The sequence below is a fragment of the Schistocerca cancellata genome, chromosome 2, assembly GCF_023864275.1.
Source record: "Schistocerca cancellata isolate TAMUIC-IGC-003103 chromosome 2, iqSchCanc2.1, whole genome shotgun sequence".
NCBI lineage: Eukaryota > Metazoa > Arthropoda > Insecta > Orthoptera > Acrididae > Schistocerca > Schistocerca cancellata.
Genome location: NC_064627.1, coordinates 1,087,038,374 through 1,087,110,462, shown reverse-complemented (window position 1 = coordinate 1,087,110,462; position 72,089 = coordinate 1,087,038,374). Strand labels below are relative to the sequence as shown.

At 42.3% G+C, this 72,089-nt stretch overlaps 1 protein-coding gene across 1 annotated transcript; it reads right to left on the bottom strand.

The window, feature by feature from the left end:
• Window positions 1-21,833: 21,833 nt before the first annotated feature.
• On the bottom strand, window positions 21,834-70,101 carry LOC126161230 (dehydrogenase/reductase SDR family member 11-like). The gene is made up of 6 exons (XM_049916972.1): window positions 69,970-70,101; window positions 66,796-66,962; window positions 57,771-57,943; window positions 32,262-32,391; window positions 32,042-32,171; window positions 21,834-21,887 (listed from the first exon to the last, which is right to left on the bottom strand). Exons 1-6 carry the CDS (start codon window positions 70,099-70,101, stop codon window positions 21,834-21,836), a joined length of 786 nt encoding a protein of 261 aa, XP_049772929.1.
• Between the last annotated feature and the right edge of the window lie 1,988 nt (window positions 70,102-72,089).

Below are 72,089 nucleotides of genomic sequence, written 5' to 3'. Positions count from 1 at the left end.
AATCCTTTAAGACGGGTTACAATGTGGTGAATACAATGAAATAAAAACAGGTTTGATTTTATGATTCCGAAGCATGCGTGACCAAACAGCAGATCTGAATTGCGGTCTGTTATCTGAAATGACTTTACTAACGCGTCCAACTTCACATAAGAAATTTTTAACAAAGGCGTTGGATACAGACCATCCAGTGGCTTTACGTAACGGAGTGAAAGAAACAAATTTTGAAGTAAGTTCAACAGCGACTAGAACGTACGAAAATCCATTCGATGTTCTGACAAGGGGTCCCAAGAGATCAACAGCAGCAAATTCTTTTAATTTAGAAGGAATAATAGGAAACAACGGTGCACGATGTGAGATAGTAGATGGTTTCGCCTTTTGACAAAGTTTACAAATAGACAAGACTCTTCGAATTCGCTTTTCCATATTGTTAAAATAACAAGTCGTTCGAAGAATATGATAACATTTTCGTGGGCCAAAATGTGCGTAGCTGAAATGAATGTACCAAATGAGCTTATTAACAAAATCGTCAGGAATACAAAGTACCCATAGCTTGTCATCAACAGTGCAGCGTTTGAACAGTATGTTGTTTCTAACCAGGTAATAATGCCGAATCTGAGTGTGGGTCTTTTCATGCCATTTACTTTTGATGTCTTTCCAAATCGGATCTTTATCTTGTTCATGAGCAATGTCCTTTAAAGATGTGGTGATGAAGTTTTCAAAGGCGACTTTCTGAATGTAAAGAATACTGAAATTTTTCTCGAGGTTGCCTTCTGTGTTACTTTTCTCAAGCCCAGCCGGTGCGCGTGACAGCGCGTCCGCAACAATGTTCTCCTTGCCGGGAATGTAGACTATTGTGAATCGGAATTCTTGCAGAAACAATGCCAAACGTTTTAACCTATCATGATTTAATTTTGAAGATTGTCCCTGTTTTGTGGGTAAAAACTGTGGAATGTGCTTGTAAAATCTCAAAATTGTAATGCACGATGATCACTGTATACTTTTACGTGCTTACCAGAAAGAAAGAAACGAAATTTGTTAAATGCCCAAACGATAGCTAAAGCTTCTAATTCAGTAACGGAATAATTTTTTTCAGATTTTGTTAACACTCGGCTAGCAAAAGCAATGGTTTCCTGAACAGTAGTGTCATTTTCTATGGCTTCTTGAAATAAATGGCCACCAAGACCGACTTTAGAAGAATCCGTGCTAAGGCAGATATCTTGTGACAGATCTGGATGAGCTAGTATTGGCGCGTGAAGTAACGCTTCTTTCAAAGAATTGAATTCCAACTGTGCTTGTTCGTCCCAGTTCCAAATAGTATTCTTTCCAGTGAGAGAACAAAGTTTTGGTGTAACAAGAATTTGCATATTCAGAAAACGACGGTAAAAATTTACGAGACCTAGAAAACTGCGGACTTGTTTTTTTGTGGATGGAACTGGAATGGCTCTGATTGCTTCTAACTTTTCAGGATCCGACTGAATGCCTTCAGAAGAAATAATATGTCCCAAAAACTTCACCTTTGACCTACCGAATTCAGACTTTTCCAAGTTAACTGTAATTCCAGATTCTGCAAAAATACATAACAAACTGTTGAGGATGCGGTTATGTTGTTCCCATGAAGCTTCTGCTATTAGAATATCGTCCACATATAAGGTGATGTGTCGTTTTAAGAACTCAGGTAATATGGAATTTAACCCGCGAATGAATGCTGCCGAAGAAATGTTCAAACCAAAAGGAAGTTTCCGAAACTGATAACAAACGCCGAAACAAAGGAAAGCTGTGTATTTTCTGCATTCTGGATGAAGTTCGATCTGATAAAAGCTGGATCTGAGATCAATGGAAGACAACACTTTTACACCATTAAAATTTTGAAGAAGTTCTTCCATCGTCTGCGACCTGTCTGTTTCAGGAATAATGATAGTATTGATTTGTCTCGAATCTAAAACAAGCCTGATCGATCCATTTTTCTTCTCAACAACATGTAATTGGTTGTTGTATGAGCTTACTGCAGGCTCAATAATGCCCTCATTAAGCATAGATTTTATTTCTGTTCTAACACGGTCCCTATAATGCGCCGGAATTACGTATGGTCTAACACAAAATTTAGTATGCTCACGAACACGAAATTGGTATTGAAATCCCTTGATTGTCCCTGTTTTGTGGGTAAAAACTGTGGAATGTGCTTGTAAAATCTCAAAAAGGTCCTGCCTATCAGTGTCATTACAATTCTCAATTGTTTGAATTTTATTCTGAATTAACTCATTGGTTTCAAATATGCCGTCGGTATCATCCCTGTCAGCACTTGCAGAGTGATTGTTAGTGTCTAGTTCCGTAGAAAATTCCGAACTGTTGTCTAACAGAACGTAAAGCCGATTAATTTCCTCATCATGGTTTGAGAGCCAGTCTTCAAATTTCAAAGCTATTTACTTACCTTCTTTCTATAAACTTATTTCAGCATCGTGAAAGCTTAAGATTGCTTTGTATTCATTCAAAAAGTCTACTCCCAGTATAATTTCCGTCGACAATAATGGAACAATAAGAAAGTTCATAGAGAAGCTGTGGCTTTGACAAAAGAATTCTAAGTTGGTTTGTTGGTGTACATCTACACTTTTTCCAAAGATTGCACCTTGTAATTTAAACTTACGTAACGGAAGTGTGGGGCAATCGTTCGATTTGTTGCATTTGCTAAAAGCTGTTTCACTAATTACTGAAATGGGACTGCCAGAGTCAAGTACTGCCGTAAATTTTACGTCATTTACAGTAATGTGAATCACAGGATATGCAATGTTGTTATGTTTTACGTCGTGTTCCTGGAGTAAGATGTCCCTAATGTCTTCCATTTTTACGTAATTACTAGCTACGGCAGCTGCGTCGTCAGTTTCATAAGTATGTATTGTGGCTGCCAGCGGAGTGAGTCATTGCCTATTGTCTCTTTGTTGGCGTGCGTCGTTATTGGGATTTGGAGACCTAACTTCTACAAATTCACCGTGACGAGAGTGCTCTGCTCTGTTTAAATCTCGCCAGTTCTGATGCAATTCAGGTCTGTCGTTATGATCATATCGTCTGTCGTCAAGTCGGTAGATTCCATAGTTTCTTTCTTGTCGGTCACGTGGTGGAGAATTTCTCCCTGAATCATAACTGTGCGCTGGACCATTGCGTCTAAAGTTATTCTGTCTCCCTTGATAATAATTATTTTGGTTCCCATATTGTCTGTTTCTCTGATTGTCTCTGTGATAGTCATTACTGTGGAGAGGTGATCTTTCCCTGTAATTATGACTACTCTGCCAACGGTTGTCATACGGGTGGTGTCTATTTTGGTCACGATTTGTGTGGTGAGAATAGCCTTGTCGCGTCCAGTTATCATTTCTGTCGTGTCGGAATTGTGACGGATGTGACCTGTAGTGATTGTTTTCCTGTTTTCGCATCCCGCGACTGTCTGTGTCAATTTCTAATTCTTGTAACAGTCCCTGAAAAGCTTCAATGTCGTCTTTGCAACGTCCTGCTAAAATAATATGTCGTAAATGTTCAGGCAGTTTGATTAAGCAAATGCGGATGAGTTCTGAGGGGCTGTATGGGTTTGACAGGTATTGATTCTTGTGCAACATGTCTTCAAAATATTTCACAAGACTGGAAAATTCAGATTGTTCGAAGTGTTTCATCATTATGATGCTATGTTTTACTCGGTCTTGTGTAGCTTGAGACCAATATGCTGAGAGGAAGGCATGATAAAAATCTCCTTCACTGTGACAATCGTGAATGACCGATCGCATTCTTACACCTGGTTCATTCTCTAAGTAGCCACACATAAATTCTAACCTGTGTTCCAATGACCAGTTGGGAGGGAAACAATGAGAGAATTGATGGAGCCACGCTTGTGGATGAATGTCGTTGGCAGAATTCTTAAATATTTTGAATTTACGTGTAGTAATGAACAGCTTATAGTCAAAATCATCGTGTCGGCGAGTAGCATATCGGTCATTGTTACGTCGTGTCGGCGGTTCCATCTCAAAATTCGGTGTACCTTGCCAATTTCTTTCATAATTACCGAAATGCCCTGTGTTATTATTTTGTGGCTTTTCCGTATTTCTAAGTTCCTCTTCCCGTGTTGGAGCGCGAGTGTCCTCTGAAATATGTAATTCTTGTATTACCTGTGTCAGCTGATCTTGTACTTCCCGGATTTCTCTTTGGTGTTGCGTATTAATTTGATTCAGATTTTGTTTCAGTTTCCTAATTTGTTCGCACTCTTCTGTGTCATTAAAGACTACCGGTTTTGTGTCATTCAGATTATCATCTACCTTCGCAGATAAATTATTTAGCTGATCCGAAAGTTCAATTACTTTCTCTGATAATGAACTAATTTCCTCCATGTGTCTTTCTGAACCAATTTTCAGAGTATCTACTGTGTCCTTTAAGTTTTCCTGAGTTTTTGCAAGTTGCGTAACCGAATCGGTAGATGCAACTGAGTCCATTTTAGCTTGCAAGGTCTCATGACTTTCATGAACAATAATTTGCAGTTCTTTTATGGCTGCTTCGTGATTCTGTAATGCATTTTCATGCCGCGAAAAAATAGGCTGAAAATGCTCACAAATTTGTGTTTTTACGTCATTACAGACTTTTTGACATTTCGATTCAATGTTATGTAACTCAGTAGTTAAATCTTCACGTGTTTGTTCAAGTGTGGTGTCTAACTTCTGAAGATTTTGTTCCATTGTGTCTAACTTTTGCAGCTTTTGCTGTGTTTGTCTCTGATTTTGTTCCATTTGTTGCATTAGTTGTAATAACAATGCATTAGTGTCTGGAATCTGTTCCTCTACTCTTTTCGGCAGTGCATTTGCACCGGCAACATTCACATTTTGACAAGCTGAAAATGTGTCTTGACTTATTTGAGAAAACGGTGAGGACGCAAAACCTGAATCTACAGTATTTGTAAAATTGTGTCCTGTCATTTCGGATTCCTGAGGCGAGCTGTTGCCGACCGATCGATCGATAATGCTTCCCTGTTCACAACCTGTTTCACTGTCTACACTATTATTTGCCGCCCGCTCCATTTCTCTATGCACAATTACCAAATTACTACTTCGAATGTCTGTTAATTCACTCCCCAGTGGTGCTGATAAGCTACGCTCGTCGTCACTATTATTTCTCAGTTTACTTTGGAGACGAGTGTTACGTTTTTCACACGCCATTATTGTGACAATATTTCACACGATAACACAGAAAAACACAATTTGAATAGCAAAAATAGGAGAACACATTAACATAGCACTGAAAATAATATCTAGTTAATTGCAAGCGTAGCTGCGAAATACTTGGTGCAAATCTACATGCATGCCACAACTGTTTTACAGTACAACAATGAAAGACTGCAACTACAAAGGAGATTCTCTCTACAATTACGCGCTAGCAATAAACAAAAGCTACACTAAATACACAAACTACAAGAAAAAAATCAGAAGATTCCAGTGAGGTATCCTAGGCTAAGGGTCGACATATGAAACGTCCCCTTTAGAACAATTATACACGACTGTGCTTAACCTGACACACAATATTATTTAGCGCAACGCAATCTGACTATCAAAGATCCCTGCAAAGGAATGGCCCTGAGTAACATTAAACTATACCTTTCACAAATCACTTACCTCACAAAAATCTCCGTTACTCGAACTACTGCAATACGGCGAGCGCCACTACTGCCAGCTAAATAAAAGATTCAAACTACTGAAGGCACTAACTACTGATAGAGATAGTTAGCAAATGAAAGATATTAATAGAGAACAAACAATGTATTTACCTTAATATCATCACAAGTCATAATATATGTAATTTCAAAACTCCGCCATCTCCCTCCTCACATCCACCACTGCTGGCGGCTCACCTCTAACTGCGCAACGCTACGCGCTGTTAACATCCAGCTGCCCCTCTACAATGGCAGACAACAATGCAAACTAGCCACAGACTGCACACAGCACAGCCAGTGATTTTCATACAGAGAGCGCTACGTGGCGGCGGCGTTACTAATATAAGAACCTAAACAGCCTACTTACATAAAGAAAACATAAACAGCCTACTTACAACTGTACTTCTTTTGAGATTTTATTTTTTAAAGTCTAAGGAGTTATAAAACTATTTTGCCTGTGATACCCTCAGATGGACGATGCTCTTCTTGGCATTTTATTTAAAGAATGGAGAATGGAAATCCTGAGAAAAATAAACAGACTGTATGTAACTTCCAGAATGAAATTTTCACTCTGCAGCGGAGTGTGTACTGATATGAAACTTCTTAGCACTTTCTTGAGCTCTTCAAACGTACCTACAAAGGAGAGCTTCACTCAGTTAGATAAACTTAAACGTAAATGTCATGTTCCGACAAAGGGTTACTGGAATCTTCTCCCCTTTACAGCATTAAAGAATGAAACCAAAAAATAAACGGTAGGACATGACGTTGTAACTATTCCCTAGAGTCCATGTGCCTTGAAGAGATTTAAATTTTGGTTACTGAAACCTTCGTGAGGCACAGCAAAACAGAACGTGTATTTCTTCTTAATCCAAATTTCTAAACGAATATCATGGCGTGCTCGGGACCACTGCCTTTCGCAAGTGCTCTGCCGACTGAGCTACCCAAGCACGGCTTGCGACACGTCATCACGTATTTACTTCCGCCAGTACCTACCTGCCAAACTTAACGGAAACTATCCTGCTATTTGCTTTATGTGGTCATTCCGCTTCAGGTGGCACCAGATAGATACACCCAGATATTTTAGGGTAGGTACTGTTCTCAGACAATCTGTTCCTCAATACACAGTACTCATACCTGAACGTATGGCCCCACTGAACGTTGCAATACATGAGACACGAATTTTATAGTTGTGGTACAAAAATATGAACCGTTACAATATGTTACCGATGGGAGAAACCGGCAGGTTAAAACCGATGTAGATATCATAGTTCTGAAAAACCGATATTTTTCCGTATTTGTTTTTTTCCTGTTGAGAAATGGTGGACATATTGAGCATTTCCTGTAAAGAACATCATCTTCACTTTGTCTTACTTTGTTATGCTAATTACTGCTATTCCCATCAGATGAAGCGCCATCTGTCGGACATTTTTTGAACGTTTGTATTTTTTCGGTTCTAATAAAACCCCATGTCATTCCAAGCATGTGTGTCAATTTGTACCTCTTTACGTTTCCTGTGATAGCAGGAACTTTTTTCCATTTTTTACTAATAGCTGAATAAAAAATCGGCCTATGAATTTGCCTTAGCAGCAGTGCTATGATGTTTGGTTCTATAATTAAACTTTTTTTGTAATGGGTAATATTTAATTGTAAAATATCCATTGCTTTGAAATGTTGGGATGATATAGAAAATGGGGAACACGATCAGTGCTACTTTAGTAACCATGGCGACAGAAACTACGAAGAAAGACGTTACATACGGATTGGTACAGCATTGCTGAACCAATTCTATAACTATAGCCGTGTGGTGTGGCCTATTAGATGGTAAGCATGTATGTTCTGATGTATACGGTACCTCCTCACTGTCTTCCTCAGACATCAGTCGAATTAGAGAATGGCACCATGCAAAACACTCTCTCACCACCTATGCAGCTCTCGGAAGTCATACCACCCTCATTTTACTTCCCCCACTTTGTTCTCCACCTGAGCTACTTCCATACTGAAATACAGCCAGCTCACTTTACACAGGATAGGAAGAAAGAGAACGTGATCTGACAGTTTTATCATCAACACCAAAAACAGGTATCTACCACCGCCAGAGTTAAATGGAGAAGAGCTTTAGGTAGAACGAGGAGCAGGAAATGTGCAGCACATTTCAACCGAGGCTAAGAAGCCTAGGAATACACAAAGTTCTAGGAACAAGAAAGTGCTGCTCCTAGGTAGTAGCCATGGGAGAGGTGTAGGCCCTCAGTTACAGGAAAGTTAGGGGCAGCGCACCAGGCCACCAGTATCTTCAAGCCAAACGAAGGACTAAGTCATGTCATAGAGGACCTAGGGTTTTTATGTAAGGACTTTACAAAAGAGGACCATGTAGTGATAGTGGGTGGGTTGGGAAATAGTTTGGACAGGGGTGAATCCTATGACATAGGTGGTGACTTGGACAAGATAGCTTCCCTAATTCATAGCACCAACATACACTTTGTTGAGCTGTTCCGGCGTCATGATCGACCACACCTTGCTGGAACTGTGAGGCGAATGAATGTGGGCTTAGGGATGGCTCTGAGGACAGCCAACTTTGCTCATGTTTCTCTGGTGCCCATCGGGACTACCAACAGATGGGGTTTCACTAAGCATGGCCTACACCAAAACAGGACAGGGAAGGGGAGATTGGTACAGCTGATTCATGACAGTGTAGGGAGTGGATCTCGGGACACCCATGGTCAAATACTTGTTGTCATAGGTAGGAAAAGTAGTTTTTTTTAGGATAAAACCAGACAACAGGTTCCCCTGCCTAAAGGGTATCTCCAGCACCTTAAAAATACTGAAACGATCACTCACAAGACAGATTTTAGCATCTCAAATATCACATATACCAGATGTCACAAAGAAAAACAAACCATTGGAAAAAGTAACATGGAACATTTCACAGACTTAACAATCCTCCATGAAAACATGCAATCAATAAAAAATACAACACACCTATTAGAAGTTGAGCTCCAATCTTTGAACTGCAAAGTAGTTTGTAATATGGAGCACTGGTGTAGAGACATAGAAATCCAACATGTAGTATTATCATTGCATGAAAAAGCAAACTCTAACTGCAGACAAACTTCAAGGGGTTGAGTATCATGCATTTATATCAGAAAAGGAACACGGTTCAAATCAAGACATGACCACAGTACAGTAAGTGAAGACAAACTCCTTGAAATATCAGCTATTGAATTAACAGGGTTTGATATCACCAAGAAATTAATCATGTTGTGTGTGTACAGATCGGCCGCAGAAAAGGAACACAGTTCAAATTAAGACATGACCACAGTACAGTGAGTGAAGACAAACACCTTGAAATATCAGCTATTGAATTAACAGGGTTTGATATCACCAAGAAGTTAATCATGTTGTGTGTGTACAGATCGGCCGGCCGCAGTGGCCGAGCGGTTCTAGGCGCTTCAGTCTGGAACCGTGCGACCGATACAGTCGCAGGTTCGAATCCTGCCTCGGGCATGGATGTGTGTCATGTCCTTAGGTTAGTTAGGTTTAAGTAGTTCTAAGTTCTAGGGACTGATGACCTCAGATGTTAAGTCCCATAGTGCTTAGAGCCATTTTTTGTGTACAGGTTTCCCAATGGTAGCGTGGACACTTTTTTCAATAAGTTAACAGAAGTTCTAGATAAAATCTCAAGTACAAAGGTCAACGTAATTCTGTGTGGGTACATTAACATCAACACTAATATCATAAGGGAATTCAGCAGCACCTGCATAAATATCCTTCAAAGTTTTGACATGTCCCTATTGGTCAATAGTGCAACAACTTCATCAGTAATTGACCATGTGGCAAGAAATATGGACAGGGAAAAATGTGATGTAGCTGTAAAAGCCATCTCGGTCAAATAACAACAGTATAATCATGGATCGAATCATTCCCTAAACTACAAGTCTACAAACGACATCTATCAGAAATCAAAATAGAAGATTTTTCAAAAGAACTAGAAAAACAAGTGTATAAGGAAACCAATGTGAATATGAAATTCTCTAAGTTGTCCATGTTGTTTAAATTGAAATTTGAAAAGGCATTTCCAAAAGTATGCATCTCTGTATCAACATCTCATAAAAACAGATCGATAGCAGCAGTATTAAGAAGTCCCCCTAAACACTTAAACACCTCAGTTCCATGAAAAAGATTCGCAATGATACAGAATTCTTAAATTTATACCATAGATACAAAAAGATCTATAGGTGAGGTGCTGTTTGCCGCAAAAAAGTCATTTAATGAAAAAATAATATATAATGCAGAGAATAAAAGCAAAGCAGTCTGGGATATTATTAAAAAAAGAAATGGGGAGAGGCAAACAAATGCAGAATAACATACTGCCAAGGGAGAAGAGTAAGGTAATAAATGATCCACAACACATAGCAAACTATGTAAACGAGCATCTTTCAAGTATTGCAGAGAAGTTACAGCAAAAGGTTCCCCAAACAAATACAACACCTGTAAATAATGTTCCACTAAATACAATGATGTTACTTCCAACCACAGACATTTCTCAACAATAGCTGTTGTCGAGGAATAATGTTGTGAACAGCACTATAAAGCATGTCCGGAATTATGGTGAGGCATTGGCGTCGGATGCTGTCTTTCAGCATCCCTAGAGATGTCGGTCGATCACGATACACTTGCGACTTCAGGTAACCCCAAAGCCAATAATCGCACGGACTGAGGTCAGGGGACCTGGGAGGCCAAGCATGACGAATGTGGCGGCTGAGCACACGATCATCACCAAACGATGTGCGCAAGAGATCTTTCACGGGCCTAGCAATACTTTTTTTTTTGTTTTTTGTTCTAATAACCCCATGTCATTCCAAGCACGTGTGTCAATTTTTACCTCTCTATCTACATTATTCCGTGATTTATTAAGTTTTAAAATTTATACTGACTTTTTGATCACCCGGTATATATATATTAAAAAATTCTGCAGAAAAACGATGTTAAGGATATTGGTCTGTAAATTTTGCTGGTCTTTTCTTTTGACTTTCTTACATACAGAAGTCACCTACGCTCTTTCTCTGGTCGCTTGGGACTTTTGTGTTTGAAATGGCATAGTCTACCCTGAAGCATAAGAACACATGTAAAATACCAAGGATTATAAAATCAGCCTGTACTGTCCTGACTACATTTGCATGTATTTCATTACCGTCTTTATTAATTCGTTTACAATACACGAAGTACAAGTAAACGATTGAGAAAAGCGTGCAGCAGTCTTCAAGAATTTAAAATTAACTACGAAACTAAATGAAACAATAGTGACCAAATGTGATGGTTAAAGTCACACGTTACGTCTACTTGCCTGAACTCATCTTCAGATAATTAAAAAACGTACATGGAATGAATCACGCAAAACTTGCATCGCAAATACCGCGGAAAAGAAAAGTGGTATTGATGTGTGATTTTCCCTGAATGGGTTGGTAATCAGGGGCTCGTATTGTTAGCCAGCCGCCGGCTGCTGTGACCGAGCGGTTCTAAGCCCTTCAGTCGGAACAGCGCTGCTGCTCCGGTCGTAGGTTCGAATCCTGCCTCGGGCATGGATGTGTGTGATGTCCTTAGGTTAGTTAATTTTAAGTAGTTCTAAGTCTGGGGGACTGATGACCTCAGATGTTAAGTACCAAAGTGCTTAGAGCCATTTGAACCATTTTTGTTAGCCAGTCAACAGATTGTAATAACACTTAGAAAGTGTATTTTTTGCGCAAACATACAACTCTTTTAAATGGAACAATTCCGTGACATTAGTAGACCAGAAGTATGGTCAATTAGAAATTCAGCGGTGTTCGTTGCAGGATCTTAGTGTGTGTCGCTCACGAGATATCGCGTTTTAAAAAGTCCCACACCGACACTGTGGTAGCTAACAGTAAAGAACAACACAAATGCATACACTACTTATGTGGAGTCTGTCCAGTAAAAAGACAACTGATCGTCACAGGTTGTGTTCGAAATGACTACCGGCAGCGGCAGTACACGCTTCCAGGCTGGTATGGAACGACTGCTGAACGCGTGTAGCGTTTCACCGGAGATGTCTGAGCATGCTGCGGTAATACCTCGTTGCATATCATCAGGTGAAGTTCGGGTGTCCATGTAGACAGTGTCTTTCAGCTTTCCCCACAGAATAATATCTACAGGCGTCAAATCTGGGGAACAGGCCGTCCAAGGTGCAGGTCCAGTCTAACGATTTGGAGACAATTCGTCAAGACTTGCTGTAGTACTTCGCGCACTTTGAGCTGGACAGCCATCAAGTTGCTACCACGGGTTCCTCCTAGTCTGCAAAGGAACATCTTCTCACATCCGTGGAAGATGGTCTGTTTGGAGGGTGCGATACTTGCGTGCATTCAATGTTTCGTCTCACTTTTCTTTTTTATTTATTTATTCCCGAGCTAGTTTCAGCGACAATATCGTCATCATCAATGGGTTCTTTAATTCCAAGACCTACAAAATATAATATAGTTACAAATATTGTAAAACATTATTACATGTGCACTGTTTGGTTCCAAAGTATTATTTTCTGTGAATCGTTTCATAATGCCTTAATTACTTTGTCACACCATGGTTTTTACGTTTGTTGCTGCCCTTTGCGGCATGTTTTCTACGTTTTTATTGCAGTTTCTTCGGCATACACAATGTCATCTGCAGCTGTATGAATGTCTGTTAGCCTCAGAATGTGTCCTATGTGTCCTGTCAGCCGATTTCTTCTTCTGGTCAGGTTGTGCCACAAAATTCTTGTCTCGCTAATTCTATTCAGTACTTCCACATTAGTTACGTGATCGACACTTCCATACGTGGCTACGCTCCAGAGAAATACTTCAGAGAACACTTCCTAACACTTAAATCTATATTCGATGTTAACCGATTTCTCTTCTGCAGAAATTCTTCTCTTTCCATTGCCAGTCTACATGTTGTATCCTCTCTACTTCGGCCATTATCAGTTATTTTGCTGGATAAATAGCAAAACTTATCTACTAGTTTAAGTGTCTCGTTGCTGATCTGATTCCAGCGAACGTGAATACATGACAAGCTACGTAACAACCTAGTACACGCCAAAACAGTATCGACAACACTGCCACAATCCTAATAGTACAACGCTGACACACATAAGTTCACTTTTTCGTATTTGTTCACTAACAGCCATTCATACAGTTGCAGGTGACATGCTGTATGCCGAAGAAATGGCAACAAAAAACACAAAAACTACGCCGGAAACATCGACAACAAACGTAAACAGCATGCTGTGGCGTAATGTAAATAAGGTATGAGACGATTCACAGAACATAGTACTTTGGAACCAAACAGTGCACATGTAATAATGTTTTACATTATTTATAAGTTTGCTACTTCTTGCATGTTTTAGAATTAAAGAATTCACTGATGATGGCGATATTGTTGATATAACTAGTTTGGGAATAAATAAACAACAAAAGTGTTTTGCATCAAGGCAGACCCGCAATCCCATATTGTTGTTTTTAAGCAAACACGGAAAAATGGATAACTTCCAGTGTAAAATGATTGCCGCCACACCATACGTTTACATTCCATGACGATGTGAATGGGGATTGTCAACAGACCAATAGTATATGTTTCGGCGAATTATCTGACAATGAATGGTAAATGTCGGTGTGTCACTAAACAAGACAGATGATACATCTGGAATACCCACCTTAATGCTCATGTGCAGAAGTTAACAGGACTCTCATAATCGTTTCCATCCAGCTCTTGATGGAGAGAGATGTGACAGGGATGGAACCTGGAGATAGAGAGTGCGTAGGACACTTGCCTCACTCATGCCACTTCCTCGTGCGATCGCCCAGGAGCTAACGTGTGGATCAACTGTCACAATTACAAGAACATTAATAAATCCCGTCGTCCACCCACGACCTACTGCTTGGACTGCCACACGTTAACTGACTTATCAAGTCTTAGTGCAATCAAGGAACACACAAGTACACTGTAAGCAAGCATAACATCGTGCCTAGAAACTACGCACGTTAATAGTACAAACGAGTGTCGATGTGGAAACTTTTCTAAATACGATATCTCGTAAGGAACTCGTGTTAGAATCCTGCTACAAAAACCTCTGACGTTCTAATTTACACAGTTTTAGTTTGTTAATGTCAATAGTCACGGTTCCGTTTAAAAAGTGTATGTTTGTACAAAATTATGTTTTCTGAGTATAGTCAGAACCTGTTTATTGGCCAACAATACGACCCTCTGACTACCAACCCATTCTGTGAAAACCGCATATCAAAAGCGCTTTCCGTTTCTGCAATACCTGCGGTGCAAGTTTTAGGTTGGGGTTGGGTTGTTTGTGGTAGGAGACCAGAGAGGGAGGTCATCGGTCTCATCGGATTAGGGAAGGACAGGAAGGAAGTCGGCCGTGCCCTTTCAAGGGAACCATCCCGGCATTTGCCTAGAGCGAAATGCGGGATTGAACCGTCGTCCTCCCGAATGCGAGTCCAGTGTGCTAGCCACTGCACCACCTCGCTCGGTCAAGTTTTAGGTGATTCACCCTTTATACGTTAAGAATTTAAACTCATATCGTTAAGCAGCAGAACTCTTCCTTAATTCGTTCAAATTAAAACAATGCAGCTCATTGTTACTTGATATATGCGGCAGGGAATGTGATTTACGCTACGTAATACATCTAAATTCTTGCTCTTGCATTTCTCAATCCGGCGCGAATTTTATAAAATTTCGCTCCCTCCTGACTTAGAAAACAACAGCCAAAAGCAGAACACTATGCCATCATTTCACTGCCAACTTCAGAATGTACATAAGACGTGATACATAATTCTTGCACACATAGCAGGAGGGGCCAATATGGCTTAGTGTCAAGTCACGCGACTACAACCAATCACGAACTATGGAGTGCGGAAAGCGGAAGGGGAAGAGGATGACCAAACTTTCTCTGTGCACAGCTTAAGCGCTTCAGTGGAACTGTTAGCTGCCCTACTGCACCTTTACTTAATTTTTTTTTATTTTCTGACTCGATTGTGACTGAGGAAAGACTTTCATTCATAGTGTTGTACAGGTCCCGTGAACAACGAGAAACGTGAGGAACATGGAAGGTCCTTCTTGTTGTTCCTCTTGTTGTGATCTTCAGTCCGAAGTTTGGTTTGATGCAACTGTCCGTGCTCTCTATCCTGTGCAAGCCACTACATCTCAAAACAACAACTGCAACCTCATTCTGCTTACTGAATTCATTTATTAGTCTCTACGATATTTACCGCACAAACATCCCTCAAATCCTAAACTGGTGATCCCTTGATGTCTCAGAATGTGTCCTGTCAGCCGATTTCTTCTTCTGGTCAGGTTGTGCCACAAAATTCTTGTCTCGCTAATGCTATTCAGTACTTCCTCATTAGTTACGTGATCGACACTTCCATACGTGGCTACGCTCCAGAGAAATACTTCAGAGAACACTTCCTAACACTTAAATTTATATTCGATGTTAATAGATTTCTCTTTTTCAGAAACGCTTTTCTTGCCTTTGCCAGTCTACATTTTATATCCTCTCTTTAATTCGGCCATTATCAGTTATTTTGCTGGATAAATAGCAAAACTTATCTACTAGTTTAAGTGTCTCGTTGCTGATCTGATTCCCTTAGCACCACTTGATTTAATTCGACTACGTTCCATTATCCTTGTTTTGCTATTGTTGATGTTCACCTTATATCCTTCTTCCAAAACATTGTTCATTCCGTTCAACTGCTCTTCTAAGTCCTTTGCTGTCTCTGACAGAATTGCAACATCGTCGGCAAACATCAATGTTTTAATTTCTTTCCCTGAACTTTAATTTCTGCTCTAAATTGTTCTTTGGTTTCCATTACTGACTGTTCAATGTACAGATTGATAACATCAGGAATAGGCTACAGCCCTGTCTCACTCCCTTTTATACATTAAGAAAAGACAAGCAAATTATAGATACTTATCTGCACATTATAACAACCATGAAAGACCACTATCAGTGTAACCTACTAAACTAGAAGGAAGACCGCTACTTTTTAAAAAAACTGTTGTTTTACTATACATCTGCATTTTATCTCCTACTGGTAGCTTAATATATGGTCCAGTCACGTTAATGTGAACAAAAGCTTGAATAGCCGGCCGCGGTGGCCGTGCGGTTCTGGCGCTGCAGTCCGGAACCGCGGGACTGCTACGGTCGCAGGTTCGAATCATGCCTCGGGCATGGATGTGTGTGATGTCCTTAGGATAGTTAGGTTTAAGTAGTTCTAAGTTCTAGGGGACTTATGATCTAATATGTTGCGTCCCATAGTGCTCAGAGCCATTTGAACCATTTTTTGAAAGCCTGAATAACTGCTTTTTGCAGCAAGAGAGTGAATGAGGTTCTGGAAGGTACCGACAAGGACGTAGAGCCATGCCGACTCCCTTCCCGTAGTCAGCTGCGATAGGTTTCTCGTTTAAGGATTCATGGTTTGAACAGCCAGGTCGAGGTCGTTCCGAAAATTCTCTATTGGATCTGAATCCGGTGAGTTTGCTGGCCAGGTGAGTGCTGTAAACTCACCCTGGTGGTGTTCTAACCACGCACGTACACTGTCAGCTGTATGACACGTTGCATTGCCCTGCTGGTAGATGCCATCGTTCTGAGGGAAAAACAAACTGCGTGTTGGGGTGGACATGGTCCGCAAGGATAGATGCATACTTGCGATGATCCATTGTGGCTACGAGAATGACAGATTCCCCCGGGGAATTCCATTAAAATATTTCCCAATCCATATCACTCCTTCCTCCGACCCGTATCCTCCTGCCGACTGTTGCAGGGCCGTACACGCCGACGGCCGTCTGTCCGATTGAGCATAAGACGTGATTCATATGAAAAGGCTACCTCCCTCCGATCGGTGGAGGTTCAGTTGCGGCACTGGTGTGCAAACTCTAGTTATCATCGTCGACGAACAGCAGTCAGCATGGATGCATGAATCATGCGCCTCTTGCGGAGCCCCAACGCGGCAGCCCTCGCTGAACGGTCGTCAAGGGGACAGTGTTGGTAGCCCCTTGGTTCATCTGGACGGTCAGTTGCTCAACAGTTGCGCGTCTATTCGCTCATACAAATCTCCGCAGCTGTCGTTCACCCCTGTCATCTATGGCCGCGGTGCATCACAGTCGGCTAGGCGCCGGTTTTGCACTGCACTATTTTGCCGTGCTCGGTATACTTTAACCAAGGCGGCACGCAAATACAGGGTGACACACTGGAGACGGACGGTTTTTAATGAAATAATACTCAGCCAACTTTAAAATTAATGCACGTTTATTTCCACAAAATCAAAGCTCATTATGTGCCATTTTAGTTAACAAAGTTATTTGTGAAAAATAATGTCGTCAAGGTGATGTCCATCATTTCGAATGCAGGACTCAAGTCTCTTCGCAGAATCCTCCATCACACGGACTAAAATCTCTGCAGGGGTGGCAGCAGTTTCTTGAATGATTGCATTCTTCAACTCGTCCAAATTTCGTGGTTTGTGGTTATAGACACAGTTCTTAAGGTACCCCTTCAGAAAAAAGTCACATACTGACAAGTCAGGAGACCTGGGAGGCCAAGGAACATTGCCAAAACGTGAGATAATCCGGCCAGGAAACATGCGTCTAAGAATTGTCATTGAAGTGTTTGCATTGTGCGATGTTGCGCCATCCTGCTGGAAGCAAACTCATTTTAAAGGGATTCGTCGTCTTCTTAGTTCCGGTTTCAATACTGTTTCAAGCATACGAATGTGACGAACCGAATTAACAGTAACTGTGGCCCCGTTTGCTATAAAAAAAAAGGTCCAATTATGCCAACAGAGCCAAGAGCACACCAGACTGTTACTTTTTCTGAGTGTAGAGGACACTGGTGGATAAGGTGTGGATGCTCTGAAGCCCAGTAACGTAGGTTTTGCTTATTCACGTTCCAGTTTAAATGCTCATAACTAAAATTTCATTTTCATTCGATCCCAAAATCACTTGCATTCTGTAAGCGAAGTCTTCTCGTTCAGAAAAATCAGTTTCCTTAAGTTGTTGGACAATGAGCATTTTGTAGGGATGGAATTTTAATTCTTTATGAAAAATTCGTCTAACCGATTCACGATTGATTCATAACTCACTAGCATGACGTCTAGTTGACCGTCCTAGGCTTCTGACTGCCGTTTGTCTTACCCTTTCAACATTTTCTGGTGTCGTTACTCTGCGTCTCGGGCCAGGATGCTTCTTATCAAGTATGTTTCCCGTTGATCTGAAGTTTTCCACCCATCTGAGGATTGTGTCACGGCTCGGAACATCTCCATGTCGACCGACATTAAACCGCGCACCAAACAATCGCTGCGTAGCAATAATAGACTCACCACTTTTCACGAATCTGTCGTAGACAAACACTCGACGTTGCAAGCCCCACTGCTCCGCAGTGAGTGAGTAAATGAAATGGCGTCTTGTGTGGATCAGAACTATCCCCACCACGACCACCTCCCACCACCCTGCCGCGCCCTCAGTACTACGCAGTTCAAAGCCGTCCGTCTCCCGTGTGTCACCCTGTAGTTTAGAAAATTAGCCGTCTCGGAACGTTTCCATTCTTGTCTCGAAAGCTAATGGCCATGCCCTTTTGCATTTCAGATAAATTACTTCGTTTCCGCATTACTACAACGCCTGCACTGTTCCCGCGCCTCCAATTCTTCGCCCCCTCCCCACCCCCACACTATTTATATACCGTCCGCTACTAGTGCTGCTGTCTACTGTCTGTGGCTGGTTATTACACGTTGACGTCGAACACAGGTGGTGATCACATCAGTGTTGCTGGGCCCTGTATTTACTTCACCACAATGGTATTTTTCATAAACAGTGTATATCGATATCTCGAGCAAGAGATGCCTGTTTACGATACACTTGACCCATGTGCTGTTCCGTTGTGTAATCGAAATCGCGATATAGCGTTTGCCTTTAACCAAGCAACGACCCGCTTCGAGTTTCGCCTGGGTGCATCTCCGCGCTCTGCCGCGCTGACTTAACGACGGCCCGCATCAGCTCGCTCCCAGTCCCAGGCCAACGATATCTGGAGCACGGCGGTCCAACGAAAGTGCTGGAAGTTACGTGGGACTTGGTCGCCATAAGAAGCTGCCGGAGCTACATATAACTTTGAGAGAGAGTATGTGTTGCTAATCTGTTAATTAATACAGTTGTAAATGTACCGTAGGCTACCAGAAATGAGTGTAGCCTATGGTAGTTTCGCTGGTAGCTTTGGTAAGTTACCTACACGATAGGCGTGTTGCATACCTATCAGGCTTTAGCTCATCTCGTTTGCTTTATTTGCGTTGTTCAGTACTTTACTAGATTCTCCTAGAAGCCAGAAGTGGAGAACCGCCTAGAAACTGAGTGAGAAAATATAAAGAGCCGTACAGCCTACGGAACATTTTTATTCTTCATAGTTATCCTCGTGTCTGTTACTTAAAAGCAAACAATATTTGTAGCAAAAATGAAATTGCCAACGATTAATTCACTATTTATTCGAAAATTTTTGTTGGTTTCTAATGCGAAGTGGTTGGATGTTGTAGTAAAAATAAAAACAAACAATACACATGTGTCACACAGTACTAGAAAATACAATTTCCTCAACAACAACAAAATAAAAAGTAAAAAATAAATAAATAAGAAAATAAAATTAACGAGAAACGGGAAACAAAAACGAATCAAACATCACTTCAACTCTTTGTCGAAATTGTATAAAACATAAAAACTTTCGCACTTCAGTAATAACAGGAAACTCTTGCCTTTGATCATGATAAAGAATGATGCATTGAGTGCAGAAGAACAACAATAACTCTATCGTATTGTTATTCTGGCGCACGTAAACTGTACTTTCACTTACAGTATTTGCTTTGGTTACTTATAAGCGTAGAAGTTACGCGATTAACTAAATTTATTACTTATAAAATGCAATTTTAATGTTGTAAGAATGCAAAATGCACAATGGACAAACGCAGAACGGTTCTAATTATGTAAAAAACTAAACAAAAACACAAAAACAAAGAACAGTCGTCGGCTCTCATTTTCTCTCTTACGTATTCATCTATGTTTCGTTGCCTACCTATGCTACTAATACTACCGGTAATCTTAGCATTTACTACGTCATAGAATCGTAGTTTTTGTAGAGCGCAACTGTGTCAGTTTATATGCTTGAGAAACACGTCGCTTGGTTTTTGTGTAATACGGCGTTGTTATTGCGTCCACTATTTGGTATCTACAGAAATAATGGGCAAGGTGGAATGATTGAGCGATATGGACCCGTCTGGTGAGGCCTTAATGTGTAGAATGTGCGAGCTGCTCCTCGGAGCTGCCCATTATACCGTAGGGCCTTGTTATACCGAGTAAACCCGGTGTTATTTAAAAGTGAGGCTACAGGTAGCGCTAACTTCCATTGGTAAGTATTTTTATTATGTAAATTGAAGGAGGAAGGACGAGAAAAAAAAGAGACTATTGATATCAGCTGCATCAGGACTTTGTGCGGCATCAGGGGCGACGAGTGAAATTGTGTGTCAGACTGGGATTCGATCCCGGGATCTCCTGCTTACTGGGCAGTTGCGTTAACGACTGCGTCACCCGGACATGTCCTCCATGCTCGCTGTTTTGAGATTCCCACGGGAGGTCGTACTTAAATGTGCATCCGCATTGAATGTGTTGGATTCATTGTTCATCGAGAAGAATCAGTTATGTGAATGTATAGTGTCTTCTCTCTTTGACATCTCTGACAGAACAGACACCACGCCTTCAAATCAAATCAAATCATTGTTATTTCTGTCTATTTGGTTTGACCACTGCTAATAATTTATGAGCATTTTATGAGTTGTTTCTGTAACCTATTGTGCATTCAGCATAAAGTCAAGTTCAGCTTTCTTGTCCTATTTGAAGCAATGTGGGCTTTCTCGTCAAAAATGGAAGTAGCCCCTGCAATCTCAACTTAATATCAAGCTATGTACATTGGTTAAGCTTTAATGTTTGTAAATGTAAAGATATTACTGTTTATCGGGTGTGAGGCAGGTTGGTAATTTATGAGTATTATTTGTGTTGACTTTGGTTTTCATAGTTAAACTTGCTACTTGTTGTTGATGCTAGCTGGCCATTGTTCTTTAAAATTCATTTATACATTTTTATAGTTGCCGATTTTGTTTCGAAGTGTTTTTTATAGTGGTTCATTGTCATCTCTGCTCTAATAACCTAATACATATTCGTCGTGAATTTATTATTGTGTAACACTCGTTAACTGAAATGTTTTTCTCTTTGTTTTACTTCATACTGTGCAAACGTGTCACCTGTCGAATGAATCGCTTTTCTTCTTACTTGAGATCGATGGTTGGATCCTTACACGCCGTCATCCAGGAGAATGGCATTGATCAACAACTGCGCCATAGATTCAAGCTGGTGAGGACAGAATTACGCTATGGGTTACAGGATCTGTGGTGGTATCTGATAGCATCATGAAAGTAATCAACTACGTTAACATTATTGTGGACCACCTATATGAAGTCTCTCCCAATGCGGATGACATCTTCCAGCAGGATAACAGTCCGTGTTGCAGGGTCAGAATCGTGCTACAGTGGTTTGAGAGGCACTGTAGTGAACTCAGGTTGACGTCTTGTCCAGCAAATGTGCCTGATCTGTGCCCACTGGCACACATATCGGGAGAAAGCTGCAAGCTCGTAGAACACCATCCTGTAATTGTTGGGGACTGTTTGACCTGTGGGTGGACCCATGTACTTCGAAAATCCTGTCAAGGTCTTGAAGAATCCATGCCAAGCAGAATCTCTGTCGTTCTGTGTTTGAAAAGTGGAAGAACATGCTTTAAACAGCTGGTCATAATGTTTTGGCCCCTCGGTGTATGTGTTTATATTGATGTACACCAAAATAAAGTAAAATTTTAGGTAATGAAATGATTTGATACCTTACAAGCAACATGCCATTTTTAAATCAATACAGGTAAGTATATATAATTACTTTGTTGTATTCAGGACTTCACACTTCTTCGGAAAAACATCAAAATAGACGTTGTTCCAAATCTTTCTTTCAGTACCGAAGAGGTAAGAAGTTTGTAATTTACGCCGACAGTACCGTATACTGAAGAGGCTATCACAAGTAGGCAGCGTGTCTGCTACAGTTCGCTCAGGTGCTTCTGTTTGACCGGCATCGCCATCATCTCGTGCACCTGAAACGTAACAGTTATCTTTCACAGATGATGTAACAATTTCAGGACATCAGTCACAGTATGATATTTCATAATCCTGAACCAGACAGAAACTTATATTCTCAGTCAAAACAAAATACGAAACAATCTGAGCCTCTTTGGGGTCGGGGAGAGGTGGTGAGGGACATGGAAAATCACTTTTTGGAGCGCCAAGTGGCGAAGTGTTGGTCGAAGTAGTGATAAAAGTACTACTGTGTTCAGGTACTTGTAAAGTAGCGTCTGGAATATAATTAGCAGTTTCATAGCAGTAGCGCAGGAGATGTTAGTATGTAGCTAATGGGTGGTAACTGCGTCGTTAAATGAATGACTATTACGGAGCTGCTCAGTTTACCAGCATGAAAATGTTTGTTAGAATACTCGTAATTCTTTTCTTAATGACGGTACAATTAATTACATGTCAAATTGATGCGTCATTTACCCTTTCGTGTTGTGGAACGTGTGGATTGTAACATCTGATGCGAAGCGTTTTATTTGTGGGGATGAGAGCCAGAGTAGGCAAAATGCCACTTTCTTGAAATTGAGAAAAACTGACCTAAAGTTAAATACATCACACAATTTATTGAATGCATATTACTTGAAACTATTAAATTATTATGGAAAGTAGACAGCCGGCTGGTGTGGCCGAGCGGTTCTAGGCGCTTTAGTCTGGAACTGCGCGACCGCTACAGTCGTAGGTTCGAATTCTGCCTCGGGCATGGATGTGTGTCATGTCCTTAGGTTAGTTACGTTTAAGTAGTTCTAAGTTCTAGGGGACTGGTGACGTCAGATGTTTAGTCCCATAGTGCTCAGACCCATTTTGAAAGTAGACATTGATGAAATCTTACTTTCAACATGAAACCGAAAAAAAATATCTTACCCTAAAAATAGTAGTACGTATTTCAGACTCTTGGGGATGGCCCATTACGGCTCTAAGGTTTTTATAGTCAAACTAGCACAAGCTTCTGTGGGCCATCTCCAAACACCCTCTTGCTGCTTAGTTTTCCACATTTAAATTCTTGAAAAATTGATGTGAAACTGGTGGAATATAAAGTAACAAACACACCATGTCTTCAAATTTAGTTTTAGTTATTTTAATAGCTCCTTTATAAGACCGTAACACCTACCATGTGGAAGGAACGGCAGGTGTAACATTTATAGTGTTTCTGCCCCTTACCACTGGCAAATAATCAATAATTTTCCAGGTTTATTTCATTTAATGAACAGCGGAATATAATTTTCACAGTTCCATATGTTTTAAACCTCATCCATCTACTCGTAATTTTTAACCATTGCCCTTTTCTCCATCTATAGTTTCCTAGCGCCTTTAAAATTTACGTTTTGTATTATCGTTGATATCCAAAGAGTCTGACTGATTTATTTCTTTCACTGTGAAAGGGTTATTTCTCCTGCAATGTTTTATGAGATCCACATAATCATCTACTGAAAACAGAGATTTGGCTTTGCGTTTATAAGATGCAGTCCTACTTAAGTTCCTGTCATTTAGGAGGAAACAATGACCTGCTTCTTGAAATATTTGATCTATAATCTTTAACTGAGTGTGATGGACAAGATAGGTCCTCAACGAAGCTATGTGCTGCTTCCTGTTTAATCCTCCACAAGTGTGATAATTTGTTAGTAAATGGTCAGCTTTTGTATTTACTGATTTGAGGTAAGATAATAGACATGTTCCCACTTCATTAGCATCCCTTTGAGCAGTGTATTCTCCGAACAAATTCATGTGTCCTGAATCATGTTCACGATCATGCGTTACTACATTGTATATCCAAACATTTTTGTATAAAAATAGACATTTGTAGTGAGAAGGAGCAGAGGTATTGTTTGCTCCACGGCAAAAGTTATACTATGCATAACATCACTGTTTCTAGAGTTCGTAAGTCTGCTCTCATCTCATTTTGTGCTTTCTCTGCACGCCGCTTATGCAACTCCTATTTAAACTTTTGAGAAGTTTCTCCCTCCTGACTTCCACTCACTCTCATTCGAGAACCAACAGAGCATGTATCATTTTCTGGTTTTTTTAAAAAATAAATTGAACTTGTTACCGAACGAACTTCTGTAACAGATATTCTTTAACAATTATTTATTTCTTTGTACAAATTATAATAAAGTTCATAGATTTGCTCAGTTATAATTTTTGCGATAAATACTGACATTTAACGTTATCTCCATTACTGTAATGACTTGTCTCGTTAGGAAGACTTTTAATTCGTGATAACCTCCCATAACCCATGCCATGCAAATAGAGAAATGCGGTTTTGCTTGCTCTGACTTTACTGTCACCGTAGAAGAAACAAAATGCCATTGTAACTAAATAATATACTGTTAACACTATTTAATATAATCACGAATGAATTATGATTATGAACCAGTGCCTGGCTTGTTAAATTCAATGAGATGGTACATACTTGCAATTTGATGTAATAAACATGTGAATGTTCACGACTGTCTTCTGAGTTGGTATCCTCACGACGTCCCTTGATATTCATTTTATGAACCACCCCTGAAAGATATACCTTTTGCTATTCGAAATCAGAACGTATCATGCACATGTCCCCGGTTATTTGTTTCACCCAACGTTCGAAACAGTGCAAGCAGCATTTACAATCTTTGTCTATATATGTTTTCGCACGTACACATTTTCCATTTGAATTAACATACCCTTCACCCTTGTTTCTTTTCCAAGTATTTTTCATTCACTGATCACAATTTCACATGCGTTTCCTTGCTTTTATAACTATTTCACTACTTTCTTGCATTTTGTCGGCCATCTCGAATGTTTACATCACATGATACGAGTCGTTTGTTTTGTTTGGCAGCTTGGATATTGCCCACTACGGCTCTTAAGGGAACTGAAATTTCATAGAGAGGCTTTTCTTTACTCTGTCATTATGTCGCATTATGAGGGGTTTGAACCAAACCAACCGATTCGTGATGCGCTTAAAGGAGTTTTTTGGTCTAGAGGTTCGATTTTTACCTCATTTTCAACATTTTGTGAGGTGAAATCAAAAGATAAGTCAAACAATGCTTATATGTTTTTATTCTTGTGTCTATTGTATGCATTTTAACAAAATGTGTCCCAAAATATTGAGGGGTTATTAAACAAAACGGGGTTTAACATTTTAAAGAACATACTTCTCATGTAGGAAAAACATCGATCTGTTCTTATTATAAACAAACTAGAAGCAGTCTCGATCTCTTAACTTTTTTAGTGGTGACCGGTTTCGATCTTTATATCAGATCATCTTCGGGCCATGAATATCTGTCAGAGGCAGTGGCGCATGACAATCCTCTTGTTTGTGGCTGATGGTCTACTGCAGTGCATCCAAACACCCAGCAAAGAAAAAAGTGACTTTTAGAAAATCGCATTTAAAGTTTTGGAAAGAAATAGCACCAGTCTGCGATGCCTGGAGCATACAGTATGCCTTCCTCGATCTCGTAAATCTCGTTCGCGTGCACCGCTTCCTCCCGGGCCGCAGATCTGGCTTCTATACTGGCCGCAGACGCGGGGTGCTCTGACTGTACAAGGCAGCCCGCGTTGCGCCTTCTGCAAAATTCCAAAGCCGTGTTGCCAAGTTGAATGCCCATGACATCCAATGTCTGTGCGAGTCTCATGAAGCTGTCGCTGAAGATAGCTGCAGCCAAATTGTTTCCAATGTCAAGTACTTCTTTACCGGAACATATGTGTTTTGGGGAAAGGGTCCAAATCAGCGAATTTATCGACTCGTCGGTGTTCTGAGTGTTCGCGCCAACACATTTTTCCAGCAAACCATCATTCGATAGGTTTTCGTATACAGGTCTGACTGCATCCGAGCCCCGTCCATAGGCGCTCGACGACGCCGGACTGCCGGTCAAAACAAAATGTCCAGACACTCTGTGACCAAAATGTTACTGAAACAGAGGATGACAGACTAAAGGACGAAATACTAAATGCCTTTTTCCAAAGTTGTTTCACAGAGGAAGATTGCACTGTAGTTCCTTCTCTAGATTGTCGCACAGATGACAAAATGGTAGATATCGAAATAGACGACAGAGGGATAGAGAAACAATTAAAATCACTCAAAAGAGGAAAGGCCTCTGGACCTGACGGGATACCAGTTCAATTTTACACAGAGTACGCGAAGGAACTTGCCCCCCTTCTTGCAGCGATGTACCGTAGGTCTCTAGAAGAGCGTAGCGTTCCAAAGGATTGGAAAAGGGCACAGGTCATTCCCGTTTTCAAGAAGGGACGTCGAACAGATGTGCAGAACTATAGACCTATATCTCTAACGTCGATCAGTTGTAGAATTTTGGAACACGTATTGTGTTCGAGTATAATGACTTTTCTGGAGACTAGAAATCTACTCTGTAGGAATCAGCATGGGTTTCGAAAAAGACAGTCATGTGAAACCCAGCTCGCGCTATTCGTCCACGAGACTCAGAGGGCCATAGACACGGGTTCACAGGTAGATGCCGTGTTTCTTGACTTCCGCAAGGCGTTCGATACAGTTCCCCACAGTCGTTTAATGAACAAAGTAAGAGCATATGGAGTATCAGACCAAATGTGTGATTGGATTGAGGAGTTCCTAGATAACAGGACGCAGCATGTTATTCTCAATGGAGAGAAGTCTTCCGAAGTAAGAGTGATTTCAGGTGTGCCGCAGGGGAGTGTCATAGGACCGTTGCTATTCACAATATACATAAATGACCTGGTGGATGACATCGGAAGTTCACTGAGGCTTTTTGCAGATGATGCTGTGGTGTATCGAGAGGTTGTATTGTAACAATGGAAAATTGTACTGAAATGCAGGAGTATCTGCAGCGAATTGACGCATGGTGCAGGGAATGGCAATTGAATCTCAATGTAGACGAGTGTAATGTGCTGCGAATACACAGAAAGATAGATCCTTTATCATTTAGCTACAAAATAGCAGGTCAGCAACTGGAAGCAGTTAATACCATAAATTATCTGGGAGGACGCATTAGGAGTGATTTAAAATGGAATTATCATATAATGTTGATCGTCGGTAAAGCAGATGCCAGACTGAGATTCATTGGAAGAATCCTAAGGAAATGCAATCCGAAAACAAAGGAAGGAGGTTACAGTACGCTTGTTCGCCCACTGCTTGAATACTGCTCAGCAGTGTGGGATCCGTACCAGATAGGATTGATAGAAGATATAGAGAAGATCCAACGGAGAGCAGCGCGCTTCGTTACAGGATCATTTAGTAATCGCGAAAGCGTTACGGAGATGATAGATAAACTCCAGTGGAAGACTCTACAGGAGAGACGCTCAGTAGCTCGGTACGGGCTTTTGTCAAAGTTTCGAGAACATACCTTCACCGAAGAGTCAAGCAGTATATTGCTCCCTCCTACGTATATCTCGCGAAGAGACCATGAGGATAAAATCAGAGAGATTAGAGCCCACACAGAGGCATGCCGACAATCCTTCTTTCCACGAACAATACGAGACTGGAATAGAAGGGAGAACCGATAGAGGTACTCAGGGTACCCTCCACCACACACCGTCAGGTGGCTTGCGGAGTATGGATGTAGATGTAGATGTAATAACCTATCCGGTAACTGACACAGCGTTCACCGGACGGTTCATCAGCGCTCACATTCCAGCTTTGTACGGCTGAAGGAGATGACTCGATCCTTAATTGTTAGTGATTAAGAAATTCCAAACGAACGTTTCCTTATTTCAAACGAAATCTGACTCGTAATAATGACTTGCAGCGTATAAAACATAATGTAAATCTAAAATTCTATTCACGCAGTCGGCCGAGTACTTGACTGTGGAAAGCCACCCTCCGTGCGATTAAGTCTGATCGTCTCTAATATCGAAGGGCTCGAAAATGCGTGACTTCACTAGGTGTGTTCGACCCACATGGCGACGTCCCGTACAGGCCCAACTTGTTTGCGTGGCGAGGCACTCGGGCAGCGCCGTGAGGGATCGGTCGGCCAAGGATGTCAGGAGTTGGAATCGTATGTAGATTCACAAATGAAAAACAACAACTTACAGGCACTGAAGTCCACAAGAAGCTATAGAGGTAATGTCAAAGGAAGGATGTGTGGGAAAAGTGTGCAAGTCAACATCGAGTAGTGGAGGTGACAGCTAGGGGTCAATAGTTACAAAACACGTCGCGGTCCAGCTATGAAGTGCCAGTAAGTGGTTGACCTAAAGAAGGAGCTGTCGCAAAGTAATCACCGCTAACCGTAGGTTTAAGGATGTAAGACTCTGAGCAGTACGCAAGCCTACCCCTCATTTACAAATAATTTCCATCCCCGGTATCGGCATTGAGTATTAATTACTGCCGTTTGTCAGCAGCAAAAACGACAAAGCACCGCTTGCTAGAAGCAACGTCAGCAACGTGGACCTATTCGAATTTCCCCCTCTCCCCTTTGATTAACACTGCTCCGTCATTGCCAGAACCACATCCACAATATCACAGACACAAATATTTATCCATCATAGAAACAGAACTGGCATGTTCGCACGTCTTTTGATGACATTGATAGCGACACTGGAGCACTGGAAGGACAAGACACGCGTTTGAGAGCTGCCATATTGTGACTGCCCAGCGGACGGGACGCTCCATCTCTGACGTGCTCCCCCCTCGGCTGTACCGTGGGTAATGTTTGACAACATTTTTCGTGGAGAAAACCAGCGGTCTGGCTAAAATTGTCTAAAAATGGATGAAACCAGTCTTGACCGTAATAAAATTACACAGGCCAACGAAAATTTTTTTGAATTTTTTTTTACTTTTAATAGTTGATCTTCATAGATTTTTATGAGCTGAATCCAAATCTAGACTTAGTTTTTTTGTATCACCCATAGTTTTCGAGCAATATGCTTTTTATTACATAGCATAAAAATCCTATGCTGTACGGTAAATTAATGAAACGCTTTGTTACAACATAAGCATGGTTTGTATTTACGGTAAGCTACTTAAAAAAATGATATGTGTTAATAGAGGTTTCACTTATCAGCTGGAATTGTTTTGTCTTTTCTTTCTCTTTTTTCAAATGGCTCTGAGCACTATGCGACTTAACTTCTGAGGTCATCAGTCACCTATAACTTAGAACTAATTAAACAAAACTAACCTAAGGACATCACACACATCCATGTCCGAGACAGGATTCGCGCCTGTGACCGTAGCGGTCGCTCGGTGCCAGACTGTATCGCCTAGAACCCCACAGCCACTCCGGCCGGCTCTCTTTTTTCATTGAAGTTTCTTGTGCAGCTTTTTCTACGATGAGTCGCTTGCTGAACTTCTCAGTGAAGTGACCAACAGTAGTCTCCCATCAGGTTGGTGTTCCAGCGTCCTTGGTAGCGTTTTTCCATCATTTAAGGTCCTGGTAAAAACGCTCTCCTTGCTCCTCACTAGCATCTCTCACATTGTCCGGGAAGTAATCTAGGTGACTGTTCAAAAAGTGAACTTTCAGGCTCATTAAACATCCTAAAATTTTAAACTTCTTTAACACAGTAACTATAATAGAAACATATTGTGTGTCTTTTTCTTGTCCTAAGAACTTTGTAACGACTTGCTTGAATGATACCCATGCTTCTTTCTCATTTAAGGTAATTGTGGATTCAAAGTTAACATCAAACATCAATTTTCTAACGTCATGTTCGACAAAGACGCCTTCTTTTAGTTTAACTTCTGAAAGGTGTGCAAACGTTTGGCAGAGATACTTAAAACATGGTACGTATTTAGGCAAAGCCTTGACAAATTGTTTCATTAGGCCTAACTTTATATGTAGAGGTGGTAGGAGTATGTTTTTTGAATCTACAACGTTTTTGCGTAGAATGTTCTTCTCACCAGGTTTAAAAGACTTCCTCAGACGCCAGTTCTTTCTGCACCAGTGTTGATCCCTAGCTCTACTGTCCCATTCACACAAGAAACATGGAAATTTGGTAGAGCCACCTAGCTGACCAAGGAGCATGCATGTTACTTTTAGATCGCCACATATCGTCCAACCATGAGCAGAATAGCCTATTTTTAGCACTATTTCTAGGTTTTCACAGCTTTCTTTCTTATGCGCAGAATGTCCAACAAGTATAGATGCAAAAATCTTACCATCGTGTAATAAAACAGCCTTTAAACTAGTTTTGGATGAATCAATAAACAGCCTCCGGTCTTCCTTTTTGTATTCAATACCAAACTCATTCATCAAACCAGGAATGTCTGAGCAGTACTCTAAATCAAAAAATGGCTCTGAGCACTATGGGACTTAACATCTATGGTCATCAGTCCCCTAGAACTTAGAACTACTTAAACCTAACTAATCTAAGGACATCACACAACACCCAGTCATCACGAGACAGAGAAAATCCCTGACCCCGCCGGGAATCGAACCCGGGAACCCGGGCGCAGGAAGCGAGAACGCTACCGCACGACCACAAGCTGCGGACACTCTAAATCAACTTCTTGTTGAAAAAACTTGGAAAATTGCTGCTCTCTCTTTCTATATACACTCCTGGAAATGGAAAAAAGAACACATTGACACCGGTGTGTCAGACCCACCATACTTGCTCCGGACACTGCGAGAGGGCTGTACAAGCAATGATCACACGCACGGCACAGCGGACACACCAGGAACCGCGGTGTTGGCCGTCGAATGGCGCTAGCTGCGCAGCATTTGTGCACCGCCGCCGTCAGTGTCAGCCAGTTTGCCGTGGCATACGGAGCTCCATCGCAGTCTTTAACACTGGTAGCATGCCTCGACAGCGTGGACGTGAACCGTATGTGCAGTTGACGGACTTTGAGCGAGGGCGTATAGTGGGCATGCGGGAGGCCGGGTGGACGTACCGCCGAATTACTCAACACGTGGGGCGTGAGGTCTCCACAGTACATCGATGTTGTCGCCAGTGGTCGGCGGAAGGTGCACGTGCCCGTCGACCTGGGACCGGACCGCAGCGACGCACGGATGCACGCCAAGACCGTAGGATCCTACGCAGTGCCGTAGGGGACCGCACCGCCACTTCCCAGCAAATTAGGGACACTGTTGCTCCTGGGGTATCGGCGAGGACCATTCGCAACCGTCTCCATGAAGCTGGGCTACGGACCCGCACACCGTTAGGCCGTCTTCCGCTCACGCCCCAACATCGTGCAGCCCGGCTCCAGTGGTGTCGCGACAGGCGTGAATGGAGGGACGAATGGAGACGTGTCGTCTTCAGCGATGAGAGTCGCTTCTGCCTTGGTGCCAATGATGGTCGTATGCGTGTTTGGCGCCGTGCAGGTGAGCGCCACAATCAGGACTGCATACGACCGAGGCACACAGGGCCAACACCCGGCATCATGGTGTGGGGAGCGATCTCCTACACTGGCCGTACACCACTGGTGATCGTCGAGGGGACACTGAATAGTGCACGGTACATCCAAACCGTCATCGAACCCATCGTTCTACCATTCCTAGACCGGCAAGGGAACTTGCTGTTCCAACAGGACAATGCACGTCCGCGTGTATCCCGTGCCACCCAACGTGCTCTAGAAGGTGTAAGTCAACTACCCTGGCCAGCAAGATCTCCGGATCTGTCCCCCATTGAGCATGTTTGGGACTGGATGAAGCGTCGTCTCACGCGGTCTGCACGTCCAGCACGAACGCTGGTCCAACTGAGGCGCCAGGTGGAAATGGCATGGCAAGCCGTTCCACAGGACTACATCCAGCATCTCTACGATCGTCTCCATGGGAGAATAGCAGCCTGCATTGCTGCGAAAGGTGGATATACGCTGTACTAGTGCCGACATTGTGCATGCTCTGTTGCCTGTGTCTATGTGCCTGTGGTTCTGTCAGTGTGATCATGTGATGTATCTGACCCCAGGAATGTGTCAAAATAGTTTCCCCTTCCTGGGACAATGAATTCACGATGTTCTTATTTCAATTTCCAGGAGTGTATTTATGAGTGAACCATTTTGTCGTTCATCGACGTCCTCTTCGATCATAACAGATGATACGGAAGTTTTTAGAGATTTGTTTTTACCTCGTTCTATTTACAAGTGGGTCAGAAAATTGTATGGTATCTGCAGTAGTATAAGTGCTTGTGAAATACACATGTAGACACCAGGTGGAGCAGCAGAGAACTGGAGTCTGCTCTATTACTTAAGCAGAGATGCTAGGTTGGTGGGACTACTCACAGTGACCCTCATCCTGGAGTCTCGCTGGAGGAACTCTCGGCGCAGGCCCTCGGACAGCACCCTGACCGCGTGCTTGGTGCCGAAGTAGAAAGCGCCCTCCGACATGAGGGGTGTCCAGTGGCCCGCCACGCTGAAAGCACACAGCAGGCAATAAGTAATGAGCCAATGATTAGCGCGAGCAGCAGCAGCAGGCGGGTGGTAGAAGAGAGGCGAGCGTCACTTGCCGATGTTGACGATGTGGCCGTCGTCGATGCCCTTGGCGCGCATCAGGTTAACGTCCTCCTTGGTGTACAGCGTCAGCCCCAGCACGTTCACCTCCAGCATGCGGCGGAACTCCTCCGTGCTGCCCTCTGCACACACACACAACCACACATACAAGTTTTCCCCATTGTAAGCCTGGTCTGACACAAAAGTCTCCCCACAGTGCACTGATGAGCCGAAACATCATGACTACCGTCCTTGATAGGTTTCTGGAAGGGTGTGACACCAGATCTGTACGCCCAGGTCTCGCCAATTACGACCCAGTGGATTTTGGGCCAAAAGTGGCACATAACAGCTTCCCTGATGTGCTTCATAGCGTTCAGATCATGCAAATTTGGTGGCCGAAACATCACTGTGAGTCGACTGTCATGCTCCTTAAACCACTGTAGCACAATTCTGGCTTTTTCACAAGGAACTATTTCTTACTGGAATATGCCGCCTCCATCGGTAGCAAACTAAGCATGAAGGGATACACGGGGTCCACATCAACGATCATGCAGTCGACTGGTTACTACCACAGGTCCCCCATAGCATAATGCTGTCCCCCACTTGCATCCGTCCACGGCAAGGTTCATGTTTCCAGTAGCCGTTTACCTGGATCACGGCCTAACCAGACACGACTGACGACCTGCTGTAACGACAAAAGTGATTGATCATACCATGTGGTACGTTTCCATTGATCGACGGTCAAATCCCGTTTATTCCGGTCCCGCTACATTTACCATCGACGATGCCGGAAACACTAGTGCCTGCAGCAGCATTGTACCCTGTGGGCAGATCTGACACAGATCGCTGCCTATGCTGCTTTATACGGCTGGCAAATCCGACCTCCATGTTCCGTGATGATTCGTAGACATCCAAACACCTCGTCACCGATCCGCCGTGTCACCATCCTTCAACCATTCTCCACAGCTGCTCACGGCAGTAGTAGGCGCACCTACAGTCGACCAGCATAGTATTTTCCTAGATGCACGCTCCCAGTTGCCAGGCCGTAATAATCTCGACTTTGTCACAGTCGCTTGCGTCAGTGAATTACATTTGTCGCTTGGAACGTCGCTAGCGTGATTCCCCATTCGTCTCTGTTCCTTTAGCGCGTCGAGTGTCTACAACGCTCGCAAGCGGCATTCAGCTTCGCGCTGGCAGTGGTCCCAATGTTTCGGCTCACCAGTTTCTATCTACAGAGACCCGATTTTGACAGTACGGTCGTCCCCCAATTATTTCCTATAGTATTTTCGGTAAATAAAATCGAGGATTGGGTAGATACTGAGCCAGGGAAGAGATAACTGTAGACTATACCGAAAACGCAAACTGCTACGGTTACTATCTAAACGGTGTGTATCGCGTACAGTGTTATCTAATTGTTCTACATTGCCTGAAAGACAATCTTTTTGAAAGCAGCAGCAAGCGCAATGTTTGTACGATTTCAGCAGAAACCCGACTGCATTTATACACTGTCCATTCACATTAATATGACAAACTGTCAAAAGCGTCAATAGCCACCTTTTCCAGCGCAGATCGCTCCGAGATGTGCAGAAAGAGCGTCACTGAAGTTCTGGAAGGTACAAACTGGGATGCGGAGCCATGCCGACTTCAATGCCGTGGCCAGCTACGTCAGGTTGCTCGGCTTAGAATCCACAGCGCGAACATACGATCGAGGTGATCCTACAGATTCTCGACTGGGATTTAACCCAGAGCGTCTGGTGGCCAGGGGAGCACGATAAATTCATCCCGCTGCTCTTCGAACCACGCACGTACACTGCGAGCTTTGTCACACGTTGCGTTGTCCTGCTTGTAAATGTCATCGTGCCGCGGAAAAACAAACTGCATGCGGCGCATGTAACGCCGGAAATGCATATCCTCCTATTTCCATCTATTGTACTATAAATTTGTTTTCCTTATTTTTGTTTCCTGGATATATGACATTTCTGTGTCTTTACATACTGTAATTGTTTTACTATTTGTATATATATGTATATTTATGCTTTTATGTCGATGTATAATTGGTTTGTTTCGTAAATATTATTTGTATTTTTACGCTGGGTGTTGCCTAGGGAAAACTGCTATCGAACGATTACATCGATAGGTCGTGTGAAGAATCAAAGTTTGTAGGATCTTTGGGAGTGTTAACTCTGCCGCGTGGAGCGCGGGCTGAGCAGAGGGAGAGTCTGGCTGGAGTAGCGAGTGGAGCAGGTGTGTTGTGTGAAGCTCCCGCGAGTTGCCGCGCTTTCGGGGTTTGGCGGAATGTAATTGCGCTCGACTCGCGATGATAGTTTCTGACATGGTGTCGCGGACGGGAAGCATTAGCTGGCGCACATGAAGAGCCCGTTTCGCCTGGTGACCGTGTCGAGGAGAAGGCGCGCCAACATCCAGCTTCTGCAACAGCGACGGCCGACAATGAGTGACTGTCGCCACCTCCTCGATCGACGGCTTCAAACCTTCAATCAACCAACAAGGAAGACTGGAAGCACGTAAAGTTTTAGAACTGTATGGCAGACCTCAGCTTTTCAAACTTTAAAAATTGTTGCATCACAAAATTACAGCAACTTAGCATGAACGTTTGTTGCTCATTGTCCCAATTGCATTACCAAGTAGGGTCCCTTCCTTTTCCGGAATGAACCCGAGTGTCGTTGAAATTCAAACGCCAGCATCATTCGATTTCACTGCTTTAATTTCAAAGTTCAGTTAAGGTATTCATAGCTGGCTACAATATTTAGATTACACAAGCACAAATTAAGAGTGCGAGTTTTGTTACCGTATTTTAGCTTACCTGTGACTGCAGCTCAGCTTGGTACGTACTAAATTTTACTATTGTTAATTGTTCAGAATCATTTAATTCAAGTTCAAAGTTAAATCTCTTCTTTCTAAATCGCGTAGATTCAAGTAGCTTTTGAAATGATTGTTGAGGTAGTCCAAGACTAACCGTATTTTACTGAATTTAGATGTGCTTCAGAAAGAAAGCTCACTATTAACTTCAGTCACTAAATTAACTTTCGATTTTCCGGTTTTATTAATTCTTTTGCTAAATTAAGTCAGAGTGTAGCGAAATTTATTACTTCTGACAAACTTTCAGTTTTCACACTGCACGTGCCAACCTTCAGTTGCCACACTTCTAGTGCTATTATATGTGTAATAACCTTTCTTTTTCAGTTACTATAGTAATTGTCCTTAGGACTGGCGACCGTAATTTCCCCCAAATCTCAAATACCTAATTACCGCTAGTTAATTGTTAACGTAATGGCCGCACATTTACATTCTTTATTAACTTTACCCCTTTTCAAAATTAATTTCCACCTGTTTCATTAACATTTTTCCTTTCATTTAGATGTAACCCTTTCCTCCCTCTTTACCGACAGATTAACTTCGGTGACGATTGCTTTTCCCAAATTTCCATTAGGTACACGCGGTTTAATTTTTCACTGTCATTAAGGTCGGTAAGTGAGGGGGAGGTTACACGCAGACATGGTCCCCAAAGACAAATGGAAATTTGTGTTGATCCATTGTATTTTCTAGAATGACGAGATCACCCAGCGAATGCCAAAAAAATTTTCTCTAGATCTGAACGTTCCGCTTTGGTTGCTTCCAGACTATTCACGCCGTACTCAAGAATGGCCATCTGTCCGATGGGGCATGAAACGTGATTCATCTGAAAAGGCCACCTGTTGCCACTGAATGGGCGTCCAATTGCGGTGTTGGCGCCTTCGTCGCCGATGAGCAGCAGTCAGCACGGTTCCAAGAACCAGCCACCTGCTGCGGAAACTCATACGCAGTAACGTTCGCCGAACTGTCGTTGGTAACCCTTGGCTCATGTAGGCGGTCAGCTGCTCAGTTCGCCCGTACACTTCTCCATTGCCCTCGTTCCCCCCTGTCATCTATGCCCCGTGGTGCACCTTAGTTGCCTCGGCGCCAGTTTTGGACAGTGCCATTTTGCCATGGACGGTATACTTTCATCACGGCGGTTCGCCAACAGTTAACAAACTTTGCCGTTTCGGAAATGCTTCCACCCTTGGCCTGAAAGCCAGTGCTCATGCCCTTTTGGATGTCAGATGAATCCCTCCATTTCCGCATTACGACAACGACTGCATTGTTATCCGCCCCCCCCCCCCCCCGCACACACACACACACACACACACACACACACACGCACGCTTTCCATTCTCCACTGTTAGTGCTGCCACATCTCATCTGCGGGGGTGGTTGCCGTCGAACATAGGCCGTGGTCACATTAATGAAAACATGTAACGGTCTAAAATTATGACAGGGAAGCCGTAGTAGAAAATGGAGTCAGACATGTTGTACCCTCACCTTGTGTCAACCTCTACACTAAGGAAGCAGGAAAGAATACCAATGAGATATTTGGAAAGCGAATTCACTTTAAGGGAGAAAAGAAATGAGATTTACGAATGATATGGTAATTCTGTAAGATACGGTAAGGAGCTGAATGATTCGTTCAACTAATGGATAGTATAGTGAAAAGTGCTTACAAAACGGACATCAACAAAACTAAATCAAGGGTAATGGAGCATAGTGAAGTTAAAACAGGCAATGCTGAGAGAATTAAATTAGGAAATGAGATAGTAAAAGAAATAGATGTTTACTATTTGGGTAGCAAAATAACTCAAGACCTTTTTGTAATATTGTCAGTGGAAAAAACAGCTATCGATAAAACTTTGATAAAATCATTTCAATAAAAGCAGTCTAGATGGTATGTAAGTCACTTACTTCATTGTGTAATCGATTTTGAGCTCTTATAGGATCATCATCAGACCATTTTACTCCGTGATGAGAGCAGGAGACAGTTACATGGAGCAGAGATCGAAACCGGTCACAGAATGAAATAAATAACTCACATTCGATCAAGACTGCTTTAATTGAAACAATTTCAGTCTAGGAAAAAACTGACGATGGCCGAGGTAAAGAGGATATATAATATGCGTTCCTAAACAACGGACATTTGTTAAGATCTAATACACTTTTAAATTGTAGGAAATCTTTTCCAAATATATTTATCTACAGTTTAGCCTTTTACGAAACGTGGAGAAGAAACAGTTCAAAGAAATAGAGAATAACAGCTTTTAAAACGCTGTGCTACAGGAAAACGTTGAGAGTTAGACAGGATACGTTGAGTAACTAATGAGATAGTGAATCGAATAATAGAAAAAATATTTATGGCTGAGCTTGACTAGGTTTAAATTAGACTGTAAATACACTCATGTTCTGAAAAAAAGAACAGAACACCTCGAACGACTAGAGACAGGACGTTCATATCCACAGGACGTGTACATTAGTATGCTCTGCAGAAGTGATTAGCATTTTAACCTTGTCAGTGCGCGGATTCAAGGTCAATATTGATAACAAATGGTTCAAATGGCTCTGAGCACTATGGGACTTGACTTCTAAGGTCATCAGTCCACTAGAACTTAGAACTACTTAAACCTAACTAACCTAAGGACATCACACACATCCATGCCCGAGTCAGGACTCGAACCTGCGACCGTATCGGTCGCGCGGTTCCAGACTGTAGCGCCTAGAACCGCTCGGCCGGATCGATAACAAGCCACAACACTACCTAATAGTAAAATTTGTCTGCGGCGCTCGTTGTCTCTAAAAACCTAGGGAAATGGATCAGTATGACTTGAGCAGACATGCAAGTTTAATCGAAGACGTATGCGCGAACCGTACCGTCAAATCACCGAGTCTGAAAGAGGGCACATTATTGGTATAAGAGAAAGTGATGCATCCGTCAGGGAAGTTTCTGATCGTGTGGGTCCAAACGTTTCGACAGCGCAACGGGTGTGTGCAGAATGGTTCACGGTAGGCCGTAGAACGTTATGAGATGGGGCAGGTCGCAGCACCCAGATCATTCTCCAAGAAGACTGACAACTCATCCGAATAGCTTTAAAGGACAGAGATGCGTCCTCCTTGTCTCTGGCGCAGCAGTGGAACACCCCGTACAAGACCAGGGCTGACTGTCGCCGTTTATTACGACATGGGTTACGTCCGCGTCGTCCACTTCCTACTCTACGGTTGACGAATCAGCAGAAACAGGCTAGACGGCAGTGGTGTATGGATAGCCGTCACTGTGGCAGGAATGGACTCAGTGTTTTCGGACGAATCCTGTGCTGTGTCAAAACGCATGGGTCACGTTCGCCTTTAAAATTGATGTTTATCCGACCCGATAAACGACTAATAACACCTAGTGGTTACTATAAATATACGTGTACGATGTATTAAGGGCGACAAAACTTGTTATAGATGATCCGAGACCGTTTACGAAAAAACAAAAAAAACAGGTGTTGAGCGCGCGCGGCTTCAGCGATGCAACAACTCGCCATCGCTGGGTCCAGAGATGGTGCCTGAGCGACGCGTCGTAGAGAACCGACACCATCAACGAATAATTAATTAATTGTCAAAAGTTGGCGTGGCCCTGCATGTTTGTTCGTGTAAATGGTTCCTATTGTATGACGTAAGAAGGTAGTTAGTTCCCGAGTAGACCTCTTACCGACTATACAGGGTGAGTCACCTAACGTTACCACTGGATATATTTCGTAAACCACATCAAATACTGACGAACCGATTCCACAGACCGAACGAGAGCAGAGGGGCTAGTGTAATTGGTTAATACAAACCATAAAAAAATGCACGGAAGTATGTTTTTTAACACAAACCTACGTTTTTTTAAATGGAACCCCGTTAGTTTTGTTAGCACATCTGAACATATAAACAAATACGTAATCAGTGCCGTTTGTTGCATTGTAAAGTGTTAATTACATCCGGAGATACTGTAACCTGAAGTTGACGCTTGAGTACCACTCCTCTGCTGTTCGATCGTGTGTATCGGAGAGGACCGAATTACGTAGGGATCCAAACGAGTATATGGACCTCAGGTACAGTAGAGACTGGAACAGCACATTACGTCCACATGCTAACACCTTTTTATTGGTCTTTTTCAATGACGCACATGTATATTACCATGAGGGGTGAGGTACACGTACACACGTGGTTTCCGTTTTCAATGACGGAGTGGAATAGAGCGTGTCCCGACATGTCAGGTCAATTGATGTTCAATGCGGTGGCCATCATTTGCTGCACACAATTGTAATCTCTGGCGTAATGAATGTCGCACACGCCGCAGTACATCTGGTGTAATGTCGCCGCAGGCTGCCACAATACGTTGTTTCATATCCTCTGGGGTTGTAGGCACATCACGGTACACATTCTCCTTTAACGTACCCCACAGAAAGACGTCCAGAGGTGTAAGATCAGGAGAACGGGCTGGCCAATTTATGCGTCCTCCACGTCCTATGAAACGCCCGTCGAACGTGTACCTCACCCCTCATGGTAATGTACATGTGCGTCATTGAAAAAGACCAATAAAAAGGTGTTAGCATGTGGACGTAATGTGCTGTTCCAGTCTCTACTGTACCTGAGGTCCATCACCGTTCCCTTTGCATTCCTACGTAATTCGGTGCTCTCCGATACACACGATCTAACAAAAAAATGGCTCTGAGCACTATGGGACTTAACATCTATGGTCATCAGTCCCCTAGAACTTAGAACTACTTAAACCTAACTAACCTAAGGACATCACACACATCCATGCCCGAGGCAGGATTCGAACCTGCGACCGTAGCAGTCGCGCACACGACCTAACAGCGGAGGAGTGGTACTCAAGCGTCAACTTTAGGTTACAATATCTCCGGATGTAATTAACATTTTACAATGTAACAAACGGCACTGATTACGTATTTTTTTATATGTTCAGATGTGCTAACAAAACTAACGGGGTTCCATTTTAAAAAACGTAGGTTTGTGTTAAAAAACATACTTCCGTGCATTTTTTTATGGTTTGTATTAACCAATTACACTAGCCCCTCTCCTCACGTTCGGTCTTGTGAATCGATTCGTCAGTATTTGATGTGGTTTACGAAATATATCCAGCGGTAGTGTTAGGTGACTCACCCTGTATATATGGGTACGTCTAGGTCGGATAGTATACCGACCCTTTGCGTGGTGTATTGAAGCATCACAGTTAGTGTTTAAGGCTTGGTAGAGGGAAAGAAGTTTTGCTGGTAGAAGCAGTATCTTAATTTGGTGCACTTCACGGAGGCAGCGTGGATACTTTGTCTTTTTGGCCCCTGTTCATATACGTGGCTGTGACGGTAGTTCCCTCCCAAACCTGAGCTATGAAATGTACGTAGGCTCCGTGAGGTTTTATAAATAGTCGCGGATGAGACTGGTTTTGGCGAATTTATGTGCTAGGGCGATCGATTTATTGTCGTCCTGTGGACAGTTAGGTAGTAAGGAATAGTTTGCTGTGATAGATACAGCGTGAGTCGTGTTAGAGAGAAGGAGACTGCAGTTGATGAGTTTTTGGGAATCGTTGAAACTGATATCCTGTCCGTGGGGTACGATTAGTGGTCACGGCTCACCCAGAGGTAATTGGGTTGTTAGCTGCTTTGCTGGGGTGGTTTGGTAGTGATTGGTGTTTGTCGATAAGGGAAAGCCTCGAACACATTCTGTTTAAATACCACGATCAAACAGCAGACCTAGAATTGGCTCGTATTGGTTCGAACTTTTTCACTGCAATATGATAGATCGTACCAATAGTTGAGTTGACAAGCAACGAGAATAAAAGGAACAATTTACAAACAACACGCAACTAAACGAAAACTTTGTTAGTCAAAGTGATGAGTGGCTTATTTCAATTTAGGGAACTTGGCGGATCGCGTTTTGCTAACGCCTGAAGAGGCACAGTATTGAGTTAAATTGTTACTTAAGGTTAGGGTTAAGGAGGCGGTGACGCCTAGGATTTTTGTTTATTTTTTATTATTGAATTTCCATTTTTGTGGGGTGTGTTAGTTTCTGCTGGCACTCGCTCACTTACGTAAATCATATTGTATTGAGATACATGGACCCAATAAATACCAGTTTTATTTGGTTAAAAGAAACCTTTACGTGTGTTCAATTAGTAGCTGTTGTCTGTAGTTACATTTTGTGAGAAAAGCAAAGGTTCATTTTCAGAGTATTAGTAACGCTTTGCATGACAATTTTATGATGGTATTTGTAAGTCTTGCCTGATCTAAAAGTTCATTAATTGAGTTGATCCACGCTAAATACTCAGAGGGTAGATACGCTAAACAGTTAAAACGATTTAATTTATGGAAAGAGTGTCCTAAGTAACTTCAATTAGAACTGACGTTGTAGAAAGTTATCACGGAAAACTCAGCGATTATACTAATAACAAAGATTGGTAAATCTGTGGAATACGTTATGTCGTATTATTTACATAGCAACGCGGCACTAAACTGAAAGAGATATAAGAGTAACATCAATTATCTTAATCCTTATGGATATCGGTGAAAGCAACTTAAAGTGAATTGGTGGTAACTCGACGATGTGTTGGATATAAATATTGTAAGTAATTGAAAGATTCCGAGACTTTTCCGGAGATAGAGTGCTGCGTTGTGAGAATTTTGTGGTGTGTGAGAACAATTGCAAGCTAGAGGTATCATTTAGCTTGACATAATATAAACAGGTATTGTATTTAAAGTGGTTTGGCATTTTGTTTGTCCAATAGTAAGATAACGGGAGTTGTTATCGAAATCTGTGTCTCGTGATAGCTGCTCGATATTGTTTGTCACTGTCATTGGAATGTTTTAGCGTGTCTATTCGTGGTGTAGTAGTGTCCTGTACGATTACGACTTTGTGTAGAGTAGAGGTGTTGTTTATTTGACATTTGAGTCTGCCGTCTCGTCAATGTTTATGATTGCTGCAGTACTACTCGTCAACGTTTATGATTGCTGCAGTACTAATTATCCAAGGGTTGATCTGTCTTCAATTTGTCTTTTAAGAGTGCAACTACGGTACGACCTAGACTTCGAGTATTTGCCAGGCGCTCCGCAACGACTGGAATCTTCTGAAAACTAATAGCGATCCACAGTCATAACATCTACTGTAAAATTAAAACTACCAAATTCAAGCTGTAGTGGTCGATTGGTTGGCTCAAGCAATTTTGCGCTGCAGGAAGCCATACATCAGCGGCATAGCGACGCTGGTACAAAAAATGGTTCAGATGGCTCTGAGCACTATGGGACTTAACATCTGTGGTCATAAGTCTCCTAGAACTCAGAACTACTTAAACCAAACTAACCTAAGGACATCACACACATCCATGCCCGAGGCAGGATTCGAACCTGCGACCGTAGCTGTCGCGCGGTTCCGGACTGAGTGCCTAGTCGCTGGTACAGTACGACCCGTTGTCGTCGTGATTTCGATCTTGAATACCGCCAGTTGGCACGTTACAATCCAGGTTCTGTTTGTTAGAAAATAATGGCCGCATTTTGGGTCGCCGCAGACAGGAAGGCTCCGCGTCACAGTGACTGCATTCACGACGGCCGGGGTGGCCGAGCGGTTCTAGGCGCTACGGTCTGGAACTGCGCGACCGCTACGGTCGCAGGTTCGAATCCTGCCTCGGGCATGGATGTGTATGATGTCCTCAGGTTAGTTAGGTTTAAGTAGTTCTAAGTTCAAGGGGACTGATGACCTCGGAAGTTAAGTCCCATAGTGCTAAGAGCCATTTGAACCATTTGACTGCATTCACACAAGACATGTAACACCAGCTCGAGACCTTATGGTGTGGGGTGCAATTGGGTACAACCACAAATCACAGTCGCCACGTGTCCAGGGTAGCGTGACCAGTCTGACCTACGTGAATGACATCCTGCGACCCACAGCCGAACCCATTCTGCAGCTGCCATTTTTCAGCAAGATAATGCACGACCACATGTTGCTGCACGAACATGTGCCTCCTTGCTGCCGCAGGATGTCAGCCTTTTGTCCTGGCCCTCCAGATCACCAAACTTGTCGTCAATCTAAAATATGTGGGGTATGGTGAAATGACAGGGGCAGTGCTGTGACCCAACGCCAACCACGACAGATGAACGTTGGAACCAGACGAAATGCAGCATGGATGGCTATACCACAAGACGCCATTCGCGCCTTCACACGTGCCGATGCCATCACGCATGGAACAAGTTTTCAGGACCCATGGAGAATCCTGTGTCACCTAGGCTACCCGAACCAAGGTGATTGGAAAGCTAATCATTTCTACAGAACATACTGATGTACATGTCCTGTGAATATGAGCGTCCTGTCTCTATTAGTTTAAGGTGCTCTGTTTTCTTCTGAAGGTGAGTGCATAAGGGGGAACTTTATGAACAACGTGACGGGGTTGCTATGGTTTCATTTCTGTCGCCCGTAGCAGCTGACATTTTTGTGGGCTATGTCGGACAACAGGCATTAAGTAATGTGGAATTAAAAATATCTTGCTGGCTACGCTGTGTGGATGATTCGATCGTTCTTGGCTACACACCAGGGAAGATCTACATAGCTTCCACTGTTTCCTGAACATTAATCCTAAAATTAGCTTGACCACGGATGTGGAGAGCGAGGTCAGATGTTTTGATCTTTGGAAGATCTGACAACAGGCAGCCGAAACGCCTCTTCGCACCACTTCTCAGCCCATAAGCAATCTGCTATGAGCACTCTGTACTCGCGAGCACTGCTCGTCATTGACGGTAAGAGCTTTTGAACAGAGCTAGATTGTCTTGTGGAAACATTGATGACTAACGGCTATGGTGAACTTTCCATAAACAGGGCCTTTAAAAGGAGCTTTAATAATAATAATAATGTAAACAAGGAGTACGAGTAACTTAATAACAAAAATGTAAAGAAGAAGTACGAGTAACTTCCGGCGTATTGTTTAAGATTTGTCTCTAAAACAACCAATCGCATAGATAGAGCCCAATGAAAGAATTGTTTGTGGACTATGTTTTCAATCAACACCAGATAAAAGACTTCTTCGGCCCCTCGACGGACGTGGCTGACTGCCCCACACACGGCATATTCATCTACGTCAGTTTTCCGTCTATCCTCAGGAGTCGGCCAATTCAGCTCCTTCAACATCTCTGTCACTCTTTCCCGTGGGTCAAACAAACCTAACAAACATATGACCATTTGTGTTGCCCATCTCTATACACACTCGATATTTCATATAATTCCATTTGATATGGATCCCACACATTCTAGCAGTATTCCAGGATGGGTCGCATGAGTGATTTGTAAGCAATCTCCTTTGTAGATGGATCGAGATTTGCTAGTTTTTTTTTTTTTTTTTTTTTTACGAATAGAACGAAATCTGTTACCTACTTTACTACAGCGGATCCCATTCCATGTCCCTTCGAAGTGCTATACCCACCTATTTGTATGAGTTTACCGATTCCAGCTGCGACTCAGTGCTATTATATTCATACTTTTCTTTGTTTTTTTTTTCGTTTTGTGAAGTGCGGAGTTTTACGTTTCTGAATATTTACATCAGGCTGTCAATCTTTGTAATTCTTTGAAATCTTATCAAGATGTTACCGAACGTTTGTGCAGCTTCGTTCAGACTGTGCTTCACTGAAGGCAACTGCCGCACGGAGTGGCCAGCGGTTTGAGGCGCCATGTCACTGATTGCGTGGCCCCTCCCACCGGTGGTTCGCGTCCTCCCTATAGCGAAAGCGTGTATGTTGTTCTTAGCATAAGTTACTTTAGGTAGTGTGTAAGTATAGGGACCAATGACGTCAGCAGTTTGGTCCCTTAGGAATTTATACACATTTGAACATTTTTTTAAAGACAACTGCGTCATCTGCGAGAAGTTAGCATTGTACGTAAGGTCATTAACATGCAACATCAACAGCAAAGGACCTAACACAGTTCGCTGGAATACGCCCAAAGTATCTTCTACTTATGTCGATGAGTCTCCGCCGGCCGATGTGGCCGAGCGGTTCTAGGCGCTTCAGTCTGGAACCACGCGACCGCTACGGTCGCTGGTTCGAATCCTGCCTCGGACATGGATGTGTGTGATGTCCTTAGGTTAGTTAGGTTTAAGTAGTTCTGGGCTGATGACCTCAGATGTTAAGTCCCATAGTGGTGGTGGTGGTTAGTGTTTAACGTCCCGTCGACAACGAGGTCATTAGAGACGGAGCGCAAGCTCGGGTTAGGGAAGGATTGGGAAGGAAATCGGCCGTGCCCTTTCAAAGGAACCATCCCGGCATTTGCCTGAAACGATTTAGGGAAATCACGGAAAACCTAAATCAGGATGGCTGGAGACGGGATTGAACCGTCGTCCTCCCGAATGCGAGTCCAGTGTGCTAACCACTGCGCCACCTCGCTCGGTAAGTCCCATAGTGCTCAGAGCCATTTGAACCATACGATGACTGTCCTCCAATCATGCTGCGTCCTTCTTACAAAGAAATCCTCACTTCTGTTCCAAATTATCTTTATAGAAATGACTTTGCCCATCATTTTATTCAATTAATTGCCTTAACTGCAATTTTTATTTCCATTCTTTTGTCACATAATTTTAATTATAATATCAACTAATTCATTTGCTCCCATTTTTCTTCCTATCATTCATTTTCCACCTGAAATCTTTGTTCACGTGCTTTTGATTAACTTTATGTATTAATTTCAAACTAATTTCTTTTGTTTTATCATCCTGGTTTTTCTGTCCACATTATTGCGTTCACTATATCTATTTCTCATTTTGCTTAAATTTCGTTTTACTTATACAGTCTTCTTTCATTTAAACCTTCATCTGCGTTATTTTGTCCATAGTGCGATAGATTTTTATGTTATGTTATAAATGTTAATATGATGATTACAGTGCAGAAAGAATTGCACATCTGATAACGAAAAATACATTTTTCACACCATTGCACAGTCAGTATAAATAGATTATTTCGTGTTTTATTTTTTAACTGGTAGGTCGTAATTTTCAAATAATTTATAATAGATAAATATAATTAAATTCAAATTCACAAAAATTCCGTTTGGAAAAAGAATGACGTAAAGAAAAAATGAAACAAATGAATAGAAAGAAATTACATTTGAAACAATTAATAGAATAAAATAACGATCAAAGTCATATCGATAAAGATTTTACAATAAAAAAATTACTGGTCCTGAAGAGATTCGAACCCACAACCTCCTGCATAAAAAAAACTACTATTCTATCTACTACACCATAACACCACTGTTGGAATTGTGTCATTTTCAAAGTCATTGACCATCACGCAAAATTCCGATTTTTTTTTTAAATTAGTCGCAAACGAGAGCACACTAGGATAAATGGCTGAAGGGTTTGATACCTGGTATCTTAACCTACATCACCGTATAGATGGTTACAAAAAGTCGATCCCAACGCTGGGGACCTCTCCTCGTGAGTCAAATGCTTTTCGGAAATTGACTAATACTGCATGCACTTCACTGCCTTGAGCCATGGATTTCGGGATGTCATGTGAGAAAACCGCAAGTTATGTTTCATGTGATCGGTGTTTTCGAAATTCAGGCTGGTTAGCATGGAGGAGGTCGTTCCGCTCGAAAAGTGCATTAAGTGACATGTGTCTCGGGCAAAGCATACATCGGCGAAACTGGAAAGATAATAAAAGAACGCGTTAAAGGAGACGTAAACCAGTTTAATGTCAGAGGTAGCGGAGCAGCAAGAAGAGTGTAATAGGTTACGGATTTTGAGAACGTACGCGCGCTGGTCGAATAAAGTAGTATTTACAGTCCAAATATCGAAGAATGAGTGTAATAGCACCGTCTTCGTGACTATGCGCTGTCAGTACGTAAACACACAGCCACGGCGAGAGAGGAAAGTAAACAGCAATGGAGGCGGCACAACAATAGTATTTTGGTCTCCTCCCCTCTTCGTCAGTGAGTTATTTCAGCATTTACCCAATGACGACGGTGCACTATTAGCAACTGGGAGATTTTTACCCAGTAACTCCACTTCTCCGATAAAGGCCCGGAATATAGCCTTTTATAAGTAACCACGATGATGTCTCTCGATAGCGTTCGGCTATCCTGGGACACCAATATAATACTGAATATAGGTTCCAGCAGAGGGGTCGAAACGTCGATTAGTGAAGAAATCTGAAAAGGAACGTGCTGCGGTCAAACGACTCAAAAGGTTTTATCATCAAGAACAGCTGTGAGCAAAACCTGGAGACTTAGGTGAATAACTTCTTGTTCTAAAATGAGGAAGCAGGAATTGCTCCCTTAGTTTATAATACAAGCAACGTAATGATTGCACAGAAATAAAGAGTGAATGAAAGAAATTATCTCAAAAAATATTGTTTAGTTTTCTGGTAAAGTTATATCACTTTCTTTAAAAAGAAGCATTACATTCAGCTGCATACAAGGATGGCAACAGACCATATCAAAAGGGAACATGTAAATCAGATTGTTCAATATTCCTGCTTGTGCATGTCAATAATAACTGTTGCCGATTCTATAGCTCTCAGATATTTTTGCTGTGGAAAACTTCCTCCGTGTGACCTGATTTTTGTGACGAAATCACTTTGGGTACTTCCATTAACTTAAGTCGTCTTCAAGTATCGAAGTATTAACCACACAGTCCGTCGCAATAGCTGAGTGGTCAGCGTGGTTGCCTGACAGTCAGAGAATCTTGGTTCGATTCCCGGGATTTTTCTTTGGTAGGAGTAATGGTACGGGGTACACTCAGGAACTATTTGACCGATTTGTAAAGGTACCAAGGTCAAGAAACCCAATAATCAGGGGGAGGGCGGTGTGCCGATGAGATTCCCCTCCGTACTAGATTCGATGACGCCATTGGCAGAGAATGACATAGCGATCAGGCGGGCCAGTTTGGCCTGTCTTGGACCAGAACGTGGAAGTTTACTTTTACTTTATTACAAACTACTCTATAGGTGGGACAAAAACACCTAATTGATGGCATTGGCTACAATATTATGCAAGGTGTTATTAGAAAATTAGAATTAAAATGAATGAAAGTCCATATGACTGTACTAGCTGTAACTGTAGTCCTTTCAAAGACCCACTATCGGTTTCGCACCTTGAAGGTCCATCTTAATGTGTGTTTCTCTATAAAAGAATTACGTTCTTTGTATGATAAAAAATCGTAGAAGATTTTTTTAAAAAGGCCTTAAACAACTTTCACCACAAATGCTATTCTGTATAGGTACTGCTAAACGCCGTAATCTTAAACACACTGTTGTTTTGATGCGTTATGAGTTTTAACTTTTTAATATACATATAAAAAAAAAATTTTGCATCACCTCGGTCTCGAGATTTTCGGAACCTGTACAGAAAATAGGAATAGAGATTAACATAAACATCATTTCCGCCCTTTTTATTGCTCATGAAACCCACCCATTGCATGTTGCACCACCATACAGCGAGACCTTCAAGGGTGGTGGTCTAGATTGCTGTACATGCCGGTACTTCTAATACCCATTGATGCATGCCTGTATTCATCATGGCACACTGTCCACAAGTTTATCAAGGCACTGTTGGTCCAGATTGTCCCACTCCTCAACGTCGAATCGGCGTAGATCCCTCACAGTGGTTGGTGGGTCACGTCTTCCATATACAGCCTTTTTCAATCCATCCCAGGCCGGAGAACATGCTGGCCACTCTAGTCGAACGATGCCGTTATCCTGAAAGAAGTCATTCACAAGATGTGCACGATGGGAGCGCGAATTGTCGTCCATAAAGACGAAGGCCTCGCCAACATGCTGCCGATGTGGTTGCACTAGCGATCGGAGGATGCCATTCACGTATCGTACAGCCGTTACAGTGCCTTCCATGACCACCAGCGACGTACGTCGGCCCCGCATAATGCCACCCCAAAACAGTAGGGAACCTCCAACTTGCTGCACTCGCTGGACAGCGTGTCTACGGCGTTCTGCCTGACCGGGTTGCCTCCAAACACGTCTCCGACGATTGTCTTGTTGAAGGCATATGCGACACTCATCGGTGAAGAGAACGTGATGCCAATCCTGAGCGCTCCATACGGCATTTTGTTGGGCCAATCTGTACCGCGCTGCATGGTGTCATGGTTGGAAAGATGGACCTCACCACGGATGTCGGGAGTGAAGTTGCGCATCATGCAGCCTATTGCGCACAGATTGAGTCGTAACACGACGTCCTGCGGCTGCACGAAAAACATTATTCATCATAGTGGCGTTGCTGTCAGGGTTCCTCCGAGCCATAATCCGTAGGTAGCGGTCATCCACTGCAGCAGTAGGCCTTGGGCGGCCTGAGCGAGGCATGTCATCGACAGCTCCTGTCTCTCTGTATCTCCTCCATGTCCGAACAACATCGCTTTGGTTCACTCCGAGACGCCTGAACACTTCCCTTGTTGAGAGCCATTCCTGGCACAAAGTAACAATTCGGACGCGATCAAACGCGGTATTGACCGTTTAGGTGGAATGACTGGAACTGGAACTGATCGGCTGTCGGACCCCCTCCGTCTGATAGGCGCTGCTCATGCATGGTTGTTTACATCTTTGGGTGGGTTTAGTGACATCTCTGAACAGTCAAAGGGACTGTGTCAGTGATACAATATCCACAGTCAACATGTGTCTTCAGTTCTGGGGACTGGGGTGATACAAAACTTTTTTGATGCAAGTATATTGTGTAAAACTTCAAAAGCAAAAAATATAATAATATCCCTCTACAGTAAGTTCCAGGTCAAATGGTCTATCGCCCTGACTTCTAATCACCAAAAGGGAATTGCTCACCTTAAAAGTGGAATATAATTTCGTCACTTGCGACACGGTTTCGTCAACATTGGGGAGGGAGGGGGGGGCACACAAACATTTACTGCCATGAAGTGTAAGCGATCGAGGACAGTGTAGAGTCCTCACGAGTTCGCTTCCTATTTGTAGCGAAAACGCCCTCAAGTCTGCCCAGGTCTGACGTCATCTGAAGCAATACGCACGCAGGAGTAGAACTGACGCGAAAAGATTGATATCTTTGTTCCAAGTGTCAAAAATGGGCCAAATGGCTCTACGCTCTACGGGACTTAACATCTCAGGTGATCAGTCCCCTAGACTTAGAACTAGTTAAACCTAACTAACCTAAGTACATGACACACATCCATGCCCGAGGCAGGATTCGAACCTGCGACAGTAGCAGCAGCGCGGTTCCGGAGTGAAGCGCCTAGAACCGCTTTTATTCATTTTGTTCGGTATTGTTCGTTGCGTTTGGTCTGGGTGAACGTCACAAGACATCCGTTCAAGGTGATCGTTGATTCCTTTACTCAGTTTTTTGTTACAGAGGCGAGCAGCCCTCTGATCGAACACGCTGAGCTACCGTGCTGGCAAACGCAGCATCTAATGGCCCCTACCTCGGACAGATATTAATTGACAGCTCTGTGGTTTAATAATTTACAATCTCAATTTTTATATAAACAGAGCTACGTTCGCTTAAGTTACTGAAAAAGTTTTAGCTCATTGCATTTAAACTTTGCTGGCTGGTGTTTTTAGAAAGGAACGGACAGTAAAACATGACCTCTGAACAACCTCTTTAAGTTTCCTTGTGATCATTGTTATTTACAATACAGTATTTAATCTTGGTACAGCTGTATCATTGCATGAATGAATTGAGTGCTGTAATTAGAACTTTCCATTACAAATACAGTGAATAGTCTACCATGAGTCCGCAGCTCGTTGTCTCGCGGTCGCGTTCGCGCTTCGAGAGCACATGGTTTTGGGTTCGATTCCCGGCGGGGTGAGTGATTTCCACATGCCTCGAAATGACTGGGTTTTGTGTTGTCCTCATCATTTCATCATCATTCATGAAAGTGGCGACATTGGTCTGAGCAAAGGTTGTAAATTTGCACGGGCGCTGATAACCGCGAAATTGAGCGCTTCAAACACCAATCACATAAACTATCATGAAGATGGACATTTTCGTTCCAAATTTGGTTTATAGGAAATGACTCGAAAATTAATAGAGGTAGCTTATTGGTGTCACATAGTTAACGTTTTGCCGGCGGGAGTGGCCGAGCGGTTCTAGACGCTACAGTATGGACCCGCGCGACCGCTACGGTCGCAGGTTCGAATCCTGACTCGGGCATGAATGTTTGTGATGTTCTTAGGTTAGTTAGGTTTAAGTAGTTCTAAGTTCTAGGGGACTGATGACCTCAGAAGTTAAGTCCCATAGTGCTCAGAGCCATTTCAACCAGTTTTAGTTAACGTTTTTGTATGAAACTGAGGCTACATATGAATTTTCATATTTCTGAGTCTAATGTTCAGCGCCTTCAATTTTTCATAAAAACGCTGATTTCGACCAAAACATTGCTCATATCAAATTGAGACTTGTAACTTTTAATTGCGACATACACTTGCATATTCTGATCAATTTTTAGCTTCCTATTTTTATCATGCAGCGCCATTTATTTTTTCTTATGATCGTATATCTTCCCTAACACATTCTTTTCCACGTTGTGAGACTTAGCAATGTTAACATTAATATACGTAAGCATAAGAAGTTAGGAAAAGTTATTTTAAATTTAGTTTCACTCTTTGATAATGTTTCAATCCTTTGTATGTTAAAAACAGGAGCGTTATGATGACGTGGTACTGGTGGTAGTGAACTGGGGTAAATTTCGGCACACTCGCTCGCCTCTGTACCTCTTACAGGGACACAACGCTTGTTTTGGCTCAACACTTGAAGAAACTTTTGCTAGAAATACTATGTTATAGGTGCTGTTGATCATCGATTCTCATATTCATTACTTACAAGTGATCACTTCGTGCCTGATGAGAATTACCATGTTACAAGTTGTTGCAGCTATAAACAATACTGAGTGATCCCTCAACGGCCATCATCAAATTAAAGACTGTTAAACAGCGATGGTCGGCGTACTAAATAAAATCCATAACCCGAGAAAATATTGGTGTGAAAGTTCCTTTAAAGAAAGAATGCGGCCGATCAAGTGCCAGGAAAACATTAATTAAAGTAATTAAAATGATTAATCAAATGAACCGCAGTTGTAGAGGTCGATAGCTACAGGCTTAGAATTACAATGTAAGTCGAAGTAGATCTTGGTAAGAGTGAATATGGATCTAGGAGTGCACCTAACATAGTGACTAAGTGCGGTAGGAAGAACATTTGATGAATAATTTTACAATAAACAGCTAATGAGCTCATATGGACTGTCATTAATTTTAATTCTAATTTGCTAATAACACCTAGCGTAATGTAATGGTATGAAAGCTCCAGTTCTATGAATCATTTAATTTACTAATCACACAGGGATTTTCTGTAGGTATGGTCACTCGACAAAACAAAACTCTTAGCACGTCCTGACGAGAGCTGGTACCTTCGGTTCTGAGCAGCTCACACCAGTCGTAAAGCAACACACGATGACAACGGAGACAGCACAGTATGTCACAATTTTAGACTATTTGCTTCCTTCTCATTGTAATGATTTTACTTATAAACATTTCTGATTTTCTGTGATTACATATATTTACAACATGTTGTTTCATATACAGGATGGTTCATTGATAATGACCGGGACAAGTATCTCACGAAATAAGCATCAAACGAAAAAACTACAAAGAACGAAACTCGTCTAGCTTGAAGGGGGAAACTAGATGGCGCTATGGCTGGCCCGCTAGATGGAGCTGCCATACGTCAAACGGATATCAACTGCGTTTTTAAAAATAGTAACCCCCATTTTTATTACATATTCGTGTAGTACGTAAAGAAATATAAATGTTTTAGTTGGACCACTTTTTTCGCTTTGTGATAGATGGCTCTGTAATAATCACAAACGTATAAGTACGTGGTATCACGTAACATTCCGCCTGTGCGGGCGGCATTTGCTTTGTGATACATTACCCGTGTTAAAATGGACCGTTTACCAATTGCGGAAAAGGTCGATATCTTGTTGATGTATGGCTATTGTGAACAAAATGCCCAACGGGCGTGTGCTATGTATTTTGGTCGGTATCCTGGACGACATCATCCAAGTGTCCGGACCGTTCGCCGGATAGCTACGTTATTTAAGGAAACAGAAAGTGTTCAGCCACATGTGAAACGTTAACCACGACCTGCAACAAATAATGATGCCCAAGTAGGTGTTTTAGCTGCTGTCGCGGCTAATCTGCATATCAGCAGCAGACAAATTGCGCGAAAAATGGGATCTCAAAAACTTCGGTGTTGAGAATGCTACATCAACATCGATTGCACCCGTACCATATTTCTATGCACCAGGAATTGCATTTGAACGTCGTGTACACCTCTGCCACTGGGCACAAGAGAAATTACGGGACGATGGCATATTTTTTGCACGCGTTCTATTTAGCGAAGAAGCGTCATTCACCAACAGCGGTAACGTAAACCGGCATAATATGTATTGGGCAACGGAAAATCCACGATGGCTGCGACAAATGGAACATCAGCGACCTTGGCGGGTTAATGTATGGTGCGGCATTATGGGACGAAGGATAATTGGCCCCCATTTTATCGATGGCAATCTAAATGGTGCAATGTATGCTGATTTCCTACGTAATGTTCTACCGATGTTACTACTGCATGCCTTTGTTATTCCGAATTACGATGCAATGTCCCTGTGGACATGCAAGGAATATTGCACCGTAATTCGGAATGACACAGGCACTGCAATATCGTATTTATACGCCGGTACCGGGCAAGCGACTTTCAAGTACAATGTCTCCCCTGTATGGGAATACATATATGGATGTAGGTTGTAGACACATGGTTGACGGCATGTGGAAGTTTGGGTCTGACTGTGAGTCATTCTCCGATAGCCTAATGGTAAGCCGACCGCTTGTGAAAAGCGGCACAAATTTTCATTGTCGTCATTCCATCATACAGCTGATGGTTGTCCATACTCGCAACTGCGAATACATTTCATGAATGTTGATCCGATGGCAGAACCCAAGTGTGACAAACGAGTGACGGACAGACACTTCGACCGCGAGCTACTTGCACACCGACACTTAAAATGTCCCGCGGACCATATTTAGCGCTGCCTGACGATTCATTCCATTTTTCACGATCGCTGTTCATATCCTATACTCTCGTATATAATTGGTATTAATTTGCAATGTTGTGCGTAGTACGGCCCGCTTGGACAGTAATATGTTGCCGCTATAATCGAATGTGTGAACAAAAGGGGTGAAAGTGTTGCCATAATTGCTAACGTGACTATACACACCGAGAATGTCCGACGTGGGTCTTTGCCATTTTCCATGCTAACAGTTTTGTTTTACGGACTGTAATAACTGAATTTGATGCTGAAGACAAGAACAAGAAAAGACAAGAAATATGCATACTGAAAATAGCCGTTTAATGTATTTAGTCTCTTAAGAAGCTTTTGATGTAGAACTGGTTACAATTCGGGAATAATAGCAATATTCATAAATATAAGTCTACGAACAAAAATGACCTCTCTTACTAACAGATACCCTGTACACAAACGAGAGAGATAAGCACCTATAAAAATATTTGACCGTTTCCCCTGTGAATTAAATGTATCGGCTAAAACGTAATATTGGTAAACTGCAGGAGTATCCAGGGCAAGGTTCCTGAATTAGTATCTCTTATTGAAGGAAATAGTGCGCATATAGTATTAGGAACGGAAAGTTGGTTAAAACCGGAAGTGAACAGTAACGAAATCCTAGACACAGAATGGAATATATACCGCAAGGATAGGATAAACGCCAATGGTGGAGGAGTATTTATAGCAGTAAAGAATTCAATAATATCCAGTGAAGTTATTAGCGAATGCGAATGTGAAATAATCTGGGTTAAGCTAAGTATCAAAGGTGGGTCAGATATGATAGTCGGATGCTTCTATAGACCACCTGCATCAGCAACCGTAGTAGTTGAGCGCCTCAGAGTGAACCTGCAGAACGTCGTGAAGAAGTTTCGTGATCATACTATTGCAATAGGGGGAGACTTCAATCTACCAGGTATAGAATGGGATAGTCACACAATCAGAACTGGAGCCAGGGACAGAAACTCTTGTGACATTATCCTGACTGCCTTGTCCGAGAATTACTTCGAGCAGATAGTTAGAGAACCAACTCGTGAAGCTAACGTTTTAGACCTCATAGCAACAAATAGACCGGAACTTTTCGACTCCGTGAATGTAGAAGAGGGTATCAGTGATCATAAGTCAGTGGTTGCATCAATGACTACAAGTGTAATAAGAAATGCCAAGAAAGGAAGGAAAATATATTTGCTTAACAAGAGTGATAGGGCACAAATCGCAGAATATCTGAGTGACCACCATCAAACGTTCATTTCTGAGGAAGAGGATGTGGAACAAAAATGGAAAAAATTCAGAAACATCGTCCAGTACGCCTTAGATAAGTTCGTACCGACTAAGGTCCAAAGCGAGGGGAAAGATCCACCGGGGTATAACAATCATGTACGAAAGGTACTACGGAAACAAAGAAAGCTTCATCATAGGTTTAAGAGTAGTCGAATCATAGCTGATAAGGAAAAGCTGAACGAAGCGAAAAAGAGCGTAAAGAGAGCAATGAGAGAAGCATTCAACGAATTCGAACATAAAACATTGGCAAACAATCTAAACAAGAACCCTAAAAAGTTTTGGTCATATGTAAAATCGGTAAGCGGATCTAAATCCCCTATTCAGTCACTCGTTGACCACGATGGCACCGAAACAGAGGACGACCGAAGAAAGGCAGAAATACTGAATTCAGTGTTCCGAAACTGTTTCACTGCGGAAAATCGTAACACGGTCCCTGACTTCAGCCGTCGCACGGACGCCAAAATGGAAAATATTGAAATAAACGATATCGGAATTGAAAAACAACTGCTATCACTTAGTAGCGGAAAAGCATCCGGACCAGACGAGATACCCTTAGGATTCTACAGTGATTATGCTAAAGAACTTGCCCCCTTTCTATCAGCAATTTATCGTAGATCGCTGGAAGAACGTAAAGTACCTAGCGACTGGAAGAAAGCGCAGGTCGTTCCCATTTTCAAGAAGGGTCATAAATCAGATGCGAATAATTATAGGCCTATTTCGCTTACGTCAATCTGTTGTAGAATAATGGAACATGTTTTGTGTTCTCGTATTATGACGTTCTTAGATAATACAAATCTCCTTCATTATAACCAACATGGATTCCGCAAACAGAGATCATGTGAAACTCAGCTCGCCCTATTTGCCCAAGAAATTCACAGTGCCGTAGACACTGGCGAGCAGATTGATGCCGTATTCCTGGACTTCAGGAAGGCATTTGATACGGTTCCGCACTTACGTTTAGTGAAAAAAATACGAGCTTACGGAATATCGGACCAGGTTTGTGATTGGATTCAGGATTTCCTAGAAGAAAGAACACAACATGTCATTCTTAACGGTTCAAAATCTGCAGATGTAAAGGTAATTTCGGGAGTACCGCAAGGAAGCGTGATAGGACCTTTATTGTTTACAATATACATAAATGACTTAGTTGACAACATCGGTAGCTCCGTGAGGCTATTTGCAGATGACACGGTTGTCTACAAGAAAGTAGCAACATCAGAAGACTCGTACGTACTCCAGGAAGACCTGCAGAGGATTAATGCATGGTGCGACAGCTGGCAGCTTTCCCTAAACGTAGATAAATGTAATATAATGCGCATACATAGGGGCAGAAATCCATTCCAGTACGATTATGCCATAGGTGGTAAATCATTGGAAGCGGTAACGACCGTAAAATACTTAGGAGTTACTATCCGGAGCGATCTGAAGTGGAATGATCACATAAAACAAATAGTGGGAAAAGCAGGCGCCAGGTTGAGATTCATAGGAAGAATTCTAAGAAAATGTGACTCATCGACGAAAGAAGTAGCTTACAAAATGCTTGATCGTCCGATTCTTGAGTATTGCTCATCAGTATGGGACCCTTACCAGGTTGGATTAATAGAAGAGATAGACATGATCCAGCGAAAAGCAGCGCGATTCGTCATGGGGACATTTAGTCAGCGCGAGAGCGTTACGGAGATGCTGAACAAGCTCCAGTGGCGGACACTTCAAGAAAGGCGTTACGCAATACGGAGAGGTTTATTATCGAAATTACGAGAGAGCACATTCCGGGAAGAGATGGGCAACATATTACTACCGCCCACATATATCTCGCGTAATGATCACAACGAAAAGATCCGAGAAATTAGAGCAAATACGGAGACTTACAAGCAGTCGTTCTTCCCACGCACAATTCGTGAATGGAACAGGGAAGGGGGGATCAGATAGTGGTACAATAAGTACCCTCCGCCACACACCGTAAGGTGGCTCGCGGAGTATAGATGTAGATGTAGAAAAATGGAAGTAGTTTTGAACACATGTTAAAATCATTTTTGACAAATAAATCAGGTACTAAATTTAAATGGAGGTTAAGATTAACGTAAAAGCCATTTGTGAGAAAAGTCGGCTTGTAGCGTTACTGTCCCTGAGGAACGGTATCAGAATTGTAGATCAGCTGGCTTGTTCAGCACCTTAGCGAGTTATCGTATGATGCAGACAACATACAAACACCTAAGCTACTTAAATAAACTAAGCTAAACTTGCTAGCTATGACACTCATTTGGTCGAGGTATGCTGACTAACCTGTAAGCTGAGAGTCAGAGAAGACGCCAGCGTTGTTGACCAGGATGTCGACGCGGCCGAGGTTATCCTCTAGCCAGCGAAAGGCCGCCTGTATGTCCCCCTCCTTGCTCAGGTCCGCTTCTACTGCGTGCAGCTTGCCAGGGTACGAGTGGGTCGTGGCAATTTCCTGAAAGCTAGAAATGTCTCACAAAACGTCTGAAATGTGAGAATTCTGTAAACAATAGGGCTCCACAGATATAATATTTCACTCGATTCAAAACGCAACAGATACTGAAACAAAAGCTTGCGAAAGAGACGCAAGTGAATGAAAATCGTGGCATTTCTGAGCTTGTCAGCTCTCGATGTGAACATGCAGACAAGGACAACTGTTCACCGTCCGTGTAATAGCTGCCAAAGGATGTCATGGAATCTGGAATACTGCTGCGCTATTACTTTAAAAATATCAACATTAAAAAATTCAAACATCAGCCTACGGAGAAATGTACATAAAATGCAGCTTCCTCGATGGCAGAGAGAAGCGTTTCTAGAAACATTGCAAAAATTGGGCCTGGAAATGGTCCAGTGCCTCTGTAAATGTCTGTGCTAACATGACGGATATATGGCGCAAAGTCAAGAGTTTTAAAAACAAAACGTATGTTGACAACCTCTTAGAGACTGTCACAGGCTGGACGGAAGACTTTGCAACTACATCGCGATCTGTTAACCTTGAAACAATTTAATTTGATATTATGACCAAGGATCAGTTTCTACACATCCCCATCACAGTGGGAAGCAAGCAACAACACAACGACGTCTTTAGTACGGCCCGGTCATATTTTTCTCCTGAACTATAGGTCAAAATTTACAAGAATTCATGCACTAATTCAGTTATAAGTGTAGAAAAACGTATTTTCATTGAGCATATGATGTCATATTTACAACGTTTTTACTAATACGTCATATTTCGGACAGGTTTTGCCAAAAAATACATATATTTTTTGTACCTTTAAGACCACAAAAATACAAAAAAATGCAAATGTTGGTCACACAAGATTGTTTAAGGGGATATTGTCACAAATAAACACAAAAACAAGTACAAAGCTTTCTTTATCAGGGTTATAATAGACAAGGACTCGAAGCCAACAAAGGCGATTTCCGACGTAATAAACATCGCATTCGTGGTCACACTGTTCAGACTCAATGCAAACTCAGTCTGGTTCAACACACCGAAAGCAAAGTATTAGAACTGCATGAAGTGGCAAGGTGTTGTTCGTGATTTTAGAGATAAGTTCTTAGCCACTGACGGAAAAATATTATTTTGTAAACAGTGTGAAGCTAAATTTAGAGCAGAAAAGTGCCTTAAGGAGTACCAACACTGTAACAACGACAAACGCAGCAGCTGTCTGAAGTGAAGTGCTGAAAATGGCAGCCGACAAACGCTGTTATTTCAACAGATTGGTCTATCATCAACGCTTCAGTCGTTCTTCAAGGACTTGTGTGTCTTGCAACATAAGATCGGAGAAGCTGAGGAATCCAAGCAACTCCTCGTGTTCCAGATCAATCTACATTGAGAAATAAATATTTATCCGTGTGCTGCATGGCGTTGCTCAACAAAATACGAATCGGCGTTGCAGACCAGAAGGTCTGGGGGCCCGTAGATGAAACCATCGACATTGGTGAGCGTTACTGTGCAAATGTTCTATAAGTTGACGGACCTGGAGAAATGTTGCTCCTAACGCGTGAAGCTCCCTCGAGGGTAAACAACCAGACAAGTGCCATTTTGCTTGGTAATTTCGTGAAGTTAGTGTGGCCGGATGGTGTGAATACAGACAACGTTTCGCTGCTTCGTACATGGCTAAAGCAGCCAAAGGGCTTCAGATTCTCTATCCCGGTATGGTTTACGTCACATGCCTGGCACATGAGATCAAATTACACTGACGTGGGCAAATTAATTTCCTGTCTAAGATAATCTATGTGAAAGCTATGCTACGGGTTCATAAATTCAAGGCATGAGCACCTCTCGAAATCTGACAGGAAATCCAGAGAGATACTCTTCGTATAAAAAGTATACCAGTGGCAAGACGCAATCAGTACTCTCACTGCACGATAACAATGGTGATGTTGTGATGACAGAACTACTGAAGCAGAGTCACAAAAACGGCTTTCCTAAATTCCTTCACAAAAGGAGACAGAGTAAATTTTCGAGAATTAGAATGAAGAACAACTACCAACACGAGTAACTTAGATGTAGACATCCTCCATGTATCGAAGCAGCTTAAAACTCTCAAGAAAGGCAAAGCCTCCTGTGCAGATCGTATACGAGTCAGTCATTTCAGAGCATCCTGATACAGTAGCTCCATTTTAGGAATCATATACAACTGCTCGCTCATAGAAAGATCCGTACCCAAAGACTGGAAAGTGGTACGAGTCAATACCCACGTGTATATGGAGTATCGTCTCAGCTGTGCAACTGGATTCGAGATCTTCTGCCAGAAAGATCACAGTTCGTAATAACTGGCAGAATGTCGTCGATTGAAACAGAACGAATATCTGGCGTTCACCAAGGAAGTGTTACAGGCGCTCTGTTGTTCCTGATGTAAATAAACAATTTTGGAGACATTCTGAGCAGCCCTCTTAGATTGTTTGCAGATGGTGCTGTCATTTAGCGTCTTGAAAAGTCATCAGATGATCAAAACGATTTACTAAAGATATCTGTACGCTGTAGAAAGTGGCAATTGACTCAAAATAATGAAAAGTGTGAAGTCATGCACAAAGTACTAAAAGAACCCGCTAAATTTCAGTTACACGATACCTCATACAAATCTAAAGGATTTAAACTCAACCAAATACTTAGGGGTTACAATTAGGAACAAAATTAAAGCAATAACAGCCCTCTGTCGCAAATATTAAGTCTCTTGACCTGGTTTCGGCACTACTATGAGTGCTTTCATCAAAAGTAAAACATTCAAATTGGCTTGTCACGTATAAAACAAAAATCTAGCGATAAAGCTTTAGTCACAAAATTTTTAAAATAGAATACGTGGAAGGCAAGCCGCTACGGGCTGCTAACATATGTCGAGCAACAGGTAGCATCAGATTCACGTTTTACTTCTGATGAAGGCACTCATAGTTGTGCCGAAACCAGGTCAAGAGACTTAATTTTTGCGACCGAGGGCTGTTATTGCTTCAATTTTACTTTGTAAGCGATCGCTGACCACGCAGCAATATTTAAAACTTTAATTACGAATAACTTAAAGCGGAAAAATCAAATACATAACGTTGTGAGGGAAGCAAACCAAAGACTACTAGTTATTGGTAGAACACTTGGAAAATGTAACATGTTTACTAAAGAGACTGTCTGTACTACGCTTGTACGTCCTCTTTTGGAGTATTGCTGTGCGGTGAGGGATTTCTCCTCAGAGTGTGAAAATATTTTGTTGACACCCACCTGGAAAGGGAGAAATGATCATCATAATGAAATAAGAGAAATCGCAGCTCCCACGGAAAGATTTAAGTGTTCGCTTTGCCCTCGCGCTGTTCGAGAGTGGAACGGTAGAGAAGTAGCTTAAATGCAGTCTCGTGAAACCTCTGACAGACACTTAATTGTGAATTGCAGAATAATGATGCAGATGTCGGGTTCTTGGCTTAATGCTGCTGAGTATTATTGCACCAACTACACCAAAATAAAGACAATGTTTTGTGAGCTTGATAGAGATGAATCAAGTGCTATGAAAACTGAGAGAGAGAGAGAGAGAAAGGTCTTTAGAGATACCCTGGATATGAAATTGGCGTACATCAACGCTAACTTTTCAGTGGCATCAAAAGCCATCTCACGACAGGAAGCTGCTCGTACTGAACTATGTGACGCCCAGGATACCGTGCAGCAAGTGCAGATATAGTCGGCTCGAGCTCGTGGTCGTGTGTCTGACAAAGTGAACTATAAATTGCAACGTATTCTCCAGCGGAAAACTGGAAATTTTACAATGTACAAAATTAGTGACAGTCTTTCTGGGACAGTCACAACATTTAAAGATAGTGAACCAAAGCTAGAAACTGAAGATTGACAGGATTTGGAATATTTTAAACAATTAGTATGCAGCAGTAAAAACGTGGTGTTATTATTTGGATAGGTTCTATGACTTTCACTGACTTGGTGCTTTGTTTTCTTTTTTAAGACACACAGAGACATTTCAAAAATAAGAGCCAGCTAGTTTCGAAGACTGCAAAAAGTATGTACTATACTCACAATTTGTTCAAAAATGAGTTTCGTGTTACATGGTACATAAAAATCAACAAATGTTTTTAAATAAACTTATGTGAGGGTATATTTTATGTTTAAAGCCATATTCATATAATTTGTACGTCATGAATGCTTGCATATTCCGCTGACTTTTAGGTAGTTAAAATCCGGAATTTATTCGTCAGAGACTGAGAACAAGCTCGGATTAGGGAATGGTGTGGAAACAAGTAGCATCGCGTCATTTTCAAAGTAGCTATTGCGGAGTTTGCCTTAACCGATTTAAGGAAATAACATAAAATCTAAATCTGGACAGCCGGACGAAGATTTGAACCGATGTTCAGTGTGCTGGCAATAGCGCCTCCTTGCTTGGTTGATCCTTTGAGCGAAGTTGCAATCAACGAATGTCTGAAACCGATGCTTGGGTTGAAAACATTTGCGTTACACAGTGATCGCACATTTACCACCAGAGTTTTTAAAATTTGAAAACAGGAGATATTCTTCACAAAGAATCCACAATCTCTATTTATGCAAAATAGACTTATTTTCTGCCTTTGGATCATTGTTCATTTATATAGAAATTAACGGTTTCTGACAATGTCGCACATCTTCTGATAGGGTTCTAGTCTTTATATTTACAAAGCTTAAACAATTTTATGACTTAATTCCAATAAAAAAAGTTCTGTAACACGCTATATGAGGTGCGACAATAAAGTAATGAGACTGATTTTCTTTGCAAGATGTGGCAACCTTGCAGGCTTGCGTAAGCACAATATCTTTGACCTTGGTCTATAAGCTGCTTCTAGTCCAAATGGCACATCGATGCAACTGCTCAGTCATGAGTTGTGCTGTAATAAGTTAACACGTGTTTGTGTCTCTCGTCACGAAAATGGAACTGCATAATATTGCGCAATGTTATGCCATTTCTTTTTGCATTAAATTGGGTGAAAACGCGACGACAACTTACGGTTAGCTTCAGAAGGATTTTGGAGAGGAGGTTATGTCAAGAGATCAAGTTTTTCGTTGGCATAAAATGTTTAGTGAAGGCAGAACGAATGTTGAAAATGAAGACCGCAGTGGACGACCATCAACCTCACGGACGGATGTCAACTTGGCCAGAGTGCGTGAACTCTTATGATCTGACCGAAGATTATCCTTGAAAATGATTGCAGAGGAACTGAACATCAATCGAGAAACTGTTCGTCTAATAATAACTAAAGACTTGGTATGAGAAAGATTTGTGCAAAAATGGTCCCCAAAAATCTCACATCACAACAGGCAGAAACACGGATAAATGTGACAGCCGAACTGTTAGAGCAAACAGAAATCAATCTAGAATTGTTGAGCCGTGTTATCACTGGTGATGAAAGTTGGTTTTTTCAGTCCGAACCAGAGACGAAACAGCAAAGTTCGCACTGGTGCTCAAAGGGGACACCCAGACCAAAAAAAAAGCTCGCATCTCAAAGTCAAAAGTGAAATGCATGCTTGTGTGCTTCTTTGATTTCAAGGGAATTGTTTATAAAGAGTGGATGCCTCCTGGGCAAACAGTTAACCAATACTACTACAAAGAAATTTTCGAAAGACTTCGTAAAAGAATTCTTCGTGTCCGTGTCATCATTGCTGATAATTGGATTCTGCATCACGATAATGCGTCACCCCATACTGCTCTGTCAGTACAGCAATTTTTAACCTCAAAATAAATTTCAGTACTACCACGGCCACCTTATTCACCAGATATCGCTCCGTGCGATTTTTTTCTATTTCCAAGAGTCAAAACGGCGGTCAAGGGACACCATTTTCAAACAACACAAGATGTCCAAAAAGCTGTGACGAGGGTCTTGGAGGATATTACAGAAGATGAGGTCCAGAAATGTTACCATCAATGGCAGAAGCGCTGGAGAAAGTGTGTTCAATCAGAAGGGAACTACTTTGAAGGAGACAGCACTAGACTAAAACGGTAAGCCACATTTTTTTCCACATCAGTGTCACTACTTTATTGTCGCGCCTCGTATGTCGTAGGTACATCTACATCTACACGTTCTCCGTAAGCTACCGTACGGTGCGTGGCGGAGGATGGCCTGTATCACCGCTAGTCGTGTCATTTCCTGTACCACTCGCAAATAGAGCGGCGGGAAATCGGTTATCTACTGTATGAGCATTTGTACGAGTCCTAATTTCTTTCATCTTATATTTGTGGTCATTACTCCAAACATACGCTTGCGACAACATAATCGTTCTTAAGTCATCTTCAAATGCTGATTCTTTAAATTGTCTCATCAGCTTTCCCCGAAAAGAACGTCGCCTTCCCTCCAGGGATTCCCATTTCGGTTCCGGAAGTATTTCCTAACACTGTGTTGTTCGAACCTACCGGTAACGAATGTAGTAACCTGCCTCGCACTTAGTTGATTCCCTTAACCCGGCCTGGTGAGCAACCGAAACACTCGAGCAGTACTCAGGAATAGGTCACACTAGCGTCTCCTTTACAGATGAACCACACTCCCCGAAAATTCTTTCCATAAACCCAAGCCGATTATTCGCCTTCCAAAGCTTTTTAATATTATTGTTGTTTATCGATTGGTGTACAGTGGTTCAGCGAGGTTAAAGAAAATTATGAGTTTTACAAGTCTGCTGATTTTAATTTTCGTACCTGATTAATTGATCTAAACATAGATTTTTAAAGGTAAGTGTTAGTGTGCTGCAACGTCTATATATTGTCGGGTTCAAGGTTATTGCGATGCTACAGTAATCGCTGCACGTTTTGTAGCGTTAAGAATATTCTGTCAGAATTATTGACATACTGATTTCGATACCATAAGTTCAGTAATCGCAGCAACATTTGTATCTGCATACATGATTCAAAATGTCGTAGTTGTACCCCCAATAGTTGATTATGAGCGTCTTTGCAATAACTAAACTACTTTGAAGTTCGTCCGCGTGGACGGGGGACGGTATTACTTAAAAATTATCATAGTTCATTTCAAGCAATTACATTATTCAGTCAGTGTATTTCCGTGAAATATCAGTACCAACTTTAATCATTTTATCCATAAATAATCCCATGTCAAAAATGTTGTGTATGAGTTAGTTGTCGTTACCATTCTCGACAGTGGCTTGCACAGAACAGAGGATAATGTAAATGTGAAAAACAATGTTTTTTGGTCGGTACTTCAGTCTACTCACTGACTGTAGAATCACATGAAAGAATGCGCATTAGAGACCACAGTAAACAATTTCCGCCATTTTCTACTGTTTTTGTTGTTGCTAGGCATGAGGTTGTGTTTTGTGAGATGTTTGTAAATGTTTCGAGCAATACATGTTTACGTGCTATTTTGAATATGCTGTTAATTCTTCAGTTATAGTATTTTATAGTAAGTACAGTTCTATATCCAGAATGAGATTTTCACTCTGCAGCGGAGTGTGCGCTGATATGAAGCTTCCTGGCAGATTGAAAACTGTGTGCCCGACCGAGACTCGAACTTGGGACCTTTGCCTTTCGCGGGCAAGTGCTCTACCATCTGAGCTACCGAAGCACGACTCACGCCCGGTACTATCCTTTCTTTCAGGAGTGCTAGTTCTGCAAGTTTCGCAGGAGAGCTTCTGTAAAGTTTGGAAGGTAGGAGGCGAGATACTGGCAGAAGTAAAGCTGTGAGTACCGGGCGTGAGTCGTGCTTCGGTAGCTCAGATGGTAGAGCACTTGCCCGCGAAAGGCAAAGGTCCCGAGTTCGAGTCTCGGTCGGGCACACAGTTTTTAATCTGCCAGGAAGTTTTACAGTTCTATATATTTTTAACATTATTTATATAATGTGTGGACGGCTGAGCCATACTCTGTCGGTAGTGCATCACTTAGGCCTTTTACCATGCAACATTTGATATTTGCAGATCAATTTTGTATAATTAGTTCCTTAAAAACTTACCTGTCATGAAAATGGAAATTTGTGTTAGTTTCTTATAGCTACAGTTTCAAAGTTTGTTGAACGTGAAACCGTTTTTGCTGATGTTTCTGCTTAGTTCGATTTCACTTATTATTGGTGTGTAATAATTTAACACAGAGACGACTAAATACACTGTTGACAATATTTTCTCGCTTGCAACGCTTTAAAATTTGTTCCTAGGTACACGATCGTATTAGTAATTTTTATATTTTCAGAAAAAGACTGCAACACAGGATTGTGAAGGCCATTGTTTAAAAATGCATTAAGAAAATATATTACATTTAAATCTGGGACGAAAGTCTGAAATTTGTTCCATTGTTCAAAACTCTCCCCTATATGTTTCCCCATTTTGATTCGGTGCTATTAGGATAGAATAGTCCTGTTCCCGGAAACCGACTATGCGATCAGACGGTCAAATGGTTTAACAGATCGGAAATTGCGGGACGTTACAAATTTCACGGCAATCGGACGAGTAATATGTGTCATTGCAACAGGTACCTCTGCAGTTATTCAGTTGAATCGTGCGCTTAAATCACCTTACGCACAGGTCCCTACACGCATAAGGAACTATATTTAACAGTTCTTTTGAAATGGTAAAAGCCACTCTACATAAACGAAGAATATTATATCATGTACAGAAAGCTTATGGTCCCTGCTTTGTCTCTCTGACTCTAACATAGCTCATCCCACAAAGCCCGTAAGTCAGTTTCTTTCATCTACGTCTCATTACGTATGTTTAAATTACCTACATATTTAAAATAAATAAATTTGCTACTAACTACCATTCATGTATCACACTGTGATCCTCAGACTGTTCAAAATTTATGATTCTTCATACTTAGATTGACTAAACTATTTACCCTGAAAATTCCATTACTGTCGCAACTCTTTCCTCTTATCACTTTCAAACCATTTATTCTTCTTGTCGGCATTTTTGGACCGCATCCCAACCGCCACTACCGACCACTGGCCACCGAATGATTCACTCCAACGTCTCACAAGCACGCACTCTATGCCTGGGATTTCCCAGCTGTTGGTACACAACTGCAACAACCAGAAACTTCAACAATACAGAGCGTTGATATCGCAGCCACAGGAAATGACCCGCTAATAGCGATCTTTAGTAAGCGTATCGGCAACGGCATCCTTGGACATCGTACGACTATGTACATAAGACGTCGAATAAAGGCGCTCTCCGTAGAACAAAGGCTTGCTTTTCTGCCAGTTGTACCCCACCTTCTCTGCTGAGAAAAATAAAAGAACCTGCACGGTAATGGAATGTATAACATACGTAGTGACTTCTACTGTTGCTGACGTGAACTGCAATGAGAGAACAGGAAAATTCTAGTACTTGAGGTAGCCATTCAAGACGTTTTAGATCAACTTATCAAGCTGGCTTAATTCGTTTAAGTAGGAAAATGTATGGCGAGGAGAATGAATGTAAAGAACGTGTAAATGTAATTTCATGTAACTGATCTCAGAAAAGTGAACAAGTAACAGAGGCAGTGAGAATACATAGCCAAACGGCAAGGAGATTTATCAAAATATAAATCGCAAGACACTTACAAAGAATCAGTAGTAGGGAGTATGTCTAAACTGACTATATCACCATTCGCATGAATTAATGGCAAGTGGAATCTGTTCCGAGCCTCGAAACATACTCGCCTCACAAAAACACAAATAGCCGATAGCTACAAGTCAGACGCAAGTCCAACACATGAAAGTTATAGCAGTTTCGTAGGGCGAATCAACAAAAAATCAAGTATGAAGCACAGGTATGTTGTGAATTATTGCATTTATGCATTTACTTGACACAGTCAAGCAACATGTCACGTTCTTTACATTCATTCTCCTCGCCATGCATTTTCCTACTTAAACGAATTAGACCAACTTGATAAGTTGATCTTAAACTTCTTGAATGGCTATCTCAAGTACTAGAATTTTCCTGTTCTCTCATTGCAGTTCACGTCAGCAACAGACGTATATTATACATTCCATTACTGTGCAGGTATTTTTTTTTTTCAGCAGAGAAGGTGGGGTACAACTGGCAGAGAAGCAAGCCTTTATTCTACGCAGAGCGCCTTTATTCGACGTCTTATGTTTCGTGTAAGACAGAAACAAACTGGGCGCACATTTCCATTGGATTGCAAACGGCTAGAATCCACGTTGATTGAACACTGTCATGCCTGGTGGTTTGATATGATTGCTCATATTCACATGAACTCAGTTTTGGATTACTAGGACAAATGTAAGGATTTAGAAACATATTTCACTACGGCAAAAGTAGATACCGCCTATATGAAAACTAAACAGGCTTCCGGAGAAGCAGCAGCAAACCAGTCTTAAACAAAGAAGGGAAAGCTGAAAGGAGGGACATGAAGTGAAAGGTAACGTTATAGAAATCGAGGCGGATATAATACTGCGGGAAGAATTTAACAGAGCACTGAAAGACCTAAGTCGAAATAAGGCCCCCGGGAGTAGACGACATTCCATCAGAACTACTGACAACCTTGGGAGAGCCGTCATGTCAAGACTGTTCCATCTTGTGTGCCAGATGTATAAGACATGTGAAATACCCTCAGAGTTCAAGAAGAATGTAGTAATTCCAATTCCAAAGAAAGCAGGTGCTGACAGCTGTGAATATTACCGAGCTATCACTTTTATAAGTCATGGTTGCAAAATACTAACACGAATTCCTTACAGAAGAATGGAAAAACAGGTATACGACGACCTCTGGGACAATCAGTTTGGATTCCGTAGAAATGTTGGAGCAAGTGAGGCAATACGGACCCTACGACTTATCTTAGAAGATAGGTTAAGGAAAAGCAAACCTACGTTTACAGCATTTGCAGACTTAGAGAAAACGTTTGACAACGTTGACTGGAAGACTCTCTCTAAAATTCTGAGGGTAGCAGCGGTAGAACATAGTGAGAGAAAAGCTATGTACAATTTGTACAGAAACACGTGAGGCGATACAGAACCTACAACCCATCTTAGAAGATAAGTTGAAAGAAAGGCATACCTACATTTACAGAATTTGCAGACTTAGAGAAAGCTTTGACAACGTTGGCTGGAATACACCCTCTGAAATTCTGAGGGTAGCAGCGGTAAAACATAGCGAGCGAAAAGCTATGCACGATTTGTACAGAAACCAGACGGCAGTAATGAGAGTGGCATGAAATGGATGCAGCGGTTGAGAAGGCAGTGAGGCAGACTTGTATCCGCTGTTATTCAATCTGCACATGCATCAAGTAGCAAAGGAAACAAAAGAAACATTTGGAGTGTTAATTGAAGTCCATGGAGAAGAAATAAAAACTTTGAGGTTTGCCAGTGACATCGTAATTCTGTCAGAGACAGCAAAGAACTTGGGAGAGCAGCTGAATGTAATGGACAGGATCTTAAAAGGATAATGAAATGTAGTAGAATCAAATCAGATGATGCTGAGGAAATTAGATTAGGAAATGAGACACTCAAAGTAGTACATGAGTTTTGCTATTTGGTTAGTAAAATAACAGATGATGTCTGAAGTAGAAAGGACATAAAACGTACATTGGATATGGCAAGAAAAGCGTTTCTGAAGAAGAGAAAATTATTAACATCGAATGCAGATTTAAGTAAGGAAGCTTTTTAAGTATTTGTCTAGTGTGAAGCCACGTATGGAAGCGAAACAATGGCGATAAACAGTTCAGATGAAAAGAGAATACAAGCTTTTGAAATGAAGTGCTAGAGAAGAATTCTGAAGATTAGATGGGTAGATCATGTAACTTATGAGGAGGTACTGAATAAAATTGGGCAGAAAGGAAATTTATGGCACAATGACTAGAAGACGAGCTCGGTCCATAAGACACATTCAGGTACAGCATTGTATCGCTTAGTATTGGAGGGAAGTGTGTGTGTGTGTGTGAGGAGGGGAGGCGAAATCGTAGAGGGAGACCAAGTCCAGGCCTTGGTGCCTGTAATCTGCTCTAGAAAAGCTGGCGGAGTGGCGTGACCATCTTCAGGGCACACCCCCTTCCTTCTCTCCAGCTGGAACTGGGTGGCCCACACCCACCTGGACCCTGTCGGCGCGCCGGGCGACGCCCACGACGGTGACGCCGTGCCGGAGCAGGGCGCGCACCACGGCGGCGCCGATGCCCGCGCTGGCGCCAGTCACCACCGCCACCCGGCCCCGCCAGCGATCCATGAGTCAGGCCTCTGGTCTCTGCTCTCGTCTGGGCTGGTCTCGGCTCGTCGTCTGGCCTCCAGGCGCAGCGGGCCGCTCTTATATACGTAGCTGCGCCATCCGCGGAGGTGAGGTGGGAGGTTCTGCTATAGCCTGCGGGACACGGAGCTTGCGACAACTGGCAGGTGGAGCGCGTGACGTCACGAAGTTGGTCCGCGAGAAGGTGAGTTTTAATTGAATTCCCGCTATAATCTCGGCAATTCCGGCACTTACGGTCGAGTCCTGATCCGATAGACCAGGGGCGGGCAGGAATTCTGCACGTGTGCGGCGCACATGCACCTGTGCAGTCAACAGGTGTTCTGCGTGCACACAGGGGCAAGTTGGCCACCCGTTTCTCACCCCTCCCCACCATACCGTCTCTCCGCTTCTTCCTCTGTAATGCGTTTTGTTTCCTGGCCTGCTTTATTAAATGAAGGAATAAGGTTAGTAGGAGCGCTTGACAAAAATCATGGTTTGAAAGAGTACCTATTACCTACGATACGTTTTATTTAATTATCACACGTGGAGTTTACAATACGTTTAATGTCTGGAACAAAATTTCTACATACAGACAAACGCAAACAGTTACGTAAATTTTCATTACTGATGTTTGCTCTTAACCGAGACTTATTAATTTTCATAACAGAAAAAAATCTCTCACAAAAGTATGTCAAGCCCAACATTGCCTATCTTCATGGCTTCACGATGGAGACGAGCAAACTCTTGCTGTGGAAAGTCGTGATAAAAATCCATTACACGTCTTGCCAAAAGGAACTTGTCTCTCAGACGAGAATTACACTGTAGATCTATTAATTCCATTTGCAAACTGAGATGAATATCATCTACAGAAACCAGATTCTCTCGAGAACTATTCAAAACCTTGGGATAAGTAAGATCCCAAATCACTTGAGAAATGCCTCTTTTATTGCACTAAGAACGGCAACATACTGAAATTTATTATAATGGCGTTCAATATTAAACTTCCGCTCACCAGCGACAATACTGTCACATATTATACATTTCAAATTTTCACGTTTTTCCACAGAGAACAAATGATTCTCCCATTCCTTTTTAAAAGATAGCAAATCTCCAATTCTCCGTTTCCTTGATTCACTCTGCATTTTCCGGTTATTGAAATACAACGTTCACTACGTAGTGGTCGCTTCGCTTCAACGTCCGCAGCTTAGTCTGGTACTACACTGCCGCAGCCTGCAGGCTGTCGTCACTGTCCCGTTCGACGATTGCACGCGAGCAGCACACGTGCAGCGCTGTGTACTCATGAGCCGCGTGCAACGTTTGCCCGCCCCTGCGATAGACTATGGTGGTGGGCTCCATATTGATGATGGTGAAGCTATAATTCATAACTTGAGATGCACTATGTAGGTTTGTATTTGTATTTTAACCGGGGACTTAGAAACGACGAAGAGGCTCCGTCCCCTCCGCAACCGCAGTGGTCCACAACCCCACGATGACTACCGCAGTCCATTTCACCCTCCGCCGCCCCACACCGAACCCATGGTTATTGTGCGGTTCGGCCCCCTGTGGACCCCCCCCCCCTCCCAGGGAACGTCTCACACCAGACGAGTGTAACCCCCATGTTTGCGTTGTAGAGTAATGGTGGTGTACGCGTACGTGGAGAACTTGTTTGCGCACCAATCGCCGACATAGTGTAACTGAGGCGGAATAAGGGGAACCAGCCCGCATTCGCCGAGGCAGATGGAAAACCGCCTAAAAACCATCCACAGACGGGCCGGTTCACCGGACCTCGACACAAATCCGTCGGGCGGATTCGCACCGGGCACCAGGCGCTCTTTCCCGCCCGGAAAGCCGCGCGTTAGACCGCACGACCAACAGGGCGGGCACTAGATAGGTTTACTACAACTTGCTTCCTTCTAAGCACATATGAATTGGTTCAAATGGTTCAAACGGCTCTGAGCACTATGGGACTTAACATCTTAGGTCATCAGTCC

Bases quoted from the DNA above. Each gene is read 5' to 3' on its own strand.
- LOC126161230 (XM_049916972.1), bottom strand. From the start codon at position 70,101: ATGGATCGCTGGCGGGGCCGGGTGGCGGTGGTGACTGGCGCCAGCGCG. The intron at 66,963-69,969 runs GTGGGTGTGGGC...TGGTTGTTGCAG, and splicing joins GGCGCGCCGACAGGGTCCAG to TTGTGTACCAACAGCTGGGA. The intron at 32,172-32,261 runs GTGACGCTCGCC...GTGTGCTTTCAG, and splicing joins CACATCGTCAACATCGGCAA to CGTGGCGGGCCACTGGACAC.